The sequence below is a fragment of the Trichomycterus rosablanca genome, chromosome 9 (genome assembly GCF_030014385.1).
Source record: "Trichomycterus rosablanca isolate fTriRos1 chromosome 9, fTriRos1.hap1, whole genome shotgun sequence".
Lineage (NCBI taxonomy): Eukaryota > Metazoa > Chordata > Actinopteri > Siluriformes > Trichomycteridae > Trichomycterus > Trichomycterus rosablanca.
In genome coordinates, this window is record NC_085996.1 from 40,383,911 (window position 1) to 40,455,999 (window position 72,089).

Genomic DNA, 72,089 nt, shown 5'->3' on the forward strand with positions numbered 1-72,089 from the left:
CCCCACAGAGCCCATGACCGTGAGGAAGCAGGGCCGAGTGGGGTACAAACAGACAACAGTACAGATAAAACAGCCAGTACCGGACAGGAAAACACCGATCAAACTAATCTAGACAAAAATGTTATAATTAGAGCACAACAAGAAGGAGAAACTAATGGGTCAGAGGTAAAAACCTCTAAAAACAGGACTGAAACAGACAGGGAGGAAGAGGTTTTACCCTCGGTAGTAGAACAGAATAACATTGGAAAGGATAATAGTAATAATAATAATAACAATAATAGTAACAATAATAATGAAGAGGACATGCAGGATGATAATTTTTCAGATATCTCAGATATCAGCGTATCACAACTCGGTCACGATCAACAGCTTTACACACTCGGTGAAATAAATGAATTCCTGGACAACACATTCGGCAAATCAGTAGATGTCAGAGATTTCTTCCCTGATGTCGATAAATTCATAAACTCGGTAACAAAAATAAGACGAACAGCCACTCTTGAGGAACTAGATAAAAAAAAGAGATATCGTTTAAAAAATCATTTATTAAAGTTAAAAAGATCGTCTAAATAAATGAATTCGTATAAATACGCCAAGATGCTAAATATGTGTTACTTGTTTTCCTACTTTCTGTCTTTTCCCCTTTTTTCTTTTTTTCAAATGAATTCATTAAAAATAGCCACTCTAAATATAAATGGTGGGAGGGAGAGGAAAAAAAGGGCGGTGTTAGGAGAACTCATCAAACAAAAAAACGTTGATGTAATTTTTTTTTACAAGAAACCCATAGTGATGAGGATCTAAAGATCGAGTGGGAAATGTGGTGGGAAGGTAAAGTCTATCTAAGCCATGGAACTAACAGTAGTGCTGGGGTTGCTATTCTCTTTAGGAGATGGGTAGGAGAATCAACTCCAAAAATAATAGAACTGGAAAAAGGTCGTGTGTTAATTCTTCAAACAGAAATAAAAAATACCCCTTTTACTCTTGTTAATATTTACGCCCCAAACAATGGCAGTGAAAGGGTCCAGCTTTTTTTTAAATTAAAGAAAATATTACAGCAGATTAATAATGGCTCAGTGGTTATAATGGGTGGGGACTGGAACTGCACAACAGACTTTACACAAGATAGAAACTGGGAGGAACCACATCCACAATCAACTCAAACATTACAGGAACTTCTCAGTCAGGAGGGGTTAATAGATATATGGAGAAAACAAAATCAGGGAATAAAACAATACACATGGGTAAAAGTTACAGACACAAGAATAAGTGCAGCTAGAATAGACCGGATATATATAACTAAATCATTTAGAAACAGAGTACACAACACAGCCATCTACCCTACAGGGTTCTCCGATCATCACCTAGCCACAATACAAATAATAATAACTCAAAGTAAAACACAAAGACCGTACTGGATTTTTAACACTAAACTTCTGTATGATGCAGAATTCTGTGAGAGATTCAGGACTCTCTGGGACGGGTGGAGGGAAAGAAAAAACATTTTTAACAGTCTGGTGTTATGGTGGGAAGTGGGAAAAACACAAATTAAAGTTTTTTGTGAACACTACACTAAACACAAAGCAGGGCTAACCAGGGGTATTATTGAAAAATTAGAGTCGGAAATACAGTGTATCACAAAAGTGAGTACACCCCTCACATTTCTGCAAATATTTTATTATATCTTTTCATGGGACAACACTATAGACATGAAACTTGGATATAACTTAGAGTAGTCAGTGTACAACTTGTATAGCAGTGTAGATTTACTGTCTTCTGAAAATAACTCAACACACAGCCATTAATGTCTAAATGGCTGGCAACATAAGTGAGTACACCCCACAGTGAACATGTCCAAATTGTGCCCAAAGTTTCAATATTTTGTGTGACCACCATTATTATCCAGCACTGCCTTAACCCTCCTGGGCATGGAATTCACCAGAGCTGCACAGGTTGCTACTGGAATCCTCTTCCACTGCTCCATGATGACATCACGGAGCTGGTGGATGTTAGACACTTTGAACTCCTCCACCTTCCACTTGAGGATGCGCCACAGGTGCTAAATTGGGTTTAGTCCATCACCTTTACCTTCAGCTTCCTCAGCAAGGCAGTTGTCATCTTGGAGGTTGTGTTTGGGGTCGTTATCCTGTTGGAAAACTGCCATGAGGCCCAGTTTTCGAAGGGAGGGGATCATGCTCTGTTTCAGAATGTCACAGTACATGTTGGAATTCATGTTTCCCTCAATGAACTGCAGCTCCCCAGTGCCAGCAACACTCATGCAGCCCAAGACCATGATGCTACCACCGCCATGCTTGACTGTAGGCAAGATACAGTTGTCTCGGTACTTCTCACCAGGGCGCCGCCACACATGCTGGACACCATCTGAGCCAAACAAGTTTATCTTGGTCTCGTCAGACCACAGGGCATTCCAGTAATCCATGTTCTTGGACTGCTTGTCTTCAGCAAACTGTTTGCGGGCTTTCTTGTGCGTCAGCTTCCTTCTGGGATGACGACCATGCAGACCGAGTTGATGCAGTGTGCGGCGTATGGTCTGAGCACTGACAGGCTGACCTCCCACGTCTTCAACCTCTGCAGCAATGCTGGCAGCACTCATGTGTCTATTTTTTAAAGCCAACCTCTGGATATGACGCCGAACACGTTGACTCAACTTCTTCGGTTGACCCTGGCGAAGCCTGTTCCGAGTGGAACCTGTCCTGGAAAACCGCTGTATGACCTTGGCCACCATGCTGTAGCTCAGTTTCAGGGTGTTAGCAATCTTCTTATAGCCCAGGCCATCTTTGTGGAGAGCAACAATTCTATTTCTCACATCCTCAGAGAGTTCTTTGCCATGAGGTGCCATGTTGAATATCCAGTGGCCAGTATGAGAGAATTGTACCCAAAACACCAAATTTAACAGCCCTGCTCCCCATTTACACCTGTGACCTTGACACATGACACCAGGGAGGGACAACGACACAATTGGGCACAATTTGGACATGTTCACTGTGGGGTGTACTCACTTATGTTGCCAGCTATTTAGACATTAATGGCTGTGTGTTGAGTTATTTTCAGAAGACAGTAAATCTACACTGCTATACAAGCTGTACACTGACTACTCTAAGTTATATCCAAGTTTCATGTCTATAGTGTTGTCCCATGAAAAGATATAATGAAATATTTGCAGAAATGTGAGGGGTGTACTCACTTTTGTGATACACTGTAAGTCAGATTGAGAAAAAAATCATAAAAAGCAATAATATTAGTCTGGGTCAGCATCTAAAAGGAAGGAGGGATGCTTTAGGATCTTTCCTGCAGGAACAAGCCAAAGCAGCACTTGTCCGCGGCCGCTTTCTTAACATCAGAGACATGGACGCTCCCAGTGCATACTTTTTCAACCTGTCTAAAACCACCAAACACCCAAACCAGATGATGCACGTCAAAAAAGCAGATGGAATCATCACAACAGATCCAGCAGAAATGAGAAGGGCAGCTATGGATTTCTATGCAAAACTCTACAGTGCTGAGGCCTGCGACCCATCCTGCACGGAGAACCTACTAAAGGACCTGCCAAAAATGTCATCGGAACACAGTGAGCTGCTAGAAACAGACTTCGACCTATCAGAAATGTCTGATGCGGTTCAGCAACTCGCTGTTGGACGTGCACCTGGCATAGATGGCCTACCAAATGAATTTTACAAACACTTTTGGGTTTTTTTAGGTAAAGACTTGCACGAGGTTTTCATGGCATCACAAGCTGAAGGGAAACTACCAGAGAGCTGCACTAGAGCAGTTCTGTCTCTGCTGCCCAAGAAGGGAGATCTGGGACTGCTGAAAAATTGGAGACCGGTAGCTCTACTGTGCAGTGATTATAAGATACTGTCAAAGACTCTTGCAAACCGACTTAAAAAACATTTATACACAATAGTACACAAAAATCAATCCTACTGCATCCCAAACCGCACAATAATGGACAATATTTTTCTCATCAGAGACTTGATGGACATTTGCAAATTAAACTCAGCTAATCTTGGGTTTCTATTGTTAGATCAAGAAAAAGCTTTTGATAGAATAGATCACAATTATTTATTTCAAACACTGCAGGCATTTGGTATAAAAAACAACTTTTTAACTTGGATTAAATTGCTCTATAATAAATCGGTTTTTATGCTAAAGGTTGGAGGAGGTCTAAGCTGTCCAGTACAGATGGGAAGAGGTATTAGACAGGGGTGCCCAATATCAGGGCAACTTTATAGCCTAGCGATAGAGCCACTGCTGTGCCGGCTGAGAGCAGATCTAGAAGGTTTCTCCCTGGGGGGTGGTCAGGAAAAGCTAGCACTATCAGCCTATGCAGATGATGTGATTGTTTTTATTAAACATCAGAGGGACATCACATCCCTCACAAATAATTTAACTATCTATACTAAAGCATCATCTGCAAAAGTAAACTGGAGTAAATGTGAAACCTTTTTAGTTGGACAGTGGAGTCAAGAACCACAATTACCTGGCAGTCTCAGGTGGGGAAGGGCTGGCCTGAAATACCTTGGGGTGTTTTTAGGTACAGTAAACTTCCAAAATAAAAACTGGGAGGGAGTGTTGGGGAAGGTGGAAGCCAAACTGTCACACTGGACTTGGGTCCTGCCCCAGTTATCCTACAGGGGGAGAGTTCTCATTGCCAACAACCTGGTTGCATCCATGCTGTGGCACCGAGTTGCAGCACTGGAACCACCCAACGAGCTGATTAAGGAGATTCAAAAAGCAATCGTGAACTTTTTCTGGTCAGGACAACATTGGCTTCGTGCATCAGTCCTCTACCTGCCACTTCAGGAGGGAGGGCAAGGTCTGATCGACCTGACCTCCAGAATCAGAACCTTCCGGCTGCAGGCAGCACAGAGACTGATGTATGGAGAAGAGGTGGCATGGGCTGGCACAGCCTGTGAACTGCTACAAACGGTGGAAAGTTTACGCTATGGTAAGGAACTTTTTGTGCTTAACTTGAAAGACATGGACTTAACAGCAACGACCCCTTTCTACCAGTCTGTTCTGAAAGCCTGGGTCTCGGTGCTGAGAGTAAGCAGAGCAGACTTTCAAACATTCTCAACTGTTGAAGAAGAGCCACTTTTCTACAATCCACTTGTCCAATCAACATCACTGTCCTCTAAGTACATCTGTCAGCGCTTACAGAGAGCTGGAGTCACCAAACTTAAAGACTTAAGATCTGGCAATAACTGGAGAAATCCTAAAGAAGTAAGCACGGCCACTGGGATCCACTCTGTCCGTCTCATACAAAGGCTGATGGGCGAGGTGATCTCTGGACTGCCGTCTATCTTCAGAGAGGCTTTGGAAAGTGGAACCAGAGAAGATGAACCTTCTTTTCCTGCTCTCCTCATATCAGCTACAACAGGGGAATATCAGCCTGAGGAAGGAATGCTACTATCATTTAAAACACCACGAGTAACAAATCTTGAGGAGGCTTCCAAAAAAGCGCTATATGGACTGTGTGTTAAAACCCGTCACAGATCCATGCTCTCTGGATTAAGGGAGTCTAAATGGACTGATTCTTTGGCATTGAATTCTTCCCCACGAGGATGCTGGAGGTCCCTGTACAAGCCACCGATAGAGAAAAGAACAGCAGATCTACAGTGGCGTATTGTACATGGGGCCGTGGCCACAAACAGACATGTGGCTCACATTGACCCCGGCACGACCTCTCAGTGTCCTTTCTGTGGTTGTGAGGAAACAGTTCAACATCTCTTCACACAATGTCCAAGGCTAGAAAGAGTCCTGACCAAACTAAAAAGCTGGTGTAGGGGGCTGGGTTTCATCTGGGCCGAAAACCTTTACATCTATAGGCCAAAGTACATCAAGCAGAGAAAACCCATCCTGTTACTAAACTACCTCTTAGGTCAGACGAAGTTAGCTATCTGGCTCACCAGGAGGAACCGACTCCAGGGTAGTGGAGAACAGGAGGCTGAGAGGATGCTCATTGCTTTAGTGAGAGTCAGGTTGAAAGTAGAATACACCTTCCTAAAAATGACAAACAGATTAGAGGAGTTCGGTGAGATGTGGGCACAAGGGGCAGTGTTGTGCACTTTACAAGGTGGACACTTAGAATTGAATTTTTAATTATTACTATTATTGTTATTATTATTTATTTTCTTCTCTTTGTTTATTACTTCTTTGTATATATTTATGAGTGACTTTTTAAATCGCGAGTGATGATCAATTCAATTTATTTAGTCTTGTATATGGTTGATTTTTTAAATGCTTGTAATGTCACCCAATGTGAATAATTTTTGAAATTAAAAGAGGGTTAAAAGTCAAAAGTCTCTCTCTCTCTCTCTCTCTCTCTCTCTCTCTCTCTGTCTCTCTCTCTGTCTCTCTCTCTGTGTCTCTCTCTCTCTCTCTCTCTCTCTCTCTCTCTCTCTCTCTGTCTCTCTCTCTCTCTCTCTCTCTCTCTCTCTCTCTCTCTCTCTCTCTCTCTCTCTGTCTCTCTCTCTGTCTCTCTCTCTGTGTCTCTCTCAATTCAATTCAATTCAATTCAAAAGTGCTTTATTAGCATGACAAATATTCACATTTGTATTGCCAAAGCACATTTACAAACTAGATAATAAATGGGAAAAAAAAATAAAAAATTGCATACATAAACATTTATATTAATTTAAAGAATGTTCAATAACATTAGTAATTAGCCTTAAAAAATAACAGAAACAAATTAGAACAACAAGTATATAAAGTGTGTATATGTATGTGTGGAAAAAGTATTTGTAAGTGTGTGTGTGTTTGTGTGTGTGTGTATGATGGTGTGTGTGTATGATGGTGTGCCCAGGTCTGACAGTACTGCTGCAGCAGGTCCAGTTTGTGCTGGAGACCCTGAGCACTGGGGGACAGCAGGACCAGATCATCTGCATACAGCAGGAGTTTAATCTCTGAGTCGTGTAGAGTGAGACCGGGCGTGGCCGAGTGCTCTAACATGGAGGCCAATTCATCAATATAGATATTAAATAGAGTTGGGCTCAGACAGCAGCCCTGTCTCACTCCACGCTCCTGAGAGATAAAATTTGTCTCTCTCTCTCTCTCTCTCTCTCTCTCTCTCTCTGTGTGTGTGCGCATGCGCGGTTGTGAGCTGTGGAGAGCGGAGCGTGGTGAGCGTGAGTGGCGTTTAATGCCAAACTTTTTTCTTTTTCTACAGTTTTGAAAGTTGTTCAGATAGATTCTGAAGTTTGAGTGTTTGTGTGTTGTGTGTGTGTGTGTGTGTGTGTGTTTGCTTGCGTGTGTGTGTGCGCGTGCGAGGTGTGCGGGGAGTCTGCTACCGGCATTTTGCTGGGAGTATGGCGTTTCCAAACACTACGGCGTGCGAACACCTGACACGCCGGCACGGTGTAAAGGTGGAATCCCGGGTGAGCGTGGAGGAATGCTGTTTGGCGGTGGGGAATGTCGTGGGGCATTGTAACATTGTTTCTGCCTCACGCATGAATAAAGCGGTTGTGGTGTTTTTGAACTCGGTGGAAAAAACGAATGAACTGATTCAGAACAACATTGTGATAAATGGTCAGTTCACTCAGGTAATGCCCCTCAGTACACCAGCTAGGAAAATCATTGTGTCTAATGTTCCCCCCTTTATTAAAGATGAAATGATTGTAAAAGAACTGTCTTATTTTGGAAAAGTAGTTTCCCCAATTAAAAAAATCCCTCTTAGCTGTAAATCACCCCTAATTAAACACTTAGTGTCTTTTAGGAGGTTGGTTTACATGGTGCTCAGGGACGGTGCTGACGAGCTAGATTTAGCTTTAAAGTTCAGAGTGGAGAATTTTGATTATGTGGTTTATGCTACATCAGAAACAAGTATGAAGTGTTTCAGGTGTGGGCAAGTGGGACATCTTATCCGTGCTTGTCCCGAAAAAATTAATGATCATGTTGGCAAGGCTGGCAGTGCTGAGCGGATGGGGTCAGTCGTGGTGGAGCTCGTGGACGCTGTTCCCCCTACAGCTGATACGCAGCTGCCCGCAACAGTCCCCAATACTACATCAACACCAGAAGAAAATGAACCCATGACTGAGCATGCCACAGATGAAACCATCATGGCAACTCCAGTCATGGATGATCTCTCCTGTGTCAATCCAGACGTGGAGGAACCTAAGGTACAGGAACCTCACGGTGAAGAGCAGGATAGAGAGACAGGGGATAACTGTATTGAGATGACTCCAGACCAAATAGCAGTAAATGTGGCTGAAGTTGAGATAGAAATGGATGACGAGTCTGTGTTTAAAGTTCCTCATAAGAGAAAGAAGCGAGCACAAAGCAACAAAAAAAAACAGGCCAAGAAAGAGGTCAGAACAGAGGACAACGGAGAATCTGACAGTGATGGCTCCGTCTCTGATTCAGGCTGGTCTGTGTGCTCACAAGAAGAGAACAGACCTATTAAATATACAGCTGAACAAATTAAAAAGTTCTTGCGAGTAACTAAAGGACAGAAGGGTGTACAGGTAGAAGAGCATTTTCCTGATAGTTCCCAGTTCACTCTTGATGTTAAAAAGTTAAAAAAGGAAGATGCTTTTAATGACTTGGAATTTTTCCGTTTAAAGAAAATTCTGACTAAACTTAATAAGATAAACAGTGAAGAAGAGTTTTAAATTATTTAGCATATCCATGGGTGAAATAGTTTTTATTATCAGTGTGTTATATCTTATTTATTTTTTAATGGGAGATTTTAAAGTCGCTACTTTAAACATAAATGGAGCAAGAGACACTGAAAAAAGGGCAAAGTTTTATGAGCTGTTAAAACAGAAAAATATTGATAATAATAATAATAATAATAATACATTTTATTTATATAGCGCTTTTCAAGATACTCAAAGACGCTTTACATAAGACAAATAATCAAAACAAATACGTACATACACCATACAAATCATAGTACAAAATCAAAATAGTACATCAACATCAAGAATAATTAAGATAAAAACAAAGAGAGCAGCATAAGACAGTTCATTAAAAATTAGCTAAATTATGAGAGAGAACAACAAATATAGTACAATTTCTTAAAATTAGACAGAAACAGGACAGATTTACATGCAATCAGGAAACTGAAAACTTTACAAGTTTTAGGATCTAGGACTTCACATTTCTGTCGTGATCTAAGTATAAAAACTATTAAAAAGAATAGCAAAAATAAAAGCATTTATTTTGTGTTGTTACAAGTTAAATGCCACTCTGAATAGATGAGTTTTGAGAAGTGACTTGAATTTGGACAGGTCAGGACAATCTCGTAGGTGTTTGGGGAGAGCATTCCATAAAGATGGAGCAGCTATGGAAAAGGCCCTGTCACCCCAGGTCCGGTGCTTGGTCCTAGAGGGTATGGACAGTAGGTTAGCCTCAGAAGAGCGAAGGCTACGGGAGGGAATGTGCTGATGGAGCAGGTCGGTGAGGTAGGATGGGGCCTGATTATGGAGAGCTTTGTGAGTGAATAGAAGAATTTTGAATTGAATGCGTTGAGCAACGGGAAGCCAATGAAGTTTTTGTAGAACAGGTGTAATATGATCACGGGAGCGAGTATGAGTAAGGAGGCGAGCAGCTGAATTCTGGATATACTGAAGTTTTTTTAGGATTTTGTTAGATGTACCATAAAGGATGCTATTGCAATAATCAATTCTGGATGTAATAAAAGCATGAATCAAGGTTTCGGCGGCAGAAAAGGAGAGTGATGGACGTAGACGTGCTATGTTTTTTAGATGAAAGAAAGCAGTTTTGGTGATGTGATTTACATGGCGGTCAAAAGAGAGGTTGCTATCAAAAATTACACCAAGATTTCGGATGTTAGAAGACGGAGACAAAGTGTCATTATCAATGGTAATTTGAAAATTTTTTGTGGTTTTTGCCAGGGTTGTAGGACCTACGATGATCATATCTGATTTTTCACAGTTTAATTTGAGGAAATTAGCTTTCATCCACAATTTCATTTCAGTGATGCAATTTGTCAGAGTGGAGTGAAGTTCAGTATTAATGGATTTGGAGGAGATGTAAAGCTGAATATCATCAGCATAGCAGTGGAAATGTAAACCATGCCGACGTATGATGTCACCAAGGGGGAGCATATAAAGAATAAACAAAAGGGGACCTAACACTGAGCCTTGGGGAACGCCTTGGGACAGTGGAGCAATGGCAGAACTACAATTGTTGATATTAACAAACTGTTGTCTGTTTATGAGATATGACCTTAACCACAAAAGGGCAGTACCAGTGATGTTGACAGAGGATTCAAGGCGGGACAGAAGAATGGAGTGATTAATGGTGTCAAAAGCTGCAGTAAGATCAAGGAGGACGAGAATATTAATTTGTCCAGAGTCTGAGGAAAGAAGAAGGTCATTTGTGACTTTGAGGAGGGCTGACTCAGTGCTGTGCTGGGGGCGGAAACCAGACTGAAATGATTCAAATAGATTATTGGAATTTAGGTGATCTTTGAGCTGTGAGGCAACAACACGTTCCAGTATTTTCGACAGAAATGGAAGATTGGAAATGGGCCGAAAGTTACTCATAATGATGTTGCCTTTGTACAAGAAACACATAGTGATGCCAGTAATGCTGCTGATTGGGTGAAAGAATGGAGGGGGCTTGCAATTTTAAGTCACAATACGTCTCTTAGCGGTGGCGTTGCTCTTCTTTTATCACAAAGTTTTATCCCATATTCATATACTGTAGATGAAATTTTAAGTGGGAGACTTTTAAAAGTAAGAGCTGTCTTTGAAAACCATGTGTTTGTTTTTATTTGTGTTTATGCTCCGACTGGGGGAATAGATAGGATGATCTTTTTAGACACACTGAGCAATGTGATTAGAGACTGTAGCACCACAGACCTTTTAATACTGGGTGGGGATTTTAACTGCACAGCAGACAGCATAGATAGAAACCATATAGAACCACATGCTGCTTCACGTAAGCGCTTACGTGAAATACTGATGGCTCAAGACTTGTGTGATATCTGGAGAAACCTTCATAATAAACAGAGACAGTATACATGGGCTCATGCCAGAGATAATACACTCTCACTGGCAAGGCTAGATCGTTTTTATGGTTTTAATTATCAACTGTCTGCTTTTACACATTGTTCGATTTTCCCAGTTGGTTTTACAGATCACTGCATGGTCCAGTGTACAGTCGCTAAGGGTAATGTGAAACCACGAAGTGCATATTGGCATTTTAACTCAGAGCTTTTAAATGATGCCAATTTTAAAGAATCTTTTATATTCTTCTGGGAGGTTTTTAAAGCACAGAAAACATATTTTACTTCACTGCAACAATGGTGGGATGTAGCCAAGGTACAGATTCAATCATTCTGTCAGCAATATACTCTCAATGTCACTAGGGACATAACTAGATCTTTAAAAGCTTTGGAGATTGAGGTAGTGGAACTCCAATGTTTAGCAGAGGCCACAGGAAATCAAGAGCATATTAAGACTCTTAAAAGAAAAAAAAAAGCACTAGATGATCTGCTAGGTACTACAGCTAAGGGGGCGCTGGTCCGCTCACGTTTTCTGAATGCCACTGAAATGGATGCTCCTTCAAAGTTCTTTTTCGGTCTAGAGCATAAAAATGGACAGAAAAGATTTATGCATGCTGTGCGAACAGAATCAGGGGATCTCTTATCAGAGCCCACTGAAATTCGCAAGCAGACAGTCAGCTTCTTCTCAAAGCTTTATCAGAGCGAGTGGTCAGTGACAAAAAAGGTAGAGACAGAGTTCTTCCAGGACCTGACAAAACTCACAGAACAATCAGCTACAGAAATGCACAGTGAACTCTCACTTGGGGAGCTATATGAAGCTCTTCAAGGAATGGAGAATGGCAGAGCTCCTGGCATTGACGGACTTACGGTGGAGTTCTACAAGGCTTTCTGGTCAGTGTTGGGACAAGATGTGCTAGATGTTCTTCAGAGGAGCGTGCAGGAAGGGAAGCTCCCTCTCAGCTGTCGGAGGGCTGTGCTGACACTGTTACCTAAGAAGGGAGATCTAACGTGTTTAAAGAACTGGCGCCCAGTCTCCCTGCTGTGCACTGACTACAAGCTGCTCTCTAAAACATTAGCCTCGAGACTGGGGAAGGTGATGGAGCAGGTGGTTCACTTTGACCAGACGTACTGTGTGCCTAGCAGATCTATTTTCGACAATGTATGTCTAATTAGAGATATTTTGGACATCTCCAGACTATTGGCTTTGAAGACTGGTCTCATTTTCCTAGACCAGGAAAAGGCTTTTGACCGGGTTGAACACGGGTACTTATGGAAAGTTCTGGAAAACTTTGGCTTCAACCCTGGTTTCATAGCTATGATCAAGGTATTGTATAGTGACATTGAGAATGTACTTAAAGTTAATGGTGGTTTATGTGCCCCTTTTAAGGTTCACAGGGGTGTCAGACAGGGCTGTGCACTCTCAGGAATGTTATATGCTTTAACCATTGAACCCCTGTTGTGTAAACTAAGAGAGAGAATCACTGGTTTTTATGTACCTAACTGTAATAACCCTTTATGTGTGTCTGCATATGCGGATGACCTTGTCATCCTGGTAAGCACACAGACAGATGTGGACATTTTAGTTAAAATTTTAAATGATTTTAAGGTTTTATCATCAGCAAAAGTAAACTGGCACAAAAGTGAAGCTGTATTAGTTGGAGAATGGAATGGAGGGGAACCTACACTCCCTGATGGACTGACATGGAAAACAGGAGGGTTCAAATATCTAGGGGTGTATTTGGGGGACAGTGACACTGTACAGAAAAACTGGGACAACATTGTTGAAAATGTAAAAGGGCGTCTCAGAAAATGGAAATGGCTGGTCCCCCAAATGTCTTACCGAGGGAGAGTACTTATTATCAATAACCTGGCTGCGTCCTCTTTGTGGCACAAATTAGCCTGTGTTGACCCCCCACCACACCTGCTAGCTAACATCCAAGCCCTGCTGGTGGACTTTTTCTGGAACCGATTACACTGGATACCACAGGGAGTACTTCATCTGCCCAAGGAAGAGGGGGGACAAGGACTCATTCACCTGGCTAGCAGGACCGCTGCTTTCCGCCTACAGTTCATCCAACGACTTCTCAGTGGCCCCAAGGAGCTCGTCTGGAAGGAGGTGGCCTGCAGAATTCTACACACAGTAAAAGGACTAGGACTGGACAAAACCCTGTTTTTAATGGACACAAAAACATTGAACACGGCTGGATTACCGAATTTTTATAGGGGACTTTTAAAGGTTTGGAGTCTGTTTAAAGCAAAAAAACAGAATTCTACCACCTTACACTGGCTCCTTAAAGAACCTCTTCTCTATGGAACCCGTCTGGACATTACAAACACAACTACACCTGCACTAGACAGAATACTTATCTCTTCGGGAGTCACAACCCTCCAACAGCTGGTGGACGCTGCAGGACCAGAACTTACTGACACAGAGAACCTAGCTGCAGGACTAAGATTGAGGTCCCTGCGAGTTTCGGGCCAGCTTCTACACCGTTGGAGATCAGCACTAACTTCGGAAGAGCAAACAATGGTAAAGGACTATGGTGCAGGGGCGATCCACCCTACAGAGGATGACCCCTTTCCTGAACTGACTATCTCTCCAGTTCTACATGACTGTCAAGGACCCCTCATAGAGTGTGAAGGGGAAATGGAGATGAACTTTAATTCAGTTTCAGGTAAGCTACTGTATAAGGCTTGTGTAAAGGTTTTAAACAAGAAGAAGCTTGACAAAAGAACTGATACACCATGGAGCAATGTATTGGGGCTATGTGATGACACTAAACCAGAATGGAGGGCTTTGTACAAACCACCATTAACAAAAAAGTTTGCTGACCTGCAGTGGAGAATTTTACACGGTATTGTAGCTGTCAATGCTTTTATCTCTGTTTTAAATCCTGAAGTTTTACCACAGTGTCCTTTTTGTGCTTTTAGAGAAACTGTGTTTCATGCTTTTATGGACTGTTTTAGGCTACGTCCCCTTTTTGAGATTTTAAAGAATGTTTTCATGTCTTTTAATGAGAGTTTTACCATTCAGACTTTTATCCTTGGTTTTAAATACGTAAGGAGAAAGAGGTCCAAGTGCCAACTGATAAATTTTATCCTCGGCCAGGCCAAAACCGCGATATACATTACTCGAAAAAACAAGGTGAATGAAGATACAGATTGTGATGTTGTGAGAACTTTCTCCAGACTGGCTAAAACCAGGATTTTAGTTGATTTTAAATTTTATAAAAGCATGAACAACATTGAGAATTTTATAGAGATATGGTGCTACAGAGAGGCAATATGCTCTGTAATCGATGATGAACTCGTTTTTGCTCTAGAAATCTGTTAAATGCACATAAATCGTTTTTTATTTTTAATTTTTTTCATTTTTAATTTTATTTAATTTATTGACGAATGCATATTGCACAGTTTTATTTAACTTATTGAATGAAATGATTTAATTCAACTGTCAAGTGTCCATACTTGGTGAAAATAAAAGACCGTCAAAAATCAAAAATCTCTCTCTCTCTCTCTCTCTCTGTCTCTCTCTCTGTGTGTCTCTCTCTCTCTCTGAGCGTGAGTGAATCCCTGCAGTTCCGGCGTGGGTTCAGATGGAGCTGAAGATCCAGACGAGCTCTGACGTTGTGAGACGGGAGGATAAAAGCGTCCGGGCGTCCTCGTCCCTCTACAGAGCCACATCACTGGAATAACAAACACACCTTCTGCATCTGCTGTTCCTGATCGTGTACTAATGATGGAACGTTTTAGATTAGACGGACGTGGGGAATGGAACCGTCCTCAGGTCCTGGAAGTGAACCATTATAACCAGTTTAGATTAGGGCTCAGCAACAGCATCAGGGCTGTGGGGAGCTGGATTGGAACCTTGGCTTTGGCCTCTGGTCATGGTTTGGTCACAGATGAATTGAAATGATGACCATGAGCCAGGCCTTTTTGTCCACCATAAGCTCGTTTGACTGAATGGGCACAAATTCCCACACACCCATAATTAAACCTTGTGGGAAGGGTTCTGGGAGGAGTGGTGGATGCTAGACCCAGGCAGTTTTGGGGAGGAGGGGGTTCATATAATTTCACATGGTTTGGTTTTGGAATGGAACGTTCAACAAGGGAACAGGGGAAATTTCTGACCCATAGGTGTCCACATACTTCGGGTATTGGGTAATCAGGAGGTTGCCGGTTCTAGCCCCACCACCGCCAAGTTGCAGAAAGTGATTAAACTGATTTAATTTCTATTTAATCAGATGAAATAATGAGTTGAATTGATCTTTTCTTACAGTGTATTAATAGAAACCATCATGAATCTCTATCAAATGCTTCGTTGCTCCTCACACCCGGTGTGTTTATCCGTGTGAAGATTCCTCTCGCTCGTTACAGGAAGCGCTCGTTTATAAAACAAATTAAAGATGGGATCAGAACGAGCCGAGCGTGGAGCTAATCTGATTACTGCACCAATCCATCCATGCAAGGAAATCAGTGCTCCCTCAACACCATCCCTCAACACCGTCCCTCAACACCATCCCTCAACACCATTACTGAATGATTCTCCTCTAATGCAGATTATACTCGCGTTATTCATGAAGAACGACACCATGACCCCGCCGAGCCAACGAGGAACCGTAAACAGCACGGAGAGCAGAATTCCCAACGCCCATTCATCCCAACCACACTGAACCGCCCCGGGTCGGAATTACAGCACTTATACTCAGATTTATTGATTTACAACATTACAAAACCTTCACAAAGCGTAAACGTAATAACCAGGGTCGCATCTTGGTGCTAAGCTAAATGCTAAACTAAACACATGAAACAGGACCACAGCCTTGTTCCTAAATACATTGAGTATTAAACCTTCAATGAGGTTCGGCTGTGGATCATTAGCTTTGGACCAATAAACATGAGGGGCGTCAGCTAGACATAACAAAATCTTCTCCAACATCCAGAGAGGCTGGATTCATGACAACATCATCACTATGGATGCCGATACTGGTACTTAAAAGCATCATACGCCACAAAAAACACCAATGACGCCATTCATGACCTTATATAACAGCATCGTACCAAACAATCCTACAGCATCAAAACACGAGGCTCAAATGAACGAAGTTCCATATTGTGGGCAGGTGTAGCCTGGCAGATAAGGTACAGGATTAGTAATTAATAGGTCGCTGGTTCAAGCCCCACCACTGCCAGATTGTCAATGTTGGACCCTTGAGCAAGGCCCTTAACCCTCAATTGGCTCCTATGGTTAAAGGCCTGTCGCCCCACCCGTCCCCAGTGCTGGTATATTGTGGTTCTGCTCAGTGAGGGTGGAGGAGGAGGAATAGAGCATGTCTGTTTGGTTCTGTTGGGTTCTGTTCTGTTTGCTTCTGTTTTGTTTGGTTCTGTTCTGTTTGATTCTGTTCTGTTTGGTTCTGTTTTGTTTGGTTCTGTTCTGTTGGGTTCTGTTTGGTTCTGTTCTGTTATGTTTGGTTCTGTTCTGTTCTGTTTGATTCTGTTCTGTTTGGTTCTGTTCTGTTTGGTTCTGTTTTGTTTGGTTCTGTTGGGTTCTGTTCTGTTTGCTTCTGTTTTGTTTGGTTCTGTTCTGTTTGATTCTGTTCTGTTTGGTTCTGTTTTGTTTGGTTCTGTTCTGTTGGGTTCTGTTTGGTTCTGTTCTGTTATGTTTGGTTCTGTTCTGTTTTGTTTGGTTCTGTTCTGTTTGGTTCTGTTCAGTTTGGTTCTGTTTTGTTTGGTTCTGTTGGGTTCTGTTCTGTTTGCTTCTGTTATGTTTGGTTCTGTTTTGTTTGGTTCTGTTCTGTTGGGTTCTGTTGGGTTCTGTTCTGTTATGTTTGGTTCTGTTCTGTTCTGTTTGGTTCTGTTCTGTTCTGTTTGGTTCTGTTCTGTTTGGTTCTGTTCTGTTTGGTTCTGTTCTGTAGCAATCACTCGTGTCTGAGAGACTGAGAGACACTTATAGTCCTGATTTAGCTCCATCTGATTTCCACCTTTTTTGGAGGCTAAAAGAAGCTTTAAAGGGAAGAAGATTTTCATGTGATGATGATGTGAAAGCACCGGCGCATCAGCGGCTACCAGCTCAACCAGAAACATTTATTACTATTATTAAAAAGTTGGTACGACGCTGGAAAAATGCATCAGAAGGTGACGATGTAGAATAAATTCTTAATAAAGAGAGTTTAAAAAGTGAGGAAACTTTTCGAAGATCCTGGTATTTTACGCTTGCAGTTTGGAGCCGGGTGTAGTTTCGTATTTTTCCTCAAGACCTAAGAGAAATAAACAAGATTCGACCCTCAGAAGACGTTTACTGAAGTAAATCCAGAAGCAGATAATTAACGGCACTTATTTAAGTCACGTGGGGCGTCGGCGTGGAGCTCGGTGCTCTGGAGAACACGGTGTGGGGGTGTCAGAGCCGTGAAGAACCGTCACCGCTGTTTACTTGAGCGATGCTGATGGCCGGCGTGGGTACGAGACACTGAGAACATTATTTCCCTGTAGAGCAACTACAACCCGGGGCTAAAGAGCTCCGAACACAGACGTAACGCTCGCCTGGCTTTATGTTCCACACGGCTCCCATCGTTCTGTCTGGATAGAGCTTCTTCATCATGGTTGTCCTCCCTGAGAGCAGCTCCTCAGCTTTAAAGTGGCCTTGACTTCACGAACAGCAAATTCAGATCATATAAAGTATAAAGTTTTTATTTCCAGAGAGCAAACAGAAGAAGGAGGTGATGGTGCGCTCATCTGTAGGGTCACTTTCATCAAGTCATGATTAAATATTGATGACACCCCATGACTAGAGCTTTCTACCTCACCCATATCCTAATGATATGCTTTCTAATACTGTTAGATCCATTTTAAACTCCGTTACTATGTTTTTACTACTTGCCAGCATTATCTACATAAAACAATATGTAAAATACATTTACATTGAAATATAATAAAGTTATTTGTGACTCTGATTGCGCCTACAAGCTGACATGCTGAGCTACTGAAGCTAATCAATAAAGCATCTGAAATAAAAAGCTAATCGATGAGTTTTTATTGCTGACATAAAATTTTAGGTCCCTACAAAATGAGAAACACAAATTTCAGTCAGCTGCATCCAACAACAGGTAAAATAATAATAATAATAATAAACGATTAAGATTAAAATGCCACACAAAGCAAATTATTATTAGTTGGTTTAATAAATCTGGATCTTTGCTGCCACATTCAAATGATCAGGTAGAATTTGCATGGGATGTGACCTCAAACCACGTCGGTTTACTTCCAGTCGGGCAATACCAGAGGTCTGTGGAGTCACCGAAATGGGACAGCAGAAGATTATATTGATGATTGAATAGACAGACAGACAGACAGACAGATAGAAATGATCTCAGGGTTGTCCAAACTACATCCAGCGGGGCATTTGCCATTTCCATTTGTGCCGCTATTATTCAGGTTTAATAAAAACTGCTTGAACTGTTTGACCTCTGGGTGGCGCTCTCACATAAACCAGATCTAAACCTCTCCCCGTCTTCTTTCCCCCCGACTTAGAACATTTACGTCACACCTACATTAACGTTCCCCAGTTTCTGGATAAACGCGGCGGCTCCAGAGAAACGAGAACTAGATGCCGAATGCAGAGATCAGAGGGAAGTGGGTATGTTTACTGCGAGTCTCGGCGCAAATTGCCGATTTGCTCATCACTTGGTTTGATCAATGCGGTAAATGTCATCAAGTTTGGTTCACGTTAAGCGTCATTCATACGACCTGAGTCGCTTTTACCGCCTCGTATCAAACAGTTTGTCTCATTGGAGGAGCTTTGAAAAGGTCAGTGGACAGCAAACTGGTTGAACCTTGAGTGCCACGGAAAGCGGAAAAAACTTGAACACAACGTGGAACAATCGGTGGTGCGCCGCTCAGGAAAGCTCAGCATCACATTTCAGAGGAAACACTCGCTGGTCCAAGCCCCAAACCCCATCTCCGCCAAGTTACAGTCCCCCTTGGGCCCCTGGGTGAGGCTCTCAATCCTTGCACTGTAATAAGCTGCTTTGGATAAAAGTGCCGGGTAAATGTTTTAAATGTTATAGACATGTAGAATTTGGTTTATCAGTGGCCTCCCCAGTCACTAAATCCTAATTCTAAGCCTATCGTGGCATGGACTCCACTAGACCCCTGAAGGTGTGCTTTATCTGGCACCAAGATGTCAGCAGCAGATCCTTTAACTCCTGTAAGTTGTAAGGTGGCGCCTCCATGGATCGGACTTGTTTGTCCAGCACGTCCCACAGATGCTGGATCGGATTGAGATCTGGGGAATCTGGAGGCCGAGTCGACACCTCAAACTGGTCGTTGTGCTCCTCAAACCGTTCCTGAAGCATTTTAGCTTTGTGGCAGGGAGCATCATCCTGCCATCAGGGAATATCGTCTCCATGAGAGGGTGAACATGGTCTGCAACGATGCTTAGGTAGGAGCTACGTGTCAGAGTAACATCCACATGGACGGCAGGACCCGAGGTTTCCCAGCAGAACGTCGCCCAAAGCATCACATCGCCTCCGCCGGCTCACCTTCTTCCCATAATGCATCCTGGTGCCGTGTGTTCCCCAGGTAAGCGACGCACACGCACCCAGCTGTGATCCATCAGACCAGGCCACCGTCTTCCATCATTCCGTGGTCCAGTTCCCATGCTCACGTGCCCATTGTTGGTGCTTTCGGTGGTGGACAGGGGTTAGCATGGCCACCCTGACTGGTCTGCAGCTCTGCAGCCCCATACACAACAAACTGTGCTGCTCTGTGTATTCTGACACCTTTCTCTCAGAACCAGCATGAACTTCTTCAGCAGTTTGAGCTACAGGAGCTCGTCTGTTGGATCGGACCACACGTGCATCAATGAGCCTTGGCCGCCCATGACCCTGTTGCCGGTTTACCACCGTTCCTTCCTTGGAGCACTTTTAATAGATACTGACCACTGCAGACCGGGACACACCCCACAAGAGCTGCAGGTTTGGAGATGCTCTGACCCAGTCGTCTAGCATCACAATCTGGTCCTCAGATCCTCACGCTCGTCCATTTTTCCTGCTTCTAACATCAACTTTGAGGATAAAATGTTCACCTGCTGCCTAATATAATATACCCCCCCCCTTACAGGTGCCGTGATGAAGAGATGATCAGTGTTATTCACTTCACCTGTCTGTGATCAGAATGTTATACCTGCTCTGTGTATAATGTAACGTCTTTATTTACAGAATGTCCGTATGCAGGTGTTTATTTTGGGTTGTAAACATTGCTTACTTCACATTTAAGCTTATTGGCTAAAGCAGATTTAGCACATTTAGCTTATTTACCGCTACATTCATCCATAATTCTTATATTTATAGAGAACAAATCTGGTTTGCTATATTTTTCTGTGGTTATAAACTCGAATGAAAAGGCAGCGACTCTTCACCTGACGGGACTGTAATGAATTTAAAAAGCAATCTCTAAATAAACGTACGTACAGACTGATAAGTAAAGTGACTAAAAGGTTTGGACTGAAAGAGCCTCAGCCATTATTGATTATCTCTGAAAATGGATAAAAACCTCGGTGTATTTTTGGCTTCCCTAAAAGCTTTTATCATCTGTACCCGACTCGGACGCATTTAGACGTCAGAAACTGTAAATCTCAGATATTATCATCATTTCCACATACAGTGATGTTTATTCTATTCTATTCTATCTCACAATCTAATCATATCTAATCCTCCTTAGTGGTGCAGACCCGTATCTTAATGAGAAGGGTCGCACCTAACAAGCCCATGTTACAGCCTTCATGATCTTCATGATCTCTCCCTTTTAGTTCTGCTATAATAATTAGGGCTGCTGGAGTCTAAAACTACTCTCTGTAAAACTGATATTTTATTTAATTCACATTTTACAACTAATTTTTAACTTTATTTTCTGTTGTTTTACCCCGAGGTGGTTCTGATGGAAACCTGTTTATCCACCCGAGGTTAAGGAATGAAGTCGAGACTGCCGTGCCAACAATGCTGCTCCTGCCAGATGTAACAGAAACCTGGCGTGTTTGCACCAAGAATGTCAAGAACTCACTACAGACTGGACTGAAAAATAACTCTATTATTTTTGCTAGTTATAACTTAGTTCATTTTAATTTTGTGTTTGTATGATTTGTGTAAATCCTACTTATTCCTTCCTGTATTTTTAAGAGAGTTTTTCTTTGCCACTGTCACCCTCGGCTTGCTCAACAGGAGGTTTTTGTTATTGTATCTGATGGTCCTGGATTCTGTAACTTTGCTTTAAGACAATGTCTATTGTAAAAAGCGCTATATAAATAAAGTTCACGACCATGTTGACGTGTGAGGTAGCCAACCACTTCACCATTTCACCATTATTCCACATTATTATTACACCATTATAAACACAGTTCTTGTAGAAACACAGCCTTAAGTACAATCCCAAATCAGAAAAAAAATTGGGACAGCAGGAAAAATGTAAATACAATATAAACACAGAGTTTCTTACATTCACTTTGACTTTTATTAGGATGAAGCTGAGATATTTCATCTTTTATCTGCTCAACTTCATTTCATTTATTAATAAACATCCATTCCTGCATTTCAGCCCTGCAACACGTTCCAAAAAAAGTTGGGACGGGGGAGATTTAGGGCTAGTAATGAGGTAAACACTAAATAATGATGTGATGTTAAACAGGTGATGTGAACAGGTGATTGTGATCATGGTTTGGTACAAAAGCAGCATCCAGGAAAGACTGAGAGTCTCTGATAAGTAAAGATGATCAGAGGATCCAGTTTGTCCACAAATGTGTGAGAAAATGATTGAAATGTTTAAAAACAATGAACCTCAAAGAAAGATTGGAAGGGATTTGCATGTTCTCCCTCTACAGTGCAGAATATCATTAAACCATTCAAGGAATCAGGAGGAATTTCAGTGTGTAAAGGTGGAGGGTGCAGCTTAATCTGAACGCTCGTGATCTTCCATCCCTCAGACACCATCAAGAACCTCCACTCAACACTAGCTGATATAACCACATGGGTGAGGGATTAGTTTATCAAACCTTTTCAAGGTCTGAAATGCAGGAATGGATGTTTATTAATAAATGAAATGAAGTTGAGCAGATAAAAGATGAAATATCTCAGATTCATCCTTTCTGACAACAAATAAAAGTCAAAGTAAGAAACTCTGTGTTTTCTGATTTGGAATTATATTTGAAAATAAATGATTTACTGTGATTAAAGAATGAATCCTTAAAAGAATGAATACATTTAAATGTATTTAATAAGCATATAGTGTGAGGTTACAGTAGTTATCAATAACAGCTCAGATAAAAGAAATAACAAATCAATACGGAACATTTATAATACATTTGTGGTTAAAAATCCTTTTAATAACATAATGATAAATGAACAAATGATAACGTTCAGACACGTCCATATTTGGTAATATAGAGGTACACTGCTATGATGGTGACGTTCCACCTCAGCCCTCTGCACTCTGCCTCCTTGTGCCATTGTGACATCATCAGTCTGATGTCACCCAGGGTTCTAACAGTGAGCGCTTATGGAACGAGAGCTCAGTTGAGTTTAACCTTCAGTGTGTGCACATCACTCTCATCATGGCTCCTGAACAGAAGAGATGTGCTACCCACCGCCCCGCCCCAACGCAGCGCTTTCTGGGTATCCCGTGTCTGCGCTGGCCGCACAATCGAGTTCATCCTCAGCCCTTCCAGGACGTTTGTGCTGGAGAAGCCCAATCGAAGGGCGGCGTGGAGGCCAAGAAGCAGATCGTTATGGAGGGATATTTGTACAAGAGGGGCAGTAACGTCTTCAAAACATGGAACAGGTCTGTAGAGAGAGAGAGCAGATGATCAATCATTTAAGTACTAATTAATCACCTCTAATCATCACAGTGATCACGTTCTACATATTTCCTACAACTGTACTGTGACTCAGACTGATCAATGTCGTGTTCAATCATGATTTCAATCTGATCTGTTATTAAATTATTGTATTATGTACAAGTTCAAGTATATTTACAGTATTATGCACTTGTTTTATTTCTATTATTTCTGTTCTTCAGGCGCTGGTTCCTGATCCAGAACAACCAGCTCATGTACCAGAGGAAGTTTGAGGTCTGTCACGTGTCCTTCATATCAAATAAAATGTTTTATCTGCAGTAAACTTTTGCTTTTTCAGCTGCTTGTCAGGAGTGATGGTGGTTTACACTGCTGATTCCAGTTCAAATGATCCAGCAGGAGTGAATATAATGATGGAAGCACTGGCAGCTGAAATATTAGTGGTTGTGTTTAACCTAAGCAGTGTGTTCTAACTCATATATATATATGTTTGTGAAACCTGTTAATGCGTCCATGGTCCCGTGGAGCTGCAGATATTTTAGTCTCATGTAAAATAATGAGGTTGTTTTTGACACTTAAACACTGAAAATAACACAAATATAATATAAACACACTGAAATACAATTACTAACAGTTACACATCAATAAAAATACAATAAAAGCTGCACTTTAGTTTTACTTCTTTATTGTTTCCTGACGCTTCTTAATGCTGGAGATGAATGATGTTGGAATACCGTATTCCCTTCAGCACTGAACATGTTGAGTTTAAGGGAAAGGTTGAGTTACAAGGTACCATTGTATATATATAAAAAAGGGGGCGGCACAGTGGCTGTATCGAGTAACTACCGTTTCTGTCATTAAGTAAGTGTAAAACATGACGTTAAAATCCTAATAAATAAATAAATAAATAAGGAGAAATTACTCAAACTGTATCTAAAGAATCACTTGTAAGGACTTGTGTGTGAAAGTTTGAGTCGTTTTGCTCGTGCTTTGATATAAACTGGTATTTTATTTTAAGGTAAAGATGTTTGATGAACTATTTGCCCCCCAGCAGACCCCCACAGTGGTGATGGAGGATCTACGTCTGTGCACGGCTGAACACTATAAGAGCATCGGACGCCGTTTCTGCTTTAAGGTGGTTTCACCTACAAGGTGACTTTAGTCCATCATCAGCCATGAAAATTCATTTTAATTCTTTATTTATGACGTATTTATGATAAAGCACGTGTTGTGTACATGTTTACACGTGTGTGTGTGTGTGTGTGTGTGTGTGTGTGTGTAGGAAATGTGTGTATTACAGGCTGATTCAGAGGAGAGAAGAGCGGCCTGGATCAGAACCATCCAGAACATCGTCGTTAAACCTGACGATAACAGAAGAGACGCCGGGATCAGAACCACACAGAACATCGAAAGTAAAACTGTTGATAACGGAAGAGACGCCGGGATCAGAACCACACAGAACATCGTCACTAAAACTGGTGATAACAGAAGAGACGCCCAGATCAGAACCACACAGAACATCGAAACTAAAACTGGTGATAACAGAAGAGACGCCGGGATCAGAACCACACAGAACATCGAAAGTAAAACTGTTGATAACGGAAGAGACGCCGGGATCAGAACCACACAGAACATCGTCACTAAAACTGGTGATAACAGAAGAGACGCCCAGATCAGAACCATCCAGAACATCGTCACTAAAACTGGTGATAACGGAAGAGACGCCCAGATCAGAACCATCCAGAACATCGAAACTAAAACTGGTGATAACAGAAGAGACGCCCGGATCAGAACCACACAGAACATCGAAACTAAAACTGTTGATAACGGAAGAGACGCCGGGATCAGAACCACACAGAACATCGTCACTAAAACTGGTGATAACAGAAGAGACGCCCGGATCAGAACCACACAGAACATCATGACTAAAACTGGTGATAACAGAAGAGACGCCCGGATCAGAACCACACAGAACATCAAAACTAAAACTGTTGATAACGGAAGAGACGCCGGGATCAGAACCACACAGAACATCGTCACTAAAACTGGTGATAACAGAAGAGACGCCCAGATCAGAACCATCCAGAACATCGAAACTAAAACTGGTGATAACAGAAGAGACGCCCGGATCAGAACCACACAGAACATCGAAACTAAAACTGTTGATAACGGAAGAGACGCCGGGATCAGAACCACACAGAACATCGTCACTAAAACTGGTGATAACGGAAGAGACGCCCAGATCAGAACCATCCAGAACATCGAAACTAAAACTGGTGATAACAGAAGAGACGCCCGAATCAGAACCACACAGAACATCGAAACTAAAACTGGTGATAACGGAAGAGACGCCGGGATCAGAACCACACAGAACATCAAAACTAAAACTGTTGATAACGGAAGAGACGCCGGGATCAGAACCATCCAGAACATCGAAACTAAAACTGGTGATAACAGAAGAGACGCCCGGATCAGAACCACACAGAACATCGAAACTAAAACTGTTGATAACGGAAGAGACGCCGGGATCAGAACCACACAGAACATCGTCACTAAAACTGGTGATAACGGAAGAGACGCCCAGATCAGAACCATCCAGAACATCGAAACTAAAACTGGTGATAACAGAAGAGACGCCCGGATCAGAACCACACAGAACATCAAAACTAAAACTGTTGATAACGGAAGAGACGCCGGGATCAGAACCACACAGAACATCAAAACTAAAACTGTTGATAACGGAAGAGACGCCCGAATCAGAACCACACAGAACATCGTCACTAAAACTGGTGATAACAGAAGAGACGCCCGGATCAGAACCACACAGAACATCAAAACTAAAACTGTTGATAACGGAAGAGACGCCGGGATCAGAACCACACAGAACATCGTCACTAAAACTGGTGATAACGGAAGAGACGCCCAGATCAGAACCATCCAGAACATCGAAACTAAAACTGGTGATAACAGAAGAGACGCCCGGATCAGAACCACACAGAACATCGAAACTAAAACTGGTGATAACGGAAGAGACGCCCAGATCAGAACCACACAGAACATCGTCACTAAAACTGGTGATAACGGAAGAGACGCCCAGATCAGAACCATCCAGAACATCGAAACTAAAACTGGTGATAACAGAAGAGACGCCCAGATCAGAACCACACAGAACATCGAAACTAAAACTGGTGATAACAGAAGAGACGCCCGGATCAGAACCACACAGAACATCAAAACTAAACCTGACGATAACAGAAGAGACGCCGGGATCAGAACCACACAGAACATCGAAACTAAAACTGGTGATAACAGAAGAGACGCCCGGATCAGAACCACACAGAACATCAAAACTAAACCTGACGATAACAGAAGAGACGCCGGGATCAGAACCACACAGAACATCATGACTAAAACTGGTGATAACAGAAGAGACGCCCGGATCAGAACCACACAGAACATCATGACTAAAACTGGTGATAACAGAAGAGACGCCCGGATCAGAACCACACAGAACATCATGACTAAAACTGGTGATAACAGAAGAGACGCCCGGATCAGAACCACACAGAACATCAAAACTAAAACTGGTGATAACAGAAGAGACGCCCGGATCAGAACCACACAGAACATCGAAACTAAAACTGGTGATAACAGAAGAGACGCCCGGATCAGAACCACACAGAACATCGAAACTAAAACTGGTGATAACAGAAGAGACGCCCGGATCAGAACCACACAGAACATCATGACTAAAACTGGTGATAACAGAAGAGACGCCCGGATCAGAACTAAAAGGGAAATAAATGTAAGAAAATGACGTCCCATAATCCAGCGCTCACCTTCTAAACACCGTCATTTCATCTCGTTTGTTCATTTTGTGACGTCGATGGATTTTCCAGCTTTAAAAATATTAATAATAATAATGATAATAAGAATAATAATAAAAATAATAATAATAATATCTCAGTGCACCTCGTCTGTATCGTGTGTTCGACAGGAGCCGGACAGGAAGCCGTCGTCCTCATCATCATCGTCTGGTTAAACTCTGAAGTCCATTTCCATCACATCCCAGTTAAACAAGGTGGTGGATCTAAAAGCAGAGCAGGAAGGATTCAGCAGCTCTGAATCTCGAGGATCTAAACACGCCGAGAGAGACTCGCTACGTCTAAAATCAGTCTCTGGATCCTCAGGTGGGTTCGAGACCCCGGTCGGGCTCTAACGAGAACGCTTTTATTGTTTAATCATCTGTTCCACCTTTCTTCTTCTTTCTGATTAATTCCTGCTCCACCCTAAACCTCGTACCCCTGACCGTCCATTTCTGACCCTGCCTCTGTACAGCTGAGATGAGTCCTGGTGAGATTGTACTCGAACCTGCTGCCGAGGACGATTCCTTCTCCGATGCGTCTCTACTGCACAGTGGTGAGTCCGAAACGTAGAACTCATTTCTAATAAAGATTTACTCTGTGATTGTGTGTAAGATGTAAAGTGATAATACTAACACAGAATACCTCTTTTAAGTCGAGATTGTCGGAGCTGGATGGACGCCACATATCGGAGAAAGCCTGGAGGAGGAACTGAGCACGTTCTCCAGCTACTCCATCCACACAGGTCAGCCAGACGTCTTTTAAGCTCACGCGGGACATAACATGACGTGGCGGGTCGGATTTGAGTTTGACACACGTGTTCTATACAGTTGTTCTACATCTGATGTGTTGGAGATCAATTACTAACAGTGATGTAATGACGTTTGTGTAAACAGTAGCTGGTGATAAGAGCAGAACTTCAGTCCGGAGGAGGAGCAGCTCTCCTTCTAAAGTTCTGACCAGATTCACAGCTTTTATAGAACAAATCTTCTCTACTGCTGGTGAGATTGTACTCGAACCCGCTGCCGAGTACGATTCCTTCTCCAATGCGTCTCTACTGCACAGTGGTGAGTACGATACAGCACGACCACTAGAAGCGTTTTTATTCAGAATGAAATATTAAATGTAATAGATTGAAGTTTTGAGTGAAGGATCCAGTTCAGGTTTGATGTAGAACTCATTTCTAATAAAGATTTACTCTGTGATTGTGTGTAAGATGTAAAGTGATAATACTAACACAGAATACCTCTTTTAAGTCGAGATTGTCGGAGCTGGATGGACGCCACATATCGGAGAAAGCCTGGAGGAGGAACTGAGTATGTTCTCCAGCTACTCCATCCACACAGGTCAGCCATACGTCTTTTAAGCTCACGCGGGACATAACATGACGTGGCGGGTCGGATTTGAGTTTGACACACGTGTTCTATACAGTTGTTCTACATCTGACGTGTTGGAGATCCGTTACTAACATTGATTTAATGACGTTTGTGTAAACAGTAGCTGGTGATAAGAGCAGAACTTCAGTCCAGAGGAGGAGCAGCTCTCCTTCTAAAGGTCGGTCCAGCCTCACATCTTCTCTACTGCTGCATTAATAACTGAGAATAGTAGACTTTATATCAGATTAAAAACACGCCCTGTTTTACAGAGGACTTTGATAGACGGTACAGGATGGGGGAGCTCCTGGGGAAAGGCGGCTGTGGTTCGGTCTACGCAGGATTCCGGAGGACTGATGGACAAGAGGTGAAATATTTACTCGGCTCTGCTCAGCACGACACCAGAAGTGTTCATCATCACAAGCTGCTCCGTTATATTCCTTTATGATTTTATTCACTTTGTTCTGCGTGTTTAACAGGTCGCTATAAAGATCGTCCTGAAGACGACCTACGACGAATTCATCACCATCGTAAGTGACATGTTTACACTTGTGAAATACTGCAGCATCATCCAGATAAAAAACCAAATACAGACCAAAACTAGGTGTCCATAAACTTTCTAACATTAACTAACACACCTTACTGAGTCAGGATCCAGATACAGATTTACATTTACATTTACATTTTCAGCATTTAGCAGAAGCTTTTATCCAAAGCGACTTACACAGTGAGCGAAACACGATGAGCAATTGAGGGTTAAGGGCCTTGCTCAGGGACCCAACAGTGGCAACTTTGTGGTGGCGGGGCTTGAACCGGCAAACCCTCTGTTTACTAGTCCAGTACCTTAACCACTGAGCTATCACTGGCCCCAGATCACATTTACATTATCAGATGCTTTTATCTAAAGTGACTTACAGTACAGTGACAGTATACAGTCTGAGCTATTGAGGGTTAGGGGCCTTGCTCAAGGGCCCAACAGTGGCAATGTGGCAGTTATGGGGCTTGAAACAGCGACCTTTCGATTACTAGTTCAAAACCTTAAGCACTTGACTACAACTGCCCACAATACATCTATCTGTCTGTCTGTTAAGATTCAATCTATCTATCTGTCTGTCTGTCTGTCTATATCTGTCTGTCTGTCTGTCTTTCTATATCTATCTATCTATCATGCCACTAGGTCTGTTGATTATTGGTTCCAATCCCACACTAACCACGTCTGCTTCTATTTTAGCCTGGAGAGAAGAACAGCCTCCCAAAAGAGGTGGCGTTAATGCTGATGGCGTCCAGGCCACCTCGCTGTGACCACGTCCTAGAGCTTCTGGAATGGTTCGACACTCCAGAGTGTTACGTCCTGATCCTGGAGCGACCCGCCCTCTGCGTGAACCTCTTCGAGTACCGCAGAGACGACGCCCTTCCTGAACCTCTGGCTCAGATCATCATGCGTCAGGTGGTTTTCGCTGCACGTCACTGCCAGGATCGAGGGGTTCTTCACCGAGACCTCAAGGAGGAGAACCTGCTGGTGTCTTTGGACAGATTAGAAGTGAAGCTCATTGATTTTGGGTGTGGGGACCTGCTCAAGTCGAGCCCCTACAGGAGATTTTCAGGTAATTGTACCTCAGAGGTCAGTAGTTATGAGACACAGATGGAAGCTGTGTGTGACCCTCACTGACCTCTCTCACTTTTACTCAGGCACCATGTTATACGTTCCACCTGAATGGATCAAGCGAGGTAGGTATCATGGCTGCCCTGCAACAGTCTGGAGTCTGGGCATCTTACTGTTCGTTTTAGTGTGTGGAGAGCTGCCCTTCTGGAACGAGAGGGAGATCACTGCTGGACGCCTGAAGTTCAAACCTGGTGTGTCTGAGGGTAAGAAGATGCAGGACGTTCACATTTAAACCCGTGTACACACAGTTGCCATCAGGATTCTGATCTGTACTGCACCCACAGCCTGCCGTCATCTCATCAGGAGGTGCCTGAGCAAGAATCCAAAGAAGCGGCCCAGCCTCGAGAAGATCCTGGAGCACCACTGGTTTCCAGAGAGCCTCAAGAACTACGTAAGTCCAGGTCAGTCAGAAGAGATAGAAACAGACCTCAATGGATTTAGCTAAGAGACTGTATTAGCATGTAGCTCAGATCACGTGTTGTGATGAATTATTCATTATTAATGTGTGTTTATTCTACAGGCACCTGTATAGATTTAGCAGACGGATCACAGGTGAGCATATCAGGGTCTGATGTTTGCTTCCATGTAATGTTGGAGGAAGTCAGCAGGACTGGTGGAGATCAGCGATATTTTGTGGATCATCTTGACGAGTCGGTGGACTGAATAATCCAGACGTTTTTCACGCTGCGTTTCATCCGTTTCACCCGTTAGATCTTTATTATCCTGATTATTATCCTGATATCTCATTAACACATGATGGAAATTCATCTCACCTCATTATTTACAGCACCACAGCACAGGTCTGCTACAAGAACCAGATCCAGAGAATTCCAGCTGAGGTTCAGATCATCTCAATTCCTCAGCACCATCAGTGTACCATCAGTACACCATTAGAGTACCATCAGTGAACCATCAGTACACCATTAGAGTACCATCAGCGCACCATCAGTGCACCATCAGTGCACCATCAGTGAACCATCAGTACACCATCAGTGCACCATCAGTGTACCATCAGTGTACCATCAGTGTACCATCAGTGCACCATCAGTGTACCATCAGTGTACCATCAGTGTACCATCAGTGTACCATCAGTGTACCATCAGTGAACCATCAGTGTACCACCAGTACACCACCACACCAGATCAGAAAGGTGAGCGCTGGAGAAAGTCGCTTAATAAAGAATTAATCTCAGAATAATAATCATCACCTCATTTCAAACATGCTTCTAATCTGGAGACTAAACTCTTCTTCCTAAAACATGGATTTACCACTAATGATGGATTTGGGTGTATGCTTTGGGTTATTGTCCTATAGAAACGAGTCTAACCTACAGACAGAAGCAACCAGATTTGGGCACCTTGATACCTGGCAGGAAACGGAACATAGCCCTAAACCGTCACTGAGCCGATCAACGATCTACAGTGAGTCTGGAAATGAATTCTGCTCACGTTTAACACATTTTTATTCTGTTTAATTGTTATTTAACTGTCAGTTTATTATTCTGTGTTCCTGCTATCTACAGGTCAACAACCTCGTCTGTCCTGTCCAGTCCTGAAGACACTTCGACCTTCTCCGTCTGGTTTATGAGACGAGCTGAAACATAAACCTTAAACAAAATCAATAAAATGTCTTTAAAACTGTGAAGTGTGGTGAAGGAATCATTATGTTTTAAGTCGCTATTTTTCTCTAGGACCTAAAAACTGAGATCAGAATGAATCTAAATTCTTCTACTTTAAATCAAGACGTTTTATAAGCTGCTGTTACTGCAGCGCTGCATCACCTGAACCTGAATATAACCAGGAGCTTCGTTCAGGAGTCGGGCTCGGCCCCTTAGTTCCAGTGAAAGGAACTCTTAATGCTTCAGCACACCAAGAGATTCTGGACAATTTCATGCTCCCAACTTTGTGGGAACAGTTTGGGGATGGCCCCTTCCTGTTCCAACATGACTGCGCACCAGTGCACAAAGCACAAGCTCCATAAAGACGTGGATGAGCCAGTTTGGTGTGGAAGAACTCGACTGGCCTGCACAGAGTCCTGACCTCAACCCGATAGATAGAACACCTCTGGGATAAATAAGAGCGGAGACTGTAAGCCAGGGCTTCTCGTCCAACATCAGTGTCTGACCTCACAAATGCGCTTCTGGAAGAATGGTCTAAAATTCCCATAAACACACTCCTAAACCTTGTGGAAAGCCTTCCCAGAGGAGTTGAAGCTGTTATAGCTGAAAAGGGTGGTGACATCATATTAAACCCTGTGGATTAAGAATGGGAGTCACTCAAGTTCATATGTGTGTGAAGGCAGACGAGCGAATACGTATAGAGTATAATATAGTGTATAATATAGTGTATATATATAGTGTATAATATAGAGTATAATATAGATTATAATATAGTGTATAATATAGAGTATAATATAGATTATAATATAGTGTATATATATAGTGTATAATATAGAGTATAATATAGATTATAATATAGTGTATAATATAGAGTATAATATAGATTATAATATAGTGTATAATATAGTGTATATATATAGTGTATAATATAGAGTATAATATAGACTATAATATAGTGTGTAATATAGTGTGTAATATAGTGTATAATATAGTGTATAATATAGTGTATAATATAGTGTATAATATAGAGTATAATATAGTGTATAATATAGTGTATAATATAGTGTATAATATAGTGTATATATATAGTGTATAATATAGAGTATAATATAGAGTATAATATAGATTATAATATAGTGTGTAATATAGTGTATAATATAGTGTGTAATATAGTGTATAATATAGTGTGTAATATAGTGTATAATATAGTGTATAATATAGAGTATAATATAGTGTATAATATAGTGTGTAATATAGTGTATAATATAGTGTATAATATAGTGTGTAATATAGTGTATAATATAGTGTATAATATAGTGTATCATATAGTGTGTAATATAGTGTATAATATAGTGTATAATATAGAGTATAATATAGTGTATAATATAGTGTATATATATAGTGTATAATATAGTGTATAATATAGAGTATAATATAGTGTATAATATAGAGTATAATATAGTGTATAATATAGTGTATAATATAGTGTGTAATATAGTGTATAATATAGTGTATAATATAGTGTATAATATAGAGTATAATATAGTGTATAATATAGTGTATAATATAGTGTGTAATATAGTGTATATATATAGTGTATAATATAGTGTATAATATAGAGTATAATATAGTGTATAATATAGAGTATAATATAGTGTATAATATAGTGTATATATATAGTGTATAATATAGTGTATAATATAGTGTATAATATAGAGTATAATATAGTGTATAATATAGTGTATAATATAGTGTATAATATAGTGTGTAATATAGAGTATAATATAGTGTATAATATAGAGTATAATAAAGTGTATAATATAGAGTATAATAAAGTGTATTATATAGTGTATAATATAGAGTATAATATAGTGTATAATATAGTGTATAATATAGTGTGTAATATAGAGTATAATATAGTGTATAATATAGAGTATAATAAAGTGTATTATATAGTGTATAATATAGAGTATAATATAGTGTATAATATAGAGTATAATATAGTGTATAATATAGTGTATAATATAGTGTATAATATAGTGTGTAATATAGTGTATAATATAGTGTATAATATAGAGTATAATATAGTGTATAATATAGTGTGTAATATAGTGTATTATATAGTGTATAATATAGAGTATAATATAGTGTATAATATAGTGTGTAATATAGTGTATAATATAGTGTATAATATAGAGTATAATATAGTGTATAATATAGTGTGTAATATAGTGTATTATATAGTGTATAATATAGAGTATAATATAGTGTATAATATAGAGTATAATATAGTGTATAATATAGTGTGTAATATAGTGTATAATATAGTGTGTAATATAGAGTATAATATAGTGTATAATATAGAGTATAATAAAGTGTATTATATAGTGTATAATATAGTGTATAATATAGTGTATAATATAGTGTATAATATAGTGTGTAATATAGAGTATAATATAGTGTATAATATAGAGTATAATAAAGTGTATTATATAGTGTATAATATAGAGTATAATATAGTGTATAATATAGAGTATAATATAGTGTATAATATAGTGTATAATATAGTGTATAATATAGTGTGTAATATAGTGTATAATATAGTGTATAATATAGAGTATAATATAGTGTATAATATAGTGTATAATATAGTGTGTAATATAGTGTATAATATAGTGTATATATATAGTGTATAATATAGTGTATAATATAGAGTATAATATAGTGTATAATATAGTGTATAATATAGTGTGTAATATAGTGTATAATATAGTGTATAATATAGTGTATCATATAGTGTGTAATATAGTGTATAATATAGTGTATAATATAGAGTATAATATAGTGTATAATATAGTGTATATATATAGTGTATAATATAGAGTATAATATAGAGTATAATATAGAGTATAATATAGAGTATAATATAGAGTATAATATACTGTAGATTATAATATAGTGTGTAATATAGTGTATATATATAGTGTATAATATAGAGTATAATATAGAGTATAATATAGAGTATAATATAGAGTATAATATAGAGTATAATATAGAGTATAATATAGAGTATAATATAGAGTATAATATACTGTAGATTATAATATAGTGTGTAATATAGTGTATATATATAGTGTATAATATAGAGTATAATATAGAGTATAATATAGAGTATAATATAGAGTATAATATAGAGTATAATATAGAGTATAATATAGAGTATAATATAGAGTATATATATAGTGTATAATATAGAGTATAATATAGAGTATAATATAGATTATAATATAGTGTATATATATAGTGTATAATATAGAGTATAATATAGAGTATAATATAGAGTATAATATAGTGTATATATATAGTGTATAATATAGAGTATAATATAGAGTATAATATAGAGTATAATATACTGTAGATTATAATATAGTGTGTAATATAGTGTATATATATAGTGTATAATATAGAGTATAATATAGAGTATAATATAGAGTATAATATAGAGTATAATATAGAGTATAATATAGAGTATAATATACTGTAGATTATAATATAGTGTGTAATATAGTGTATATATATAGTGTATAATAAAGAGTATAATATAGAGTATAATATAGAGTATAATATAGAGTATAATATAGAGTATAATATAGATTATAATATAGTGTATACAGTATATATAGTGTATAATATAGAGTATAATATAGAGTATAATATAGTGTATAATATAATGTATAATATAGAGTATAATATAGAGTATAATATAGAGTATAATATAGAGTATAATATAGTGTATAATATAGTGTGTAATATAGTGTATAATATAGTGTATAATATAGTGTGTAATATAGTGTATAATATAATGAGATCAGCAAGCGCTCCTGGACATTAAATCATTAATATAAATGTATTGAGGCGACAGCAGTCCCTCGTGTTCCGATGCACGAAGCAGCAGCCTCTTTGTTTACACTCGTAACGGTGAAGGAGGAAGAAGCACAAAAGAAGCAGACGTGCTGGGATTCTGTGCAGAACTTGAAAAACATGCTTCATCCTCTTCTGAGTTTTTGCTTGCAAATGTTGTGTCACTCATGAATGTCGCTCATGAACAACGATGCTCAGATTCAATCCCAACGGGACATCAGGAACTGCCGTGTGCTGGCTTTCACAGGCACGTGGCTTGGCGCTACGGTTCCAGGCAATGGAGTGAATCTCCTGATGTTGAAGTCCAACCTCAGTTAATTTATCTGTGACCTTCATCCCACCCCAAGCAGATAAAAACTGTGCACTGGACTTTCTGTATGAGACCAGTAATGGTCTGAAGAAGTCACTTCCCGATGCTGTTTAAGCACAAAACGTTACCATTTCCCACTTAAGCCGAGCAAGTCTCACGCTGGCAAAACCAGTTCTTCAAACCAGGACGATCTACAAATGGCGTGAGGAGGCCAGGTTCACACTTCAGGTCTGCTTCCATTCAACAGATTGGCAGATCTTCCAGCATAAAATCCTAAACAGAAACCCTGGGTCAACACTGAAGTAAGAGCCAAACTCTAAACTCTCAGCATATAAATCTGGAGATCTAGTGGCACACAGGAGAGCCAGGTATGATCCAAGAACCATCAGGTCCACCAATAGCGCTTTTCCACCAAAAGAACCCTGGTTCTGGTTCTTGAACCGGTTCTGTTCGGGTGTTTGGTAGAGAACCGACCTTCGTTTCCACCAGTTTTTGGGAACCAAGCCTGCGTCATCAATGGTGGGCGTTACATATCGAAGGTAAAGAGTAACATGATGGTGTAGCGTGTAGATTATCTGTGGGGATTTGTGCTGCTGTTACAGATGTTGGTTTTTGTGTAAAAAGCATGGATCAGCTGTTGGTGATAAGAAGACGTGACGTGTTTGTCTCAGTTGTTGTTTTCTTTAGTTCATTCACTCTCACCGTGTAATAACCGATTTGCTCAGCGCTCGACTTGAGAGATAAAACATCATTAAAGTTCCATGATACGAACAAACATCTGTGCTCTGTACTGGTTATAAGTGCTCTGTACTGGTTATAAGAGCTCTGTACTGGTTATAAGAGCTCTGTACTGGTTATAAGTGCTCTGTACTGGTTATAAGTGCTCTGTGCTGGTTATAAGTGCTCTGTACTGGTTATAAGCGCTCTGTACTGGTTATAAGAGCTCTCTACTGGTTATAAGCGCTCTGTACTGGTTATAAGAGCTCTGTACTGGCTATAAGTGCTCTGTACTGGTTATAAGTGCCTCTGTACTGGTTACAAGTGCTCTGTGCTGGTTATAAGTGCCTCTGTACTGGCTATAAATGCTCTGTACTGGTTATAAGAGCTCTGTACTGGTTATAAGTGCTATAGTGAGAGTTCTGCCAGACATGCTGAGATGAGAGCTGACCCTTGGGTGTCTGAAGGAGGGAATAACGGAATCAGTTGAGTATCATTTGCATACAAATGGTAAGAAAAGCCAAGGAATGATGTGACTTTACCATGAAAATGGGTGTAGATTGAAAAAGTAAACAGACCAAGTACAGAGCCCTGTGGGACACCAGTTGAAAGATTGCATTTTTGATGCTCATTTATTTGCAAAGCAAGATAGCCAGTATAAATGTAATTGTGAGATTTGTCTGATATAAAAATAGTCAGTATTGCTCCAAATACAGTTTTAACATTACACAATATAAACACGATCATTTATCAGAATGTATATTTTTTTATTTAAGGTAACATAAATAAAATGAGCTAGAATTCTTTACATTGTGTGAATGTATTTACCTTGTTTACCGAGACCGTATGTCAGTAGTAGATCCTCCAGAGTGGTACAGGATGGGGGTGTTTGAGGGCAGAGGTTTTAGGAGTCACGGTTTGCCACTGAGCCACAGTGAGCTGAATATCTTGCTGAACGATCTCTGGTTGGATTAAAACACGCAGAAGTGGATCAGACTTCAGGCTTTAGGTTAATCCGAGCTCTTCCCAGACTGAGTCCGTCTCCGGAGTGCCAGTTCAGTAATCAGACGTATGATAGCACTGCGAGAGCTTCAGAGAGGCTTAATAACAAACTCGGTGAGCACAGCACTGAAACTAATAGGGATTTACAGGAGGGTGCTCGCGGGCTCAGTGTTAGTATTTTTAAGTGAATAACAGGATTCTTTTAATCCTCTTCAGTTCTAGTTTTATCAGTTTCCACAACAGAATAGTATATTTTGTATTTTCTGTCACTGCGCCACCAAAACATTGCCCAAAAATGCTGCACAAATAGGTTTTGTTTTGTATCATATTTGATCTCTCAATAAAAGCTCCTCTGGTGCATGCAGTACATACAAAATCCACCAGGGGCAGAAAACAAGTATCAAATTGTACACATCAAGTTTTTCAGAACAACAACATACATAATGATGATGTAGAGACCTCTAAAACTCATGTATCAAATAGGATACGCTTGGCATTATAGGGTTAAGACATTTACTCCGTTTCGTGTACTAGCCACCACCACTAGAAGATCTCAGATCTTGCTGTAAATGCAGATCTCCAGGTCCTTACTGGTCTTCCACGTCGTCTAGGACCATCTGGTGGTGTCCATTGTATTGAAGTAGATGCTGATCTGCTTAGAGGTAGTCGTAGGACGTGACCAGCTAATCTGATGCGTCGCTGGACCAACATGGTCTGCTTTGCCGTAAGACGTCATCATTTGTTGTGGTAGCTGATACTCAGTATACGGCGTAGACAACGTTGATAGAAGACTGTAGGGTTTAGTGCTCCATAGTTTAGTCTAACTACCGTGGTAAATAAAATATAATAAACACACACCATGTGGCCAAATGTACATGATCACACTGACTGAATTCAGATGATTGAGCCACGCCCATTATTAACGTGTATAAAATCAATTATATACCTCTAAATGTGGTAGGGTTTTTTTGTTTCAGCACCGATGGCAAAGCCAGATCCAAGACAAGTTTGATGTTGAGGAACTTCAGTGACCTGCACAGAACCCGTACCTTAATCCTATTAAATACCTTCAAATTAATTGGAAAGTTCACGACAACTCAAGCATTTAATTAGAGCCACAAACAACAAGATTCAGCAAAACAGGGACCTGAAACTAGGACTAAATACAGGTCTTCAGGACCCAGTGTTGCTGTGCAGCACCCACATAACCTGCTACACCACTGAGACACATTATTATTATTATTATTATTATTATTATTATAATCATTCTAATTATTATTATTATTATTATTATTAATAAACTCCTCATTATTATTATTATTATTACAATTATTAAAATTACTATCATAAATATGAATTATTCTTATTACAACTTTAAAGCCTCAAATCCCCTAAAAGCAAGAATGTAAATTATTATTATTATTATTATTGTTATTGTTACTATTATTATTATTATTATTATTATTATTAATATAATGACTATTATTATTATGATTACTATTATCATTATAATTATTATCATTATTATTATTACAATTATTATTATTATTACAATTAGTATTATTATTATGATTATTGTGATTATTATTATTATTATCATCATCATCATTATTATTATTACTATTATTACTATTATTACTATTATTATTTATTATTATTATTATTATTACAGTTATTATTATTATTATTATTATTATTATTATTATTACAATTATTATTATTATTATTACTACTACAATTATTACAATTATTATCATATTATTAATTATTCTTATTACATTTTTAAAGCCCCAAATCCCCTAAAAGCTATAAAAAATATTATTATTATTATTATTATTATTATTATTATTATTATTCAAATTTAAAGCCCCTGAAATCATTAGCTGTTTTTCAAAAAGCTCAAAATGTAGACATACCCTTGGCCATGCAGCACCAACACCAGCTTGTGCATAACAGAGTTTTCTTTATGTGCTCAATAGATGCTGATTAAAGGCACATAAAGTCGACGTGTAAAATTGCTGAAGCGGTTTGGACAGACATGACGGCTATACAAACTCTATACTGGAGAAAATCACAGGAACCCGGCTCTCCTGGTGTATTATAGTCTGGAGACTGAACACCACTAAACTAATAAAGATCGACACTTAAACTGAACAGATCATGAAGCCAGCAGTTATCTGGATTTGCGGTGATCCCCGGCCGGAGAGGAACTGATCCGATTGGACAGAATGGACCTGGTGTAAAGTGCTGGAGGGTCGTATGGAGTCTCAGATGGCCAGCGGTGGTGCAGCTTAGGGTGTGCGCTCGGACTACTTTCATTCTGCATTAGTGTCAGCAAGATAAATGAAAGTCATGGAGAGATGTTCCTCCAACCTGCGGCCATAATAAGCTTCCAGTAATGTTATTCATATCCACTATAACACACAGTCCTACTGCACCACATCCAAACAAAGCACTTGCACACCACGTCTGATTATTTATTCATGTATTTCATTTATGTAATATAATGCATTTTATTATTTCTTTAGTGAAAATGCTGCATCACACCAGAGCACTAGAAATACAACCCCAAATCAGAAAAAGTTGGGACAGGATGGAAAATGTAAATAATAAAAACACAAAGTTCCTCACATTTGCTTTGACTTTGATTTGATGTCAGACAGGATGAACCTGAGATATTTCATCTTTTATCTGCTTAACTTAATTTCATTTATTAATAAACATCCATTCCTGCATTTCATTGAGGTAAAACACTAAATAATAATGTGATGTTAAACAGGTGATGTGAACAGGTGATTGTGATCATGGTTCGGTACAAAAGCAGCATCCAGGAAAGGCTGAGAGTCTCTGATGAGTAAAGATGATCAGAGGATCCAGTTTGTCCACAAATGTGTGAGAAAATAATTGAAGTGTTTAAAAACAATGAACCTCAAAGAAAGATTGGAAGGGATTTGCATGTTCTCCCTCTACAGTGCAGAATATCATTAAACCATTCAAGGAATCAGGAGGAATTTCAGTGTGTAAAGGTGGAGGGTGCAGCTTAATCTGAACGCTCGTGATCTTCCATCCCTCAGACGCCATCAAGAACCTCCACTCAACACTAGCTGATATAACCACATGGGTGAGGGATTAGTTTATCAAACCTTTATCAGCTCTACAATACAGAGTTACTGCACTAATCATACTTAACACTTTACTGTGCAAACAAGAAGCCTCATGTTAACCATGTCCAGAAGCGGCGTCCACTTCTCTGGGCTCGGAGGCATCTAGGATGGACCATCACACAGTGGAAACGTGGATTGTGGTCAGATAAATCAGCATTCCAGCTCTTTTATGAAAAAAAAGGACGCCATGTGCTCCGGATCAAAGATGAAAAGGATCCAGACTGTTATCAGTAACATGTCCAAAAGCCAGGGTGTGTCATGGTATGGGGGTGTGTCAGTACGAGGGTCTGTCATGGTATGGGGCGTGTCAGTACGAGGGTCTGTCATGGTATGGGGTGTGTCAGTACCAGGGTGTGTCATGGTATGGGGGTGTGTCAGTACGAGGGTCTGTCATGGTATGGGGCGTGTCAGTACGAGGGTCTGTCATGGTATGGGGTGTGTCAGTACCAGGGTGTGTCATGGTATGGGGGTGTGTCAGTACGAGGGTCTGTCATGGTATGGGGTGTGTCAGTACCAGGGTGTATCATGGTATGGGGGTGTGTCAGTACGAGGGTCTGTCATGGTATGGGGCGTGTCAGTACGAGGGTCTGTCATGGTATGGGGTGTGTCAGTACCAGGGTGTATCATGGTATGGGGGTGTGTCAGTACGAGGGTCTGTCATGGTATGGGGCGTGTCAGTACCAGGGTGTATCATGGTATGGGGGTGTGTCAGTACGAGGGTCTGTCATGGTATGGGGCGTGTCAGTACCAGGGTGTATCATGGTATGGGGGTGTGTCAGTACGAGGGTCTGTCATGGTATGGGGGTGTGTCAGTACGAGGGTCTGTCATGGTATGGGGGTGTGTCAGTACCAGGGTATATCATGGTATGGGGGCGTGTCAGTACGAGGGTCTGTCATGGTATGGGGGTGTGTCAGTACCAGGGTGTATCATGGTATGGGGGCGTGTCAGTACCAGGGTGTGTCATGGTATGGGGTGTGTCAGTACCAGGGTGTATCATGGTATGGGGGTGTGTCAGTGCCCTTGGTAAAGGTCATTTACTCTCTGTGATGCAGCATTAATACAGAAAAGTACACTGAGATCTTAGAGCAACATGTGCTGCCTTCAAGACGTCGTCTTTTCCAGGGACGTCCAGCATTTTTCAACAAGACGATGCAAAACCACCTGCTGCACACATTACAATGTGGTAAACGCTTTACCGTCCCAACTTTTTTTGGAATGTGTTGCAGGTCTAAAATGTTTATTAATAAATGAAATGAAGTTGAGCAGATAATAGATGAAATATCTCAGCTTCATCCTGTCCCAACTTTTTCCTGAGTTGGCGTTGTATATTATGTTCTTATTAAAATGTTTTTTTTTCTTAGAGAATTAGGCCTGTATTCATACGAGGGAATGTACAGAGATGTAAAATAATAAAGTATATTGTACAGTTTTTAAGTATTTCCCTGAGCACACTATAGCCAGAAATAAGTGGACGTGTGCATGTAAAAGCACCGATTCTAAAACCGAAGGTCTTTTCTATCTATAAGAGCATCTACAGTTTCCATTTCTGCAGCCTCCAGTCTGCGTGTTCAAGTGCTCCTGGAATTATTGACCAAACTGAAGAAATAAACCCAGGATAAAATAAACGCTAACATGAGATCAGCCTGGAATTGAGAGCTTCAGCGTGGAATGAGAGTGTCAATCAGCAGGAAGGGCTGAAATTATAATCCGCTCGCTCGGGTTGCTCTGTAATTACTTATATTGTGTAAATGCAAATTTGTGCATGGAATGTGTTATTTAAATCAGCCCAGATTGCCGAGCTCTTATCCACTAGATACTCATTCCACATTTTTTCCAGGGACACTTTTGAGAAATTAAAAAGCACACGGTCCCACAATCAATAGCGGGTCAGGGAGGAAAATTGCTTTTCAGTGCAGCACTTGATTGCATTTATCACCCTGAAGAATCAGTGATGTATGATACAATGAGTGTGATGGAACATCATGCAGGCACAGATCTGCACGAGAGAGCCGCGTATTACCAAGAACGTCCAGATTTAGTCTTTATTTGTGTGTATAAGGATGATATTTTCTTAACCGCTTATCCAATCAGGGTCGTGGGGGGGGGGGGGGGGGGGGGGGGTGCTGGAGCCTATCCCAGCTTTTCAATGGGTGCAAGGCACACAGTAACACCCTGGACGGAGTGCCAGTCCATCACAGGGCGCGCACACACACACACACACACACACACACACACACACACACACACACACACACACATTCAGCTATAGGGGCAATTTAGTATCTCCAATTAACCTGACTGCATGTTTTCGGACTCGTAGACACGGGGAGAACATGCAAATCCACACAGAAAGGACCCGGACCGCCCCACCTGGGGATCGAACCCAGGACCTTCTTGCTGTGAGGCGACAGTGCTACCCACAAAGCCACCATAATTTATATCAGTGAACGTATATTTCTATATGCTGTTAAATTTTGGGTCCTGTGGATCTGGAGGCGGTTCAGATGTTCATCCAATGTCTGGATGGGTTTGTTTCGGCTACTTTTGGCCCTCGTCTTCTTTATTACAGATCAGATCAAAATCTGGCATAAGGACGTCTATCCTCATCACCCTAACCGATACTGGCATTTATGTACAGTGTATTTATATTATCAGCATAAAGCAGACACTTTTATCCAAAGCGACTGTATAGTGTCTATAAAGTTGAAGGCCATAGCCGAGTAGCCTAGTGGTTAAGGTACTGGACTAGTAATCAAAAGGTCGCTGGTTCAAGCCCCACCACTGCCATGTTATCAATGTTGGGCCCTTGAGCAAGGCCCTTAACCCTCAATTGCTCACACAGTTTACTGTCACAGTACTGTAAGTCGCTTTGGATATAGGGTGTCTGCTAAATGCTGAAAACGTAACCATAAATTAAGGTTAAGTGCCTTGCTCTTTATGTGGCAGTGTTGGGGCTTGAACCAGTGACCTTTCGATTACTACTCCAGTACATTAACCGCTTAAATGGTACCGGTGCGTGGGTCATTAATACCGGGCCGCACAGAAAGAATGAATAATTAGAGACGCTACAGGTTTGATTCCCAGGTGGGGCGGTCCGGGTCCTTTCTGTGTGGAGTTTGCATGTTCTCCCTGTGTCTGCATGGGTTTCCTCCGGGTGCTCCGATTTCCTCCCACAGTCCAAAAACATGCAGCCATGCTGATTGGAGACACTGAATCGTCCTATAGGTGCCAGCCGCTAGGATGCATAACAATGCACCAGTGCATCATAGTGCCGGTCCCAAGCCCAGGTAAATAGGGAGGGTGTGTCAGGAAGGGCATCCGGCATAAAAACTGTGCCACATCAATAATGCAGATCACGATCCGCCAGCAACCCCTAACGGGAGCAGCTGAGAAAATAGAGTTCAGCTGAGTAGTTAAAACATTAAACTTCTTGTCTTTTATACTTTTTATCAAATAAATTACAGTCATAAGGATTTATTTGGAATTAGGTTTGTTATAGCCGCTCTGTTCAGCATCATTTGCTTACTACAAATGAATGTTGGTCTCAGCGCCGCGTTCTCTCACCGTTACTGCCGGTGGATCTAACTGCAGCGATGTACCAGATGATCTAATAAGTAGATTTTTATTGACATCTCTTTTGAGGCAGTTTGAAGGAATTAAAAAGCACGCGGTCCAGCGATCAATAACGGCTCGGGGAGAAGATTGTTTTTCGGCGCGGCACTTGACTGCAATTATCACCTTCAAGAATCAGTGATGGATGATACGATGATCGTGGTGCATTCTGGAGGAAAATGACTGCACGTCTGCGTACTCGTCTGGGCGCTATCTCGTTTCTTCATCTATTCTTCTGATGCGAGATCCACAAAGGTGATAAACCATAAACACTGCTCAGTTACAAGTACTAATTGAAGAATTAACTGAAAAACATTTGAGGATGTGCGACTATATTGATGCAGTCTTTATTAAAAACTAACTTAGGAGGTGCACAGCTTCGGTTCTGGCCTGGTAGCCGGTCGGCTGATGTGTTGGGTCATGATGGTGAAGGAGGTTGGTGATGTCCAGGGCTACCTTCTGACTGTACCTTTAGTTCTCTTGTATGTAGGATTATGTTCCAAACATCTAACTGCAAGTTTGTTTGCTCCCAAGTTTCTGTTCCAGCTCTTGGTGGCTGCAGTTCAACCTTCTACTACCTGAGGCTGGATCCTGCCATGCTGTCAAAGCCATCCACGCTGGACTGTTAGATATTGAATATTGTAAATATGCAGTGACCGCACCACCAATGGACGTAACATCCAGAAACTCACCACTAAATATACAGGTACAATGAGAAACCTGCAAACTCTGAGTTCTAAAATTATTCCTGTTATTTGTTGCACTATTAGTACGTTCATAACAGAGATGTTCAATCATTTATCATTAATAAGTAAAGCAGTCAAAGTAAATTAGAATAACAAATATGGAATATATTAACGCATAGATATCTGGCAAGTCAAAACTACACTGTTAAAAATAAATAAATCACTATTGGATGTAGTCATGACTAAATACATGCACACAGCCTCCTATCAAAGCTACAGATTATTCTGCTAAAATTGGTATTGATCTGCAGACTGTAGATTTTGCAGAGCAACAGAAAGTGAAATTGGTGGTGATTACAGCAAGAGCGTTTATATTGCTTAAAGCTAACCCTGGAGGTTCTCAACCAGGGGGCCTCAGTGAGCCTGTTGCATTTAATTAGTTAAAAATAATTACATGTGACAGGATTGGAAAACCTTATACTTTTCACATGCATTTGTTAACAAATACAACATCATTAGGATGTGATTTTATAAATTAACATCAACAAGTGAATAATTAGTACTGTATAATAAATATTACTATATAATAGCAACAATTGTAAGTACACTTTAAGAACATGTACACATGTATAACACAAATACAGCATATTTTTATAAAATAAAAAAAAACCCGATAGAAACACTTACATTGCAAAATCAAACAACTACTGAAATACTCTCGACTCTTTTAGTCTATTTTTATAGACACAGGTAAACCAGCAAATGTTTGGAACCTGTAGAGTGCATTACATGAAACTTGACCACAATTTACTGTACATTTGCATTAAGAATAAAAATAATAATAAAATAAAGCATTAATCACACAAACATATGCAATCAATTGGTGTAAAATAGGAGCATATTTAGCAGTGGCTGAGGTGCGTTTCGAACTGAGACACCGTGTGTACAGCTCATAAGAAATGATGTAAATAAATGTACTGTTTTTATATACATTAACACATGTCTGTTTTTCAGCACAGGTATGGAGAGACTCTTCCAAAGGTGCATTTTCTCTTATCTCATTATTGAGAAGACCCACCTGAGCTGAGAACTGCACTTTCTAACCTTCTATAGCAGCGCTCCCCAACCTTTTTTTGCACCACGGACCAGTTTCATACAAGATAAAATTGTGATACGAGATAATAAACACCCGTGTGTTGGAAATAAAAGCAGTGTTTTCATTTCTCTAATTATTTATTCTTTCTGAGCAGCCCGGTAATAAATGACCGGTACCGGTCCGCGGCCCGGTGGTTGGGGACCACTGTTCTATAGCATCTAATTTATACAAAATTATAATAAAAGTTTGTATAAAACCAGTTCTAACATGGTTCCAGTAGGTGCCTTTTATTTTTACCTTCACTAAGAGAACATGAGCAGCCTCAGTACAACCCGACAACACTGCTCACCTTCCTAACATTTTCTTTTCTTTTAAATCTCTTCAAATAGCTCAAAATAACTTTATTTTATTTTCTTTTGTTCATAAGTTACCATACCGGTTCAGTCAATGAGAATGAAAGACTGAACACAGCGCTGTTGTAAACTCTCGCTAATATAGTGTTAAGTCCAGGTTTTGCTAATGACGCTAATGAGCGCGGTGATTCATGGGAAATGTAGTTCATTTAGAACTACAGCGCGTCGCTTTGCGGAATCTACTCGCTTATTACAGATATAACGTTTAATTTTAATATGGATTAAAATAATCCAGCTCATTCTGGCTCATCTATGTTAATAACTTGTCTTTTACATCCGTTTAAAATGAATTTAGATTAAAAGAAATTGTGATGCTTAATGTGTGTGTGTGTGTGTGTGTGTGTGTGTGTGTGTGTGTTACTCTCATTGACAAATAGAACGTCATTACTATTATATCAATATCTTTAAAATAGGAAAGTATAGACATGAATGCATTTTCATATATATTTACACTGATCAGCCATAACATTAAAACCACCTCCTTGTTTCTACACTCTGTCCATTTTATCAGCTCCACTTACCATATAGAAGCACTTTGTAGTTCTACAATTACTGACTGTAGTCCATCTGTTTCTCTACATGCTTTGTTAGCCCCTTTCACCCTGTTCTTCAATGGTCAGGACCACCACAGAGCAGGTATTATTTAGGTGGTGGATGATTCTCAGCACTGCAGTGACACTGACATGGTGGTGGTGTGTTAGTGTGTGTTGTGCTGGTATGAGTGGATCAGACACAGCAGCGCTGCTGGAGTTTTTAAATACCGTGTCCACTCACTGTCCACTCTATTAGACACTCCTACCTAGTTGGTCCACCCTATAGATGTATCTGATCCACTCATACCAGCACAACAAAACATAAAATGAGTGTAGAAACTATATGAGTATATATATATATATATATATTTGTGTTCAATTATGCATGTGTGTGTACATGTGTGTGTCTCTGTGTGTATACGTGTGTGTTTATGTGTGTCTATGTGTGTACATGTGTGTGTGTCTATGTGTCTATATGTGTCTATATGTGTCTATATGTGTGTACATGTGTGTGTGTGTGTGTGTGTGTTGACCTTGAGGAATCATTTTGCTTGTCCCCATTGTTTCTAAATGAAAATAATCGAGTGTTTGATTCTCTTTGATTTTCAGTAAAACTGCAGGTCAGTTCTGAGATCCATCATGTTTTATTTTAAATGACAAACTTGAACAAATACCTCGTCCTGACTTATTAAACATGAAATAATATTTAATAATATTAAATATCCCATCATCCCAAAACAACTGTAGGTTTAGGGTTGGTTACGGGTCATCACATAATAACATATATATAGAGTATATATTAGTATATATATTAGTATAAAACCTGCTGCGTCAGGCTGCACGGTGAGCAGGGAGGAGCGGAATCAAACACTATTTTATATGCTCAGTCGTGTGCAAAATTAGATTTCAAACACTGTCAAGGTTATATTTAAATATTGTGTGAGGATTGAGATACAGCCCTATTGCTCGCCGGCTAAAGCAGTGTCCTCTCCGCTCTGCCAGATCCAGCGTTTTCTATTAACTATCTATGAAAAATTAATGATACTAGAGGCGATTTAGAGAAGCGGCTTCACCTTCGGCATGTTTTGGCAGGATCTACCTAAAGGAAACCTATATAAATAAAGCTGTATAAAAAAACATTATAATTATTAGATGTTTTTGATTCGTCTAGGATTCTTGGAAGTCACTACATAATTCTACGTTTATTATATTATATTTCTGATCTCTTCACTGTGGTAGACCATGCTAAATATATATATATATATTTGTGACAGAATATTTGTAATGTTTAAACAACATAAATGAAGAAGGAATGAAAGAGCAGCTCAGCACGGCCTTCGTTACGCCTGTTAAAGGTCCACAGATCTGATTATTGATTTATTTAAGTGAAATAAATCAATCACTTTCAGTCGGATAAAATGAAGATGATCCTGTTTGCCAATATGCATATCAGAGAACTAGAAAAGGACAGAAAGTCAGTAATGAGCAGTGTAATTAATAAAGGTCAGTGTGCTGTTTACTGGTGTACTGGTACTGGACACTGAATTACTCTCCCATTCAACAGTTAGTCCATAAAGCTTTTCAGTCCATAAAGCTTTTTACAGTCATGAACAAGACGACCAATCAGAACTGGAGATTTACTGTGTTCACATTAGATAGGCAGTTGATAGGCATTGATTGACACTCTCCTGCTCCAGGTGGAGGTTCTTCTACACATCACAACCCTCTCAGATTCTGCCGCTCTTCTGTCTGGCAAACCTGCTTTTCTCTGAAACCGTGGTGCCGGGATGCTCGGTCCAGTCCGGTTTTCTGCAGGCGTATGATGCTAGCACGCTGTATTTTTCGAGGTGTGTTTTGACCTTGTGGAATTATTTAGTTTGCCCCCATAAAGAAAAATGTTTGTTACATACTGTAACTGTGAGTGAAAATAAATGGGTGTTTTCACACGCCACGATTGATCGGTGAAAGAGAATCACACACGAGTCTCCGACAAATCTGTCTGTTCTCCCAAACTATGTTTAGTCACGAAAACCCTAGAAGTGACGAGGGGTTTAATGATATCACGTCCAAAAATGCACGTCAACAAGTAGCGAGTGATCAGAGTTGTTTGTCGCTGATGTGCAGCGTAAAATCAAAGAGGAAAATAAATGAATCTGAGTGGATTTGGCTACGCGACCAGCAGGGGGCGTCTGTACTGTTCTGCAGAAAGAGATGGAAGTCACAAATACTGTAAAGCTTGTGTGTGTGCTGATGTATTCTGATAGAAACTATATTACGCTCCACATATTTACACCCTCCTCGGGTTTCCCTTCTGTATCTTGCATTCACAACAATCACAATCTGATCACAACACCTTTCACACTGCAGGATTTAGAATCACCGACAGGTTCAGATATTTAACATGCTGGATATTTTTCTTGAGCTGCTCGGATCGAGTCGTAGAACAATTCACACACAGTGATCGAGAGCCGAGTTTCGAACGCTGAGTGAACGTCGAGCTGCCACATCTAACAGCGACCAGTCGGCAAACAAAAATCAGTGCAATAATTGTGTAGTGTGAACCAGTCATAAGGCTGCAGGTTGGGCATCATAGAGAACTAATGTTTTTAATTTTGTTCAAACCCTATTTTAAAAAAAGTCCGGTCCGGTTTTCTGCAGGCGTGTGATGCTGTATCACGCTATATCTTCCTGAGAACTCACTCCAGTACTGCAGCGTTTTGGGTCTTATGATGGAACCACCCCAGGGGAGCTGACGGCCCCGAGGATGTCTATTAGCCATCTATAAAAAATTAATGATACTAAAAGCAATTTAAAGAAGTGACTTCCCCTTCTGCATGTTTTTGCAGGATGTACCTAAAGGAAACCTATAAAACCTACACCACTGTGCAAACTGTGAATAATAAAATCATAATTATTAGATGTTTTTGATTTGATTTGTCTAGGATACTTGGAAGTCTTTGACAGCCCCGAGGCAATATGATACCCCCCCTCCCCAAAAAAAATCCATGTTATGCTTGGGCAGCGCCAGTTAGTGGGGTTCTGAAGGTTCCCTGTCGTTCCTTTTTGATGGTCTTGAGATTTTCATGCATTTATTTTGTGCAAATCACAGTAAAACATTGAGATAAATAAAACACTCCAGTCAAACAGCACAAGCATCTGGTCTCGCCGCCTCACAGATTTCTTCAAAAAGTTTCCTCACTTTTTAAACTCTATTTATTAGGAATTATAAAAATAAACTCCATCACTTTTCTACATCGTCACCTTCCGATGCATTTTTCCAGTGTCGTACCAACTTTTTAATGCTGTCGGCAAATAACGTGTTTGGTTGAGCTCGTAGCCACTGATGAGCCGCTGCTTTCACATAATCACATAAGATTTTCTTCCCCTTAAAGCTTCTTTCAGCCTCCAAATATGTGGAAATCAGATGGAGCTAAATCACTGGGTCCATGAAGGCTCATAACTACCACTATCAGCTCTACATGAAGCAGAGACCCTGGGTCTACCACACGCCTGCATGCCCACCAGCAGTGGATGGAGGCTCAGCACACCTTCTGGCAGGAGAGAAACACAAACCAAACAGCACAGAGAGGTCAGAAAAGAGGAGGAGGAGGAGGGAATAATGAAGATCCCTAACCTCCCGGTGGGCTTCCAGTCCAGGATGGCTTTGGCCAGATTGGAGATTTGATGTTCTTGGAGGAGAACCAATGTGATGAAGATCAGGGGCGGGGCGGGGCGGGGCGGGGATGCATATCGCTGTCTAACTAAAGCGTCTCAATAATGATTCTCAAGTTTTTTTGTTTTTTTTAATGCATTTTCTCTTTTTCTTCCGATGTGTAGCGCGTCCAATTTTTACCCACTTACATTACGCTTCCTCTCTACCGGTGCTGACCCCCACAACGATTAAGAAGAGCGAGACTGACACGCCCCCTCCTACAAATGTGCAGTAGCCGACTGCATCTTTTCACCTGCATGAGGCGAGTTCATATGTGGATCAGCTTTGTGTATGGAGAGACACACCCTGATCAGCATTATTCCTCGACTCTGTGCAGCACCATCAACCAGCCAGCAGAGGTCGTATTGCACCAGTTATGAGCTCCCCGTCTGGCATTTCCCTCCCAATTGTTGTTCACACAGCCGCCCAGCCGGATGGCAGAGCTGAGATTCGAACCGATGTATTTGAGATCCGTTTTACCGCTGCGCCACCTGAGTGGCTATGATTCTAAAGTTTGATGTTTATTAGAATCCTCTCTGATTAGTATAAGTCATTTTTATTTCTTTTAGTTCTGTGTTTTGCTTCGTTGCCGACCTTCGTCCCACCATCCTGCAGCCAGAAGTCTGAGGTTAGATCTGTAAATAATCGAGTGTTCTGTGAGACAGGCGGGCGGTAAAAGCTCGGCGGCCAGAGACCTGATGCATTATTGATCTGCTCGGCCGTGAGTGTTTCGGGTTGTAGAAGCGTTCGGTGCACTGAGCTGGACGGAGGAATAAACGCTCCACCTCTGCTCTCCATCCTCCATCACTTCCCAGATTTACCTCCGACCTCTAAGCTCCGTGTTGGGTGAACGTGGTGCGGACCGTAATCGACCGTGTGTGTGCTGGTGGTGTTTGTGATTGATGTGACGGTGTGAGCTGTGCTGGTTTATCGTCTCCTCTCGTCCATGATAATACGAGCGCTAGGAAGCATCACATTCCTCTATAAGCAGCTCTGCTGAGAGGGGTGATAGTGCTAATACACATAGAGGATAGAAATACATCAAAAACATCTAGTGAGTGGCAGTTTTTGCTAAAATGATGCCACCACATGACCATGAGCTTGATGGACATTTCAAAACCATAGGCATTTTTTTAGAGCTTGCATAATACTATCAACATAAGATTTTGGACTGTGTCTGTGGTCATTTTTGACCATGTAAAAAGGGAGCAGAGGTGCAGATGTTTGATGTGTCAGTTTCTCCTAGTAGTAGTATTAATGATAGCAATAGTAGACGCAGGCGGCAGGGTGGCTCGGTGGGTAGCACCGTCGGCTCACAGCAAGAAGGTTCTGGGTTTGATCCCCAGGTGGGACGGTCAGGGTCCTTTCTGTGTGGAGTTTGCATGTTCTCCCCGTATCTGTGTGGGTTTCCTCCGGGAGCTCCGGTTTCCTCCTACAGTCCAAATACATGCAGTCAGGTTAATTGGAGACACTGAATTTCCCTATAGGTGAATGAGTGTGTGTGTAGTGTGTGTACATTATATAGTGTGTGTGGTGTGTGTGTACATTATATAGTGTGTGTACATTATATAGTGTGTGTGGTGTGTGTGTACATTATATAGTGTGTGTACATTATATAGTGTGTGTACATTATATAGTGTGTGTGTACATTATATAGTGTGTGTGGTGTGTGTACATTATATAGTGTGTGTACTATATGTAGTGTGTGTGTGTACATTATATAGTGTGTGTGTACATTATATAGTGTGTGTGGTGTGTGTACATTATATAGTGTGTGTACATTATATAGTGTGTGTACATTATATAGTGTGTGTGGTGTGTGTACATTATATAGTGTGTGTACTATATGTAGTGTGTGTGTGTGTGTGTACATTATATAGTGTGTGTACATTATATAGTGTGTGTGGTGTGTGTACATTATATAGTGTGTGTACTATATGTAGTGTGTGTGTGTACATTATATAGTGTGTGTAGTGTGTGTACATTATATAGTGTGTGTACATTATATAGTGTGTGTGGTGTGTGTGTACATTATATAGTGTGTGTACTATATGTAGTGTGTGTGTGTACATTATATGGGGAACGGGTGTGTGTGTGTGTGTGTGTCTGCCCTGCGATGGACTGGTGCCCCGTCCAGGGTGTTACTGTGTGCCTTGCGCCCATTGAAAAACTGGGACAGGCTCCAGCACCCCCCCCCCCCCCCGACGCCTCAGAATGCTCATACCGAGAAACCTCGTTCTTAATTTTTTTATTTCTTCATTTAAGCATTTCCCTCCCAAAAGCTGATGTCAGTCCATTTCACTTCAAGATTAAACCAGACCAGTCCTGCTTGATGTGAAAACAAAGGAAAGGAAAATAATATCAAAAGAAATAAAATAATAAACCAGGAGACATAAACACACCAGAGCCGGAGAGTCGAGCGCATTACAGGAGCAGCACTTCATCCTGTCTGATTGCCTGGAAACATGAAACATGAAAACAAAAGAGCGCCCGGGTGACCCAAACACAGAGCACGAGAACAAAAACAAGGGAACCGGGAGTGACTAAAAAACAAAGAAGCTGCCACACTAGCCGTGGGCATACGGAATACTGAACGATGCCCGTGGCAGCAGCTACAGAAATGAGAGAGCTGCTACTTTTGTGGGCAGTTGTAGCCTAGTGGTTAAGGTACTGGACTAGTAATCAGAAGGTTGCTGGTTCAAGCCAGGTTGCTACTGTTGGGCCCTTGAGGAAGGCCCTTAACCCTCGATTGTTTGGATTGTATACAGTCACAACTGTAGATCACTTTGGATTATTCGTTAAAAGGGCAGGTGTAGCCTAGCGGTTAAGGTACTGGACTAGTAATCAAATGGTCGCTGAGTAAAGCCCTACCACTGCCAGGTTGCTACTGTTGGGCCCTTGAGCAAGGCCCTTAACCCTTATTTGCTTTGCTTAGGTAATATACTGTCACAGTACTATAAGTCACTTTGCTAAATGCCGAAAATGTAAATGTTTATGCATTAAATTCCTGGAAAACAGAGGTGAAGAACACTCACAGTGAAACTAGTGGAAGAGACAGGAAGTACATCAGGAAGTCCGAGGGGGCATGGAGGCACAGATGACTGACGTGTCAGTTCATCTTCACATCGCGGTCACCTGCGTCTCATTTTTTTTAAAACGCTCCAGGTGGAAGTGCTTCTATTAATCACGCTTCTTTCTTACAGACTTGCCAGCTCCTCTGTTGGGAAAGCAACAGAAACCGTGGCCAGAGTTCCAATCTCAGCTCCGGCTACTAGTCTGCTGGGTGGGAAAAGATGGGACTAAAAAGTGGGCAGAGTCTTTGGGCTGTTTAAGGACCCTGGTTAGTAGGCAGAGGCGCCTGTACAGAACTGGAGGAACGTGGAGATCAGCGCGTGACTCTCCAAAGTACGGTTGAATAAGAAGGGGTCGGTGGAGCGCTCATGCGTCGGAGGGAGGGCGTGTCAGGAGGATATACACTCCTCATACACCAACAGGGTCTCCAGCAGAGGAACTGGCTATGACTAAAATGGGAGAAGACTCAGAGACATCCACCATAACAGGACTTGAGGACATAAAGGATCAGTCAGGGAGGAGAATTTCAGGAATGATTAGCAGGATTTATTTGTGAGCGGGTGTGGCATGATGGTAAAAGTTCTGAAGGGTTCGAATCCCGGACGGGGCTCGCAAATACAGAAGGTGCATGGTGGTACGTGAGCCTAACCATTGTGGGGACACATCAGTGCACCCTTAGTGCAGGTCACAAGCCCGGATAAATAAAAGCCTTCAGGTCAGGAAGGGCATTTGGAGTAAAGGCTGTCAAATCAGATATGAGGTTGAATGATCTGCTGTGGCGCCCCCTAGTGAGAGCCAAATTGAATTATTCATTAATTTTTTTTTTTGTCTCAGTTATACCTGGTTCACACTAAACGATTTTTGCCCTGATTTTCGCTCGCCGACTGGTCGCTGCTAGATGGCAACTCGGCGTTCACTCTGGGATCGAAACTCGGCTCTTGAACGCTGTATGTGAACTGTTCAACCACTCGATCCGAGCGGCTTAAGAAAAATATCTAGCATTTTAAATATCTGGACCTGTCGGTGACTCAAAATTCTGTAGTGTGAAGGGCATTGCGTGTGGCAGCGAGTGCTGTGTCAAAGTACAGCCAATGAGAACGCAGGATACGGGGTGACTGTAACCTGGGGGAGGAGTGTAAAAACATGGTACAGGGGTGTAATATAGTTTCTATCAGAATACATCAGCACACACACAAGCTTTACAGTATTTGTGAGCTTATCGTCCACGCCAAACCATAATACCCACGTTCCAACTTCCAACTCACTACAGAACAGAACAGAACAGAACAGAACAGAACAGACGCCTCCTGCTGGTCACGTAGCCAAATCCACTTTTACGTGTTTTCGTGACTAAACGTAGTTTATGAGATCGAACAGACTCGCCTGTGATTCCTCCTGGTGATAGATGGTGTAGTGTGTGACCCTCTATCACCCATCAGTCGTGTAGTGTGAAATACACACCGACATAAAAGACTCCCGATTACAAGAGATCCGGTCGTGTAGTGAGAACTGTACAGAGATCTGAACACGCCGAGAGTCGTGTAGTGTGAACGTGGCATTATGTTGCAACCAGTGAATTAAAAAGAGGAATTATTATTAATATGGATTTTTCTACACCCACAGGATCCACCGGTCAATCAGTTCACATAAGAAACAGTAAAAAACAAAAATAAAACTCAGAGTTTATAAGAGCCGCCGTGTGATTAGCTGTAAAACGACTCCGACCCCAGAGAGGAACCGATTTCTACAGGAGTGATTTTATCAGCTTTATAGAAATGGAGTCCACCACTAACTGTAACCTCAGGTATGTGTAGCTTCTTTTACAGGCTCACACACAGGCACCGAATAAAGTCTGGATCAGTGACGGCTCAGCGCTGAAGCTAATAGACTATTGATCAGAGGGGCGTGGGTTCAAGCCCTGCATACTGAGTTCTGCAATATCATCTTAAAAGTGCACAGGAACACCAGGAACACCGCAGGGGGGAAAGGGGGGAGGGGAGGGGAGGGGAGGGGGGGGGGTGGGGGTAGAACCGGAAACGTCTAACGACACTCAAAATGATCATTATAAAGCAAATGTCACTGCGTACAGTACTAACACACACACACTACTAACACACCTACACACTACTAACACACCTACACACTACTAACACACACACACTACTAACACACCTACACACTACTAACACACACCTACACATACATACACACTACTAACACACCTACACACTACTAACACACACCTACACACTACTAACACACACCTACACATACATACACACTACTAACACACCTACACACTACTAACACACCTACACACTACTAACACACACCTACACATACATACACACTACTAACACACCTACACACTACTAACACACACCTACACATACATACACACTACTAACACACCTACACACTACTAACACACACCTACACACTACTAACACACACCTACACATACATACACACTACTAACACACCTACACACTACTAACACACCTACACATACATACACACTACTAACACACCTACACACTACTAACACACACCTACACATACATACACACTACTAACACACACCTACACACTACTAACACACACCTACACACTACTAACACACACCTACACATACATACACACTACTAACACACACCTACACACTACTAACACACACCTACACATACTGTACATACACACTACTAACACACCTACACACTACTAACACACATTTACACATACATACACACTACTAACACACCTACACACTACTACACACCACTAACACACACCTACACATACATACACACTACTAACACACCTACACACTACTAACACACACCTACACACACATACACACTACTAACACACCTACACACTAATAACACACCTACACACTACTACACACCACTAACACACACCTACACATACATACACACTACTAACACACCTACACACTACTAACACACACCTACACACACATACACATACATACACACTACTAACACACCTACACACAACTACACACCACTAACACACACCTACACATACATACACACTACTAACACACCTACACACTACTAACACACACCTACACACACATACACATACATACACACTACTAACACACCTACACACAACTACACACCACTAACACACACCTACACATACATACACACTACTAACACACCTACACACAACTACACACCACTAACACACACCTACACATACATACACACTACTAACACACCTACACACTACTAACACACACCTACACATACATACACACTACTAACACACCTACACACTAATAACACACCTACACACTACTACACACCACTAACACACACCTACACATACATACACACTACTAACACACCTACACACTACTAACACACACCTACACACACATACACATACATACACACTACTAACACACCTACACACAACTACACACCACTAACACACACCTACACATACATACACACTACTAACACACACATACACACTACTAACACACCTACACATACATACACACTACTAACACACATACACATACATACACACTACTAACACACCTACACACTACTAACACACACCTACACACAACTAACACACACACACACACCTACACACTAATAACACACCTACACACTACTACACACCACTAACACACACCTACACATACATACACACTACTAACACACACCTACACACAACTACACACTACTAACACACACACACCTACACACTAATAACACACCTACACACTACTAACACACCACGAACACACACCTACACATACATACACACTACTAACACACACCTACACACTACTAACACACACACACCTACACACTACTACACACCACTAACACACACCTACACATACATACACACTACTAACACACACCTACACACAACTACACACTACTAACACACACACACACACCTACACACTAATAACACACCTACACACTACTACACACCACTAACACACACCTACACATACATACACACTACTAACACACACCTACACACTACTAACACACACACACACACACACACCTACACACTAATAACACACCTACACATACATACACACTACTAACACACACCTACACACACACACCTACACACTACTACACACCACTAACACACACCTACACATACATACACACCACTAACACACCTACACACTAATAACACACACCTACACACTACTAACACACACCTACACATACATACACACCACTAACACACTACGTGCTCTGAGAGAGAGGTTCACGCTAACGTTAGTGTTGTGTTCCTAATAAAGTGGACAGTGATTTTCTAGTCACCGGTCAGTTCTATTCGTGTGTAACAGCAGCGTGTTGGAACAATCCAGCATTTCCATACGAGAGAGAAACACACGGCTCTTGTTCTCGGCCAGCAGAGGAACATGAATAGAGAGATTTAATTAGAACCTAATCAGCTTCATTATCACACATTAGCATTTTTAAATTGGACGCCCATCAGACGACACATGAAAGGTTCAGCCGTGAGTTCAGATTTAAGCGGCGTTACTGTGGACGAGGGGAATAACGGCGGGTTTAAACCAGGACCTACAGCACTGAGCTCAAACGTTTACATACACGTACGAGACGAGTCTAAATGTTGGGATTTCATATTTTTTTGGACGTTTATTTCTTCAGTTCTCACCAGGACGAGGTTTTCATCACGGCGCTTCATGTACTGGGATTATTACTGCAGGATCTCCAGCATTTTAAACCTTATAGAGCAAAATAAACTCAATCTGTATAAAATAATAAAACCAGAAGCGTTTAAACACGTCCAGCTCTCACTGATTTATTTTATACAGCTTTATATTTTATACTTCATGTTTATTACCGTCACACCACAGGAGATTTTGCATGTTCACCTCACAATAAAAACACTAATAAAACACGTCGTCCATCTAAAAGTAAAACCAGCACATAAAACATTTATAAAGGTAAAACACGTCTTAATAAATATTTTTATTTAATTACAGTATAATCAGGAGTCATGTGACCCATCCAGAGGCAGTGTTAAAAATCCCAACACTGCTGCACCTGATACACTCATACCAGTACAATAAACCACATTGTGTTGAAATAACCCGGGACGGGACGCCGATCCATCACAGGGCGTCGACCATCCCCAACGAAATAGCCAATCAACTGTATGTACATGCCTGACCGGCCAGTAGCACCGTTAGGGATTTGAACCCTAGATCCTTGTGGTAGTGGGCTAGCACCATCAGAGCTCCGGGTCCTCATACTGAACAGGCGTTTCCAGAGCACGTCAGAGTAATCTCTCTTACACCTCTAGTGGTTGTGGGTATCCAACATGTGGGATCCACTGGATTCATGAGGAATCTGCTTTGGGTGTCGGTAGATCTGTACTGAAAAATACAGAGACCTAAATTCTCTGTGGCGTCTCCCCTCAAGTTTTAGGCAACGAATTCTCTGGAGAGTCGGAGTTCATCTCATAAAAACTCCAATTTTGGGTCTGAGAGACAAAACGAGGCAAAAATTTACATTCATATAAAAACAGTGAGAAACTGGAGCAGCTACAGGAACCATCAGAGAACTGAAGTGATTATAGAGTCCAGCAACATCCAGTCCAGTCTTACTACTGTGTACAAAAGAAAAGAGGAACATCAGACCCTTAAAGGAGGAACATCAGACCCCATAAAGGAGGAACATCAGACCCCATGAAGGAGGAACATCAGACCCCATGAAGGAGGAACATCAGACCCCATGAATAAGGAACATCAGATCCCAAAATGAGGAACATCAGACCCCATGAATAAGGAACATCAGACCCCAAAAAGGAGGAACATCAGACCCCAAAAAGGAGGAACATCAGACCCCAAAAAGGAGGAACATCAGACCCCATAAAGGAGGAACATCAGACCCCATGAATAAGGAACATCAGATCCCAAAATGAGGAACATCAGACCCTTAAAGGAGGAACATCAGGCCCCAAAAAGGAGGAACATCAGACCCCAAAAAGGAGGAACATCAGACCCCATGAAGGAGGAACATCAGATCCCAAAAAGGAGGAACATCAGACCCGGAACATCAGACCCCAAAAAGGAGGAACATCAGACCCCATAAAGGAGGAACATCAGATGCCAAAAAGGAGGAACATCAGACCCCATAAAGGAGGAACATCAGACCCCAAAAATGAGAACATCAGATGCCAAAAAGGAGAACATCAGACCCCAAAAAGGAGGAACATCAGACCCCAAAAAGAAGAACATCAGACCCCATAAAGGAGGAACATCAGACCCCAAAAAGGAGGAACATCAGACCCCAAAAAGAAGAACATCAGACCCCATAAAGGAGGAACATCAGACCCCAAAAAGAAGAACATCAGACCCCATAAAGGAGGAACATCAGACCCCAAAAAGAAGAACATCAGACCCCATAAAGGAGGAACATCAGACCTCAAAAAGAAGAACATCAGACCCCATAAAGGAGGAACATCAGACCCCATGAATAAGGAAGATCAGATCCCAAAATGAGGAACATCAGGCCCCAAAAAGGAGGAACATCAGACCCCATAAAGGAGGAACATCAGACCCCAAACAGGAGGAACATCAAATCCCAAAAAGGAGGAACATCAGACCCCATAAAGGAGGAACATCAGACCCGGAACATCAGACCCCAAAAAGGAGGAACATCAGACCCCATAAAGGAGGAACATCAGACCCCAAAAATGAGAACATCAGACCCCATAAAGGAGGAACATCAGACCCCAAAAATGAGAACATCAGACCCCAAAAATGAGAACATCAGATGCCAAAAAGGAGAACATCAGACCCCAAAAAGGAGGAACATCAGACCCCAAAAAGAAGAACATCAGACCCCATAAAGGAGGAACATCAGACCCCAAAAAGGAGGAACATCAGACCCCAAAAAGAAGAACATCAGACCCCATAAAGGAGGAACATCAGACCCCATAAAGGAGGAACATCAGACCCCAAAAAGAAGAACATCAGACCTCAAAAAGAAGAACATCAGACCCCATAAAGGAGGAACATCAGACCCCAAAAAGGAGGAACATCAGACCCCAAAAAGAAGAATATCAGACCCCATAAAGGAGGAACATCAGACCCCAAAAAGAAGAACATCAGACCCCATAAAGGAGGAACATTAGACCCCAAAAAGAAGAACATCAGACCCCAAAAAGGAGGAACATCAGACCCCAAAAAGAAGAACATCAGACCCCATAAAGGAGGAACATCAGACCCCAAAAAGAACATCAGACCCCATAAAGGAGGAACATCAGACCCCAAAAATGAGAACATCAGACCCCAAAAAGGAGGAACATCAGACCTCAAAAAGAAGAACATCAGACCCCATAAAGGAGGAACATCAGACCCCAAAAAGAAGAACATCAGACCCCATAAAGGAGGAACATCAGACCCCATGAAGGAGGAACATCAGACCCCATGAATAAGGAACATCAGATCCCAAAATGAGGAACATCAGACCCCATGAATAAGGAACATCAGACCCCAAAAAGGAGGAACATCAGACCCCAAAAAGGAGGAACATCAGACCCCAAAAAGGAGGAACATCAGACCCCATAAAGGAGGAACATCAGACCCCATGAATAAGGAACATCAGATCCCAAAATGAGGAACATCAGACCCTTAAAGGAGGAACATCAGGCCCCAAAAAGGAGGAACATCAGACCCCAAAAAGGAGGAACATCAGACCCCATGAAGGAGGAACATCAGATCCCAAAAAGGAGGAACATCAGACCCCATAAAGGAGGAACATCAGATGCCAAAAAGGAGGAACATCAGACCCCATAAAGGAGGAACATCAGACCCCAAAAATGAGAACATCAGATGCCAAAAAGGAGAACATCAGACCCCAAAAAGGAGGAACATCAGACCCCAAAAAGAAGAACATCAGACCCCATAAAGGAGGAACATCAGACCCCAAAAAGGAGGAACATCAGACCCCAAAAAGAAGAACATCAGACCCCATAAAGGAGGAACATCAGACCCCAAAAAGAAGAACATCAGACCCCATAAAGGAGGAACATCAGACCCCAAAAAGAAGAACATCAGACCCCATAAAGGAGGAACATCAGACCTCAAAAAGAAGAACATCAGACCCCATAAAGGAGGAACATCAGACCCCATGAATAAGGAAGATCAGATCCCAAAATGAGGAACATCAGGCCCCAAAAAGGAGGAACATCAGACCCCATAAAGGAGGAACATCAGACCCCAAACAGGAGGAACATCAAATCCCAAAAAGGAGGAACATCAGACCCCATAAAGGAGGAACATCAGACCCGGAACATCAGACCCCAAAAAGGAGGAACATCAGACCCCATAAAGGAGGAACATCAGACCCCAAAAATGAGAACATCAGACCCCATAAAGGAGGAACATCAGACCCCAAAAATGAGAACATCAGACCCCAAAAATGAGAACATCAGATGCCAAAAAGGAGAACATCAGACCCCAAAAAGGAGGAACATCAGACCCCAAAAAGAAGAACATCAGACCCCATAAAGGAGGAACATCAGACCCCAAAAAGGAGGAACATCAGACCCCAAAAAGAAGAACATCAGACCCCATAAAGGAGGAACATCAGACCCCATAAAGGAGGAACATCAGACCCCAAAAAGAAGAACATCAGACCTCAAAAAGAAGAACATCAGACCCCATAAAGGAGGAACATCAGACCCCAAAAAGGAGGAACATCAGACCCCAAAAAGAAGAATATCAGACCCCATAAAGGAGGAACATCAGACCCCAAAAAGAAGAACATCAGACCCCATAAAGGAGGAACATTAGACCCCAAAAAGAAGAACATCAGACCCCATAAAGGAGGAACATCAGACCCCAAAAAGGAGGAACATCAGACCCCAAAAAGAAGAACATCAGACCCCATAAAGGAGGAACATCAGACCCCAAAAAGAACATCAGACCCCATAAAGGAGGAACATCAGACCCCAAAAATGAGAACATCAGACCCCAAAAAGGAGGAACATCAGACCTCAAAAAGAAGAACATCAGACCCCATAAAGGAGGAACATCAGACCCCAAAAAGAAGAACATCAGACCCCATAAAGGAGGAACATCAGACCCCAAAAAGAACATCAGACCCCATAAAGGAGGAACATCAGACCCCAAAAATGAGAACATCAGACCCCAAAAAGGAGGAACATCAGACCTCAAAAAGAAGAACATCAGACCCCATAAAGGAGGAACATTAGACCCCAAAAAGAAGAACATCAGACCCCATAAAGGAGGAACATCAGACCCCATAAAGGAGGAACATCAAACCCCATAAAGGAGGAACATCAGACCTCAAAAAGAAGAACATCAGACCCCATAAAGGAGGAACATCAGACCTCAAAAAGAAGACACCAGTATCATAAATGATATTTATTTATTTATTTTAACTCTGGACCAATCACAGAGCATCACTCACATTCACTCACTCAGAGCAGCCAAACAACCAAATATTTACAATAATAAATATTCCTCTCAGGTTCTTTGTGATGGTTGCTCCGTTCTCTTCTGCAGGCTGTTCCTCATGTCTGTGAGCACCATGGATCTGTACCTGTGCTCCAGACTCTCCATGTACTCCAGATAATCACTCACTCTGAAGCCCTGGATGGGATCCTCCTACACCAGACCACAACAGGAGAGAAGAACAGTCAGTACGTGTATATCTGAGTCACGCTGTAAAAGTCTGTTTCCTGTGACGTTTATTTGATGTCAGACAGGATGAAGCTGAGATATTTCCAAACAGGTGATGTGAACAGGTGATGTGAACAGGTGATTGTAATCGTGGTTTGGTGCAAAAGCAGCATCCAGGAAAGGCTGAGAGTAAAAACACAACAAAGTTCATTAAATAAAGATTGGAAGAGATTTGCATGTTCTCCCTCTACAGTGCAGAATATTAAACAATTGAAAATATCGAGAGGAATTACAGTGCTTGGGGTGATGGTGCGAGTCTGAGCTGAACCCTGGTGATCTCTGATCCCTCAGACGCCGCCACATCAAGAACCATCTTTCATCAACAGCTGATGGAACCACATGGGCAGGGATTAGATTAGGTACGGGTGCTGGAGTGCCTGCCTGCAGTCCCGTTCTGTCCCTGATAGAGGACCTGAGGAGAACTTCGAACCCTGAACTGTTTCACACCTAAAGACGTGTTTGCAGGAAGAACGGGACAAAATAACGGAAACACGTCATCGCTCGGCGTCCACGGTGCAGAAACGTCTTACAGAGTGGTAAATGCTTTACCGTCCCAACTTTTTTTTATCTCAGCTTCATCCTGTCTGACATCACATCAACATCACAGGAAGAACACAGGATAGACAGACAGATAAATAGATAATTAGATAGATAAAAAGACAGACAGACAAATAGACAGATAGACAGATAAACAAACAGACAGAGATATAGATAGATAGACAGACAGATATAAAGATAAACAGATATATAGATTAGATAGATAGACAGACAGGTAAATAGACAGACAGACAGACAGATAGACAAATAGACAGATAGACAAATAGACAGATAGATATACAGACAGACAGATACTTTATTGATCATGCTAATACATGGTGTATATGTAGCTTATATATATTGTAATATAGAGCTTATATAATATATTAATATTCTTTATTATGTTTGCAGGTTTAATCGTTAATTGTAATAATTGATATCAGAAACGTAATTAAGATTCCAGACGTGCTCACTGCAGCCACGCCCGGATGCAGAACCTCGTTTCCTCTGCAGATTCTGGCGTCTATAAGCAGTTTTGGTTGAGACAAAAGAAGCATGATTGCATTTTCATGAAGTCAGCAGGTGGATTTAAAGCCCTAAAACTTCTCAGCAAATGAGAAGCAGCAGGACACAATAGAATATGGAAATGAGAAGCAGGACAGATAACTCCACTCGGCTCTGCGGTCTGATATAAAACGCCGCTGCAGCGTAAGCGCTTTTTTACTGACAGATGCAGAGCAAAAGAAGCCAGAAGCGACGAGGATCTGTTCAGCACCGACACACAAATTAGCCGCCTAATTACGGCGGGAGTCAGCAGAACACCGCCGCTAATCGTTCTCTACCAGCGCAAAACAAACGCTCAAGGATTCGCTAACAATCATCAAAGTTAATTCACTTACACAATAAAACATGATTAAACATCCATCCATCCAATCACATCCATCCATCCATCATCCATCATCCTTCATCCATCATCCATCCTTCATCCATCCATCCATCATCCACCATCCATCCATCATCCATCCATCCATCCATCCATCATCCATCATCCACCATCCATCCATCATCCATCCATCCATCCATCCATCATCCATCATCCTTCATCCATCCATCATCCTTCATCCATCCAATCACATCCATCCATCCATCCATCATCCTTCATCCTTCATCCATCATCCTTCATCCATCCATCCATCATCCTTCATCCTTCATCCATCCATCCATCATCCTTCATCCATCCATCCATCATCCTTCATCCATCCATCCATCATCCTTCATCCATCCATCATCCTTCATCCATCCATCCATCATCCTTCATCCATCCATCCATCCATCCATCATCCTTCATCCATCATCCTTCATCCATCATCCATCCATCATCCTTCATTCATCATCCATCCATCCATCATCCTTCATCCATCCATCCATCCATCCATCCATCATCCTTCATCCATCATCCTTCATCCATCCATCCATCCATCCATCCATCATCCTTCATCCATCATCCATCATCCTTCATCCATCATCCATCCATCCATCATCCTTCATTCATCATCCATCCATCCATCCAGCATCCTTCATCCATCATCCTTCATCAATCATCCATCCATCCATCATCCTTCATCCATCATCCTTCAGAACTAAACAGAACAGAACCAAACAGAACAGAACCAAACAGAACAGAACCAAACAGAATCAAACAGAACAGAACAGAACCTAACAGAACAGAACAGAACCAAACAGAACAGAACAGAACCTAACAGAACAGAACCAAACAGAACAGAACAGAACAGAACCAAACAGAACAGAACCAAACAGAACAGAACAGAACAGAACCAAACATCCATCATCCTTCATCCATCCATCCATCATCCTTCATCCTTCATCCATCCATCATCCTTCATCCATCATCCATCATCCATCATCCTTCATCCATCATCCTTCATCCATCATCCTTTATCCATCCAATCACATCCATCCATCCATCATCCTTCATCCATCCATCATCCTTCATCCATCATCCTTCATCCATCCATCCATCCACCATCCTTCATCCATCATCATCCATCCACCATCCTTCATCCATCATCCATCCATCCATCCATCCATCCATCTTCCATCATCCATCCAATCAATCTGTCCGTCATCCATCATCCATCAATAAATCCATAAACCATCGCTCAAAAGATTCATCCATCCATTCATTCATCCATCCATCCATCCATCCATCCATCCTTCATCCTTCATCCATCATCCTTCATCCATCATCCATCCATCCATCCATCTCCTTCTATCAATACATAAATAAATTCATCCATCCAATTATTATTAAGTTAATTCACTTACACAGTAAAACATGATTAAAACTGATTCCCATCCATCATCCACCATCCATCATCCTTCATCCATCCAATCACATCCATCCATCCATCATCCACCATCCATCATCTATCCATTAATCCATCCATTATTAAACCATCAATAAATTCATCAAACATCCATCATCCTTCATCCATCCATCCATCATCCTTCATCCTTCATCCATCCATCATCCTTCATCCATCATCCATCATCCATCATCCTTCATCCATCATCCTTCATCCATCATCCTTTATCCATCCAATCACATCCATCCATCCATCATCCTTCATCCATCCATCATCCTTCATCCATCATCCTTCATCCATCCATCCATCCACCATCCTTCATCCATCATCATCCATCCACCATCCTTCATCCATCATCCATCCATCCATCCATCCATCCATCTTCCATCATCCATCCAATCAATCTGTCCGTCATCCATCATCCATCAATAAATCCATAAACCATCGCTCAAAAGATTCATCCATCCATTCATTCATCCATCCATCCATCCATCCATCCTTCATCCTTCATCCATCATCCTTCATCCATCATCCATCCATCCATCCATCTCCTTCTATCAATACATAAATAAATTCATCCATCCAATTATTATTAAGTTAATTCACTTACACAGTAAAACATGATTAAAACTGATTCCCATCCATCATCCACCATCCATCATCCTTCATCCATCCAATCACATCCATCCATCCATCATCCACCATCCATCATCTATCCATTAATCCATCCATTATTAAACCATCAATAAATTCATCAAACATCTATCATCAAAGTTAAATCACTTACACAGTAAAACATGATTAAAAACATCCACATCCAATCACATCCATCCATCCATCATCCTTCATCCATCATCCTTCATCCATCCATCCATCATCCTTCATCCTTCATCCATCATCCTTCATCCATCTATCCATTCATTTATATCCAATCATCCATCCCATAATCCATCTATCCATCAAATATATGAGCAGCAAATGTCAGACATTGAGGGAAACAAAGTAAGAAACCATCAGAGCATCTCCACACTGACCAGGACTCATTCAAATGTCACTTATCAACCACAGTATAACATCAAGTAACCTACAGAAGTAACCAACCAAATCGAGAGTGGCTTAAATTCCACACGTTATTGATTTCTGAGCTGTTGATCATTAGGAACTGTAGGTAGATACTGTAGGTAGATACTGTAGGTAGGAACTGTAGGTAGATACTGTAGGTAGGAACTGTAGGTAGATACTGTAGGTAGATACTGTAGGTAGATACTGTAGGTAGATACTGTAGGTAGGAACTGTAGGTAGGTACTGTAGGTAGATACTGTAGGTAGATACTGTAGGTAGATACTGTAGGTAGATACTGTAGGTAGGAACTGTAGGTAGATACTGTAGGTAGGTACTGTAGGTAGATACTGTAGGTAGGAACTGTAGGTAGATACTGTAGGTAGGTACTGTAGGTAGATACTGTAGGTAGGTACTGTAGGTAGATACTGTAGGTAGGTACTGTAGGTAGATATTGTAGGTAGGAACTGTAGGTAGGAACTGTAGGTAGATACTGTAGGTAGGTACTGTAGGTAGATACTGTAGGTAGGAACTGTAGGTAGGTACTGTAGGTAGATACTGTAGGTAGATACTGTAGGTAGATACTGTAGGTAGATACTGTAGGTAGGAACTGTAGGTAGATACTGTAGGTAGGTACTGTAGGTAGATACTGTAGGTAGGAACTGTAGGTAGATACTGTAGGTAGGTACTGTAGGTAGATACTGTAGGTAGGTACTGTAGGTAGATACTGTAGGTAGATACTGTAGGTAGGTACTGTAGGTAGATACTGTAGGTAGGAACTGTAGGTAGATGCTGTAGGTAGGAACTGTAGGTAGATGCTGTGTTTTATGGAGGTTCTTCATACACAAACTCCATCACTTTTCTACATCGTCGCCTTCTGATGCATTTTTCCAGCGTCGTACCGACTTATTAATGTGTTTGGTTGTTTTTGGTTGAGCTGGTAGCCACTGATGCGCTGGTGCTTTCACATCATCACATGAAAATCTTCTTCCCCTTAAAGCTTCTTTCAGGCTCCAAACAGGTGGAGATCAGATGGAGCTAAATCAGGACTATAAGCGTCTCTCAGTCTCTCAGACACAAGTGCTTACTACAGAACAGAACCAAACAGAACAGAACCAAACAGAACAGAACCAAACAGAACAGAACCAAACAGAACAGAACCAAACAGAACAGAACCAAACAGAACAGAACAGAACCAAACAGAATCAAACAGAACAGAACAGAACCTAACAGAACAGAACAGAACAGAACCTAACAGAACAGAACAGAACCAAACAGAACAGAACAGAACCTAACAGAACAGAACCAAACAGAACAGAACAGAACCAAACAGAACAGAACAGAACCAAACAGAACAGAACAGAACAGAACCAAACAGAACCAAACAGAACAGAACAGAACCAAACAGAATCAAACAGAACAGAACCTAACAGAACAGAACAGAACAGAACCCAACAGAACAGAACCAAACAGAACAGAACAGAACCTAACAGAACAGAACCAAACAGAACAGAACAGAACAGAACCTAACAGAACAGAACAGAACAGAACCTAACAGAACAGAATAGAACCAAACCGAAAAGAACAGAACCAAACAGAACAGAACAGAACCAAACAGAACAGAACAGAACAGAACCAAACAGAACAGAACAGAACCAAACAGAACCAAACAGAACCTAACAGAACCAAACAGAACAGAACAGAACAGGTATAAATCAGATGGAGCTAAATCCGGACTATAAGCGTCTCTCAGACACGAGTGATTCCTCCTCCTCCACCCTCACCGCTTATAACCACAATATACACGTGAGGAAACTAAAAGTGAAGATCCTTCATATTATAGTAAACATGACCTGTATATCACAGTCGACGTCATCTCAAAGCAACTTTACAGAATCCAGGACCGACAGACCAAAAAACCCTGTTGAGCAGCCGAGGGCGACAGTGGCAGGAAAAACTCCCTTAATAATACAGGAAGGAACCTTGAGAGGAACCAGACTCAGCAGGAACCTCCATCCTCCTCGAGTGGCCTGGTGTGATAAGTGATATTAGAAATTTGGGAGAAACGTGGTCAGTAGTTGTACACAATATTTGTATGTTTGTATTTAGGTGATGATCCCTCGTTTCCTGATCCTGGAATCAGTGCTCGGAGCTTCGTGGATCTTTAATAAGATTTAATGAAGCGTCTGATTGAAGCAGTAACGGTTCGTGAGGACGCTTTTCCGAGCGTTCCTGATTTAATCGAAATACATTTTCCATACATGAATAGACCGTCAGTACTGAGGATCGTCTGTAGGTTCTACACTCAGCCGTACCGCCGCTATCATAAAGGTGTGGACGCAGCGGTTAAACACGTCCAGTCCTGCTTATCATGTGAGAGCAGCTTTAACCTGGTAAACTGGCAGCAGGTTCCTGCTAACGTCTGTAAATGTGAGTAAATGTTCATTATTTCTGCATCAACACGATTACAGAGCGCATTAAGATGAAAGGCGGTCGGAGCTGGAAGTGAAGTGCACTGATGTTTTCTTCATCCATCAATCAACTCCTGCAGCTTAAAAGGAAACGGCGAGTAAAAGAAGCCGAAAGATTCGAGCGCGTTTAGAATCAGCAGGAGAAACATTCAAGTGGTGATTAATAATGGAACAGGGAGAAACGCCCGGAACGCTTCATCTGAGGGCTTTGAACTCCCCTCGTACCGTGAGCCGTGTTTAAAATGCTGGGGGGGGCGCCGGGGGGGGGGGGGGTTGGGCATTACCCGAAAATTTACTACAACAAAGGACGACGTCCCGTCAGTCGTGGTTTATCTGAGGCGCTCAGTCACTCGACGTCTCACTGTGTTAAACTACTGACCGACAGAGAGAGCAGGTCAAGCACCACAGTACAGAGAGAGACACCAGCTCAATTCTACACTCAATTCTACACTCAATTCTACACTCGGTTCTACACTCGGTTCTACACTCAATCCTACACTCAGTTCTACACTCAATTCTACACTCGGTTCTACACTCAATTCTACACTCAATTCTACACTCGGTTCTACACTCAATTTTACACTCGGTTCTACACTCAATTCTACACTCAATTCTACACTCGGTTCTACACTCAATCCTACACTCGGTTCTACACTCAATCCTACACTCGGTTCTACACTCAATCCTACACTCGGTTCTACACTCAATTCTACACTCAATCCTACACTCGGTTCTACACTCAATTCTACACTCGGTTCTACACTCAATTCTACACTCAATTCTACACTCGGTTCTACACTCAATTCTACACTCAATTCTACACTCAATCCTACACTCGGTTCTACACTCAATCCTACACTCGGTTCTACACTCAATTCTACACTCAATTCTACACTCGGTTCTACACTCAATTCTACACTCAATTCTACACTCAATCCTACACTCGGTTCTACACTCAATTCTACACTCAATCCTACACTCGGTTCTACACTCAATTCTACACTCAATCCTACACTCGGTTCTACACTCAATCCTACACTCGGTTCTACACTCAATCCTACACTCGGTTCTACACTCAATTCTACACTCAATCCTACACTCAGTTCTACACTCAATCCTACACTCAATTCTACACTCGGTTCTGAAGCTGATTCTGATTCTCAGCATTTCTCAGAAGCTGGAGCTGTAACACAAGTTTAAAAGTGAAACAGGGAGGAGAATCCAGATAAACACAGATACATGTGGAGCTGTAACCCTGGTGAGCTTTTACTGCTGGATGAATTTACCTTGAGGAAGATCTGCAGATCCTGGAGCTGTGTGTGCTGCAGGATTTCCTGCTGCAGGTGCTTCAGTACTGAGATGCACATGTACACCTGATAGTCGACGCCCATGATGATGCACACGGCCACGTAATGGCAGATCTCACACCAGTCCAGGTAGTTCCAGAAGCACTGACCCAACCACTGCAAACACATCTGCATACAGGGGACAGCAGCAGGGTTAGCAACACGGCACCAGTCTAATTTCATCTATATCAACCTCTTTATCCTGGTCAGGGTCAAAGTGGGCGCAGAGCAGGAACACCCTGGACATGTTGTCAGTTTATCACAGGGTTTTGGTCACCCCCCAAGACACAAAGTTATATCTAAAATCATGTCTGTTTAGAAGCCCGGTCAGTAGTTAGCACTGCTAGGATTTAAACCCTAATTCAAAGTGGTGGTGGTGGGTCAAGCCTAAAGCACCAGGTCAGTACCAGGGTGTGTCATGATATGGGGGCGTGTCAGTGCCCTTGGTAAAGGTCATTTACACTCTGTGATGCAGCATCAATACAGAAAAGTACACTGAGATCTTAGAGCAACATTCTCTAAGCTGCCTTCAAGACGTCGTCTTTTCCAGGGACGTCCAGCATTTTTAAACAAGACGATGCAAAACCACATGAAGAGGGTACGGGTGCTGGAGCGTCCTGCCTGCACTCCTGCTGTGTCCCCGATAGAGGACGTGAGAAGAAATTCGAACCCTGAACTGTTTCACACATTAAGATGTGTTTGCAGGAAAAACGGGACAAAATAACGGAAACACGTCATCGCTCGGCGTCCTCGGTGTCGTGAGAAGGAACGGCGACGTTACAAAGTGGTAAACGCTTTACCGTCCCAACTTTTTTGTCCCTTTATGCAGAAGGTTTACTTTAAACTGTCACTAAACATGAGTGGGCGAGTGAGTTCAGTGGGTGGAACATGACTATCTGTGTCAGAAACTGCAGAACATCAGGACGTTTGTTTTAATG

The 72,089-nt window shown here is 41.3% G+C and overlaps 2 protein-coding genes and 1 long non-coding RNA gene across 4 annotated transcripts in view; 2 read left to right on the forward strand and 1 right to left on the reverse strand.

Moving 5' to 3' along the window:
• The first annotated feature begins 26,883 nt into the window (after positions 1-26,883).
• LOC134320181 (uncharacterized) lies at positions 26,884-27,491 on the forward strand. Its single transcript, XR_010013611.1, has 3 exons — positions 26,884-27,022; positions 27,171-27,251; positions 27,351-27,491. It is a non-coding gene; the product is annotated as an uncharacterized LOC134320181 (long non-coding RNA).
• Positions 27,492-27,729: 238 nt separating this feature from the next.
• On the forward strand, positions 27,730-31,375 carry LOC134320173 (serine/threonine-protein kinase pim-2-like). The gene is made up of 12 exons (XM_063001496.1): positions 27,730-27,762; positions 27,952-28,041; positions 28,193-28,249; positions 28,341-28,435; positions 28,548-28,598; positions 29,300-29,672; positions 29,758-29,934; positions 30,016-30,132; positions 30,252-30,283; positions 30,519-30,881; positions 31,046-31,152; positions 31,254-31,375. Exons 2-10 carry the CDS (start codon positions 28,014-28,016, stop codon positions 30,567-30,569), a joined length of 981 nt encoding a protein of 326 aa, XP_062857566.1. The 5' UTR covers positions 27,730-27,762; positions 27,952-28,013; the 3' UTR covers positions 30,570-30,881; positions 31,046-31,152; positions 31,254-31,375.
• Positions 31,376-63,027: 31,652 nt separating this feature from the next.
• The window catches only part of tbc1d32 (TBC1 domain family, member 32), an 88,579-nt gene continuing 79,517 nt past the window's right edge, over positions 63,028-72,089 (reverse strand). For both annotated transcript variants that reach the window (XM_063002439.1, XM_063002438.1), the window contains exons 33-34: positions 71,092-71,280; positions 63,028-63,276 (exon numbers count right to left, since the gene is read on the reverse strand). In XM_063002439.1, coding sequence (XP_062858509.1) covers positions 63,136-63,276; positions 71,092-71,280 — 330 coding nt within the window. In that variant the 3' untranslated portion in view covers positions 63,028-63,135. The remainder of the gene's footprint in view (positions 63,277-71,091; positions 71,281-72,089) is intronic.

Bases quoted from the DNA above. Each gene is read 5' to 3' on its own strand.
- LOC134320173 (XM_063001496.1), top strand. From the start codon at position 28,014: ATGTTCTCCAGCTACTCCATCCACACAG. The intron at 28,250-28,340 runs GTCGGTCCAGCC...CCTGTTTTACAG, and splicing joins GAGCAGCTCTCCTTCTAAAG to AGGACTTTGATAGACGGTAC. The intron at 29,935-30,015 runs GTAAGAAGATGC...CTGCACCCACAG, and splicing joins CAAACCTGGTGTGTCTGAGG to CCTGCCGTCATCTCATCAGG.